This window comes from Phoca vitulina, unplaced genomic scaffold (genome assembly GCF_004348235.1).
Source record: "Phoca vitulina isolate PV1807 unplaced genomic scaffold, GSC_HSeal_1.0 scaffold15, whole genome shotgun sequence".
In the NCBI taxonomy this organism is placed as follows: domain Eukaryota; kingdom Metazoa; phylum Chordata; class Mammalia; order Carnivora; family Phocidae; genus Phoca; species Phoca vitulina.
The window spans coordinates 19,013,090-19,085,178 of NW_022589718.1; the positions used below are offsets into that span (position 1 = coordinate 19,013,090).

A 72,089-nucleotide genomic window follows, 5' to 3' on the forward strand; every position below is an offset into this window, starting at 1 on the left:
ACTAAGGGAATACTCTACTGTATGAAAGATTTTATAAAGACTCAAATATAAAATATTCATTTTCTGAGGGATAGTTCTAGTCATAGGGGAGGGAATGCCCTAAAATAAGATACATATTTTTATCCCCCACTTCTTGTCATTTGTTACCTCTTATCCTGAATCTGCCTGGTGCCACAGCTTAGAATGTATTCCTGTTCATTCTACTGCACACCAACCACACTGCTACTCTAACAACTTTGCTTTTTTTGGGGGGGGGGGAATTGTTTTTATTACTTAGTATTTCACACAGGAAAAAGAATATGTAATGTAAATTTGAAGTATAAAGAATAACTAACCAATGGACCTACTCCCCATATTTAGCAATTAAATAACATCACATCTTCATCTATTGAGATGATCACATAGTTTTCTTCTTTATTTGTTAAAATGGTAGGTTTCATTGATTGATTAATTTCTGAATACTAAACTAGTCTTGCTTTTCTGGGATAAACCACACATGGCTATGTGTGGCATCTTTTTTATATTTGTTGGATTCAATTTGCTAATATTTTATAAATAACACTAAAACATATGCACCCCAATGTTCATAGCAGCAATGTCCACAATAGTCAAACTGTGGAAAGAGCTGAGATGCCCTTCAACAGATGAATGGATAAAGAAGATGTGGTCATTATTTTTTGATAACCCATACTCTCTTCTTTATCCATCTATCACATTCCAATGCATCTTTCAAGACTATTCTGAAATTTTGCCTTCTTGTTTAAGATTCACTGGTCCTACTTATGCCCAACATTCCATGTAATGGTGTCACCACCCTTTAATGTCTCATTTCGTTAATCAATTATTTATTAAAAATTATTAAATATTATATGCCAAGCATTATCCTCAGTGTTGAGTGTATAGTGAGATATTAAACAGATTAGGCCTATTTCTTCATAAAACTTTAGCATCCACTAAATAGGTTAGATAATAAGCAAGTACAACATATTCACTGCAGAGAAGAAATTTGTACTGGGGAATTTGAAGTATCACTTCAGACCTGAAAACACCCAGGTAAATGTACATTTTATTTTAATAAGAGGACAGTATACACAAAGAACGGAGTATTTGGGAAATATGGAGAAGAAAACTGTGGGGGGGATTTAAAAAATGAAGTTGGAAAGAAAGCAGGGCATTGCCTAAGTTCTTAATAGTATTGGCTGACGGGATTTGTTTTATCTACTTGAAGAACTAGGAGATGGTGTATTAGACAAGGTAATAAAATCTTTCATTTGCTACATAAAACCTAGAGCAAGAATGTGATATTAATAGTGACAATGTAAAAACAGAAAAAAGTACAGTTAGGTGGACAGTCTAATTTATGAACAGTTAATTGTTTTACTAAAAGGATCCTCACCCCATGACAGGAGAAAAGTATTCCAAGAAAATGTTTATTTCATTGAATTATCTCTTGGTGATTTGATTTCTATCCTACAGAACTACCACACATATATATTCATTTGGCTGTCTTTAAAACCATTATTTCAAATCTTCTTTAGAGGATTTGGGAATGAAAAGTTGAACAAGAAACTCACAAAGAAATTTTTATAAACATCAGGATTCATATACTTCAGATAGATATGTTGAATAATATAAGGCAGAGAGATCATATACAAATCAAGCAATTTATAAAGGTCATTGTGGCATAATAAAACTGTATAGTCTTGAGTGATTTGACATAGTTATTCTTTCTACATTTATCTTTTTATTCTATAAGCACAGCTGTTACACCAAAGTAAATCTTCAACAAATGACTAAATCAGTCCCTCATTGTTAAATAGCTATGTCTTGGGAATATATGTCTTAATTCAAGAAAATAAGATAAGTGAATAGTTATTTAACACATCCTATACTTTACAATTGTACCTTTTGACCCCATAACATTTGATGGTCAATGTGAAATTTAATATGTTATCATATTCTATCTTTATTGTTACTATTGTGTAAATATGTTAGCTCAATTAGGATGAATGCTTTATTTTCTAGTCAGTGGCTTCATTTTGCTCATTTCTGTATACATCATAATGTCTGACACAATGTTATCCTCCGAAAAGATCTTTTTTAGTTTAAATAAACTAAACATCTGAGATATTGTTATTTCTCACCAATATTTATCTTTTTGTTTTGTTTTGTCTTCTAGGTAAGCAGATACCTCTACTTTTGAGCTTTTACTTAGCTGGGACCGTTTGACTAGTTCTAGCTGGGAGGTAATAAGCATTTGTGACATGTTTCATTTCTTGTCTAAGCATTTAATTCCAGAACACATTTCTCAATTGTCTCTTTTCATACAGAATAACAGAGATGACGTATTCCTGATGGTGACGCTAAAAGATGAAACAGCTTCTGTTGGCCTGAGTCCTTAAATATCTGTGTGGAGCAGAGACCTGCACAAACCTCCATCGGATATAGAGGAACAAAACGTTTTTTGTTTTGTCTTTTTTTCCTTAAGCACAAAGATGTTTTGGAATGTGTGTCACTGCAATAAAGCAAACTTTATCATAACAAATTTATACCTTTATTCTTAAGGGATAAAAAACTAGTATTTGTATAAATCTTACTGTGACCTCCTCATCGCTTTTTCTTACTGGGGAATTGTTCAAATGGAAAAAAAAAATCAACAGTTGTCAACGTCTAGTGCGTTGGGGTCCCTGGGTAAGGGTCGCGAAATCACCAGGACACAGGGGATGCAGAGCAAAGGCAGCACTTGCAACTGCATACTGCCGTTTATTTCTTGACATCTTATATACTCTTTACAATCAAAATATATTGTTACTGATTAACAATGTAAGCATTAAGATATCCCGATACTTCTTTACGCAAGAAAGGACAAAAACAAATCAACTCCGGTTGCACCGGAATAATTACATATCTTAAGTAAATCTCATTCTCTGATCAGCTTTTGTGCAAAGGTACTTCATGACCCATTCCCCGAAACTACATAGAGATAGAATCAAATCCTATGCAGGAATGCTGGGATCAGACAACACCCCGCATATACATTTGAAGCAGGATGTTATCTGATCATTACACTCCCGCACACGGAGCCATTCTCTCTGGTGAGCGTCACAAGGAACAATTTATTAGAAACATCAGGAGCCATTTCTCAGCTGACCGGATGCCTGAGGCATAGGCACACAACAAGGCGAGGGAGACTTTTCCCCCTCTCAGACCTGGGCGTTCCCGACCTTACCCTGCGTGCGCCACAGCACACAAACAATCACGGCCACAGAGGGCTCACATGCCTGTGTTGGCCTCAAACAGTCCTAATGAGTCATATATAAATAACCATCCATTTGTTCTTCAAAGTATCTATTGTTCTATGTAGGCTGGATACTAAAAAGTGATTTTACTTCAGATACTGAAGAAAACTTGAGGGGAGAGGGTTTGTTCATAACAGATGCTCAATAAATTCTTGATTAAGAGAAACTTCGTATCTCTGGGGTTTTGCAAATGTCTTGAAGACCATAAATACATGATTCTGTAGCAATCCTGAACCAGATACATATTGCCCTCATGTGCTTTTGTCCAGAATTAGACAGAATCCTCAGTATTCTGCTAGAGATTTTTTAAATCAATCTTTCCAAAAACCATTAAATAAACATCTCTCAACATGCTCTCCTTCAGTGGCTCATTTTTATTTAAACTGAACCTGTAATGGATTTCTGACTAGTTTGTATTACGGGTTTTTCTCTACAGCAAATCAGGATGATATGCCAATGAATGGGTGATGGGAGAGGAGAGTTGTGTGAGTCTATTCTTTTCATTATCATCTTACCACATGCTTACTCTATTTGTTATAACATTTCTGTCTCTATCTTTTTCCTTTCTAACCTAATAAGGCTATGTCTTAAGACATTTGAGGAAAAATACATAAAAAATTGTGGAAACATAAGAAAAATTGTTTTCCTGATATTTAAGCCTCCAGATTCAATATTCAAACAGGCTAGAGTCTTATGAGTCCCTTGTTATTTTTCAAACTGCTCCAGCAATTGTTTGCTTTCTTTTTCTTCCTAAAAGCTATCATTAATAACCATTTCTTGAGGGTATGCACTCTGTGAATTCAAGATAGGACAGTGTGAGTTGCTTATCAACTTAACTATTTCCTTCTTCGGAAAACAAAGAGAGGACTTTCTACGTCTGATATAAGAAAACAAGTAGAATTTTTAAAGTTTCAGTTTGTAAGACATATGTCATTGGGTACATAGTGGTTTCATTTTACATTCTCAACTTTCTTTTATAAATATTTCTTGGTTTCATATCCGCCCCCCCAACACACCCACTTTCATTTTTTTATTCTTGAAGGCAGAATTTATCACTCTGATTTCAGGTTAGCAGGTTCCTTCCTCAACAAGCCTTAGATAGTTCAGTAGTCCTGAAGGCACAATTAGAAAGAAACAGGAAACTCACAAACAGATCATTTATATGTCAGGGGAAAAGCCAGATGGGTGACTCACATCATATTCTATTTTCAGTACTCATGGGACAAACTACCTTGGGACACAGATTTCTAAAATTTACTGGATGAGGAAATTCTATAATATGAAAAAGGGTGTATTGACAGACACTTGAAAATAGTTGTTCTTTTCATATCTGTTGGTTGAGAAAGTGCTTAGTAACATAAATCTTCCAATAACACTCTGGTGTTATTGCTAGGTTGGGCTGTGGTTAAAAAGAAAAAAAAAAACTGTATTTATATATCTGTATCCATATATCTAAGTGACTTAATGACAAAAAAGTTTAGTTCTCACTCACATTAAAGATTGGTGGCTATGGTTTGGTTACAAAACTACCCCATGTGTTTCTTAATACCAGCGTTTCAGCTACTAAGCAGACCCCATCAGAGACAAGCTGTTCTTAGAGAAAAGATCAACAGAATGGGTAAAGCATGAAATGGCTCTTAAGGGGAAGAGATTTTCAACATTTCTATTCACAGTACGTTGGCCAAAGCAAATCATATGGTCAAACCAGACAGCAGGACAGGAAAATACTCTCCCCCCCAACTCCAAAGGCAGTCTAAATCATACAGTATGGTAGATTGCCTATGTATATATTGAGAATTATTGAATATAATTCTTCCTTTATCCACAATTCTTGGAATGTGACTTTCTAGATTCTCCTTTCAAGATATGGGGACTATTTCACCACCCTTTAAAGAGGGGTTGGCCTTGTGATTGACTTTAGACAATAAATAGTGGCATAAGTACTGGTACTCTGCTTCTGAACATAGAACTTAAGAGCTTTCACACTTTTACTCTCTCTTCTGGATCCCTGTCGTATCCTGAGACGAGATGTTCATCCAACTGAGGAGATCCTAGACAAATCAGCCAGAGCCTGCTCCTCAGTTCCCTAAAAATGCATTACTGATCCTAACCGAGATCAACTAAGTCTGGCCCTGACCAGAAGCCTCATCTGGGAGACTAATAAACTCACTACTAATAAAAAAAAAAAGGTCCGTGTCTTATGACATTATGTTTTAAGTCAGTTTGTAACATTTACTGAGGCAGTATCATGAAAATAGATAACTGAAACACATGACAGTAGGGTATAAAATCTTATAGACAAAGGATAGTGGTGAACAATTCTGAAAAACAGTGTATAATTTTATACATCTTTTAAGTGAATTCCATTTTGTTTAAAATATAGAAATAAGAGAATATAGTACTTATGCCATTATTCAGACTGAAATGGATTAGTACATTGAAGGTTCATGAACTTCTTAAAAAACTGTTAACTGTTACCACTCCAAGAGTTCCAGATCAAGTTGGCAACTTAGAGAATTTCCATAGAATAAACTCCAAATTTAGAAAATGCACCAAGCATCAGATGCTCTTTTCTTTCTAGGTTCTTCTGGGAGAATTCAGCATTCTCATTTTTTTGTAAGACATATAAGAATAAATAATGTGTCTTTGGTTAAGTATAAGGAATAATAATTTTTCATAATAACTTCATGATTTGCCACTCCATTGTTCTTTTTTTGTTCTTAAATCTTTTATCTCAGGATTTCTTCAACATTTCATACTATATTCTCTTTTCTAAAAGTTTTCATTCCATTTACTTCCTTGTACTCTACCTTCTTTTCTCTCGTCCTCTTTTTTCAATAGACTAAGTCTAATTAAATGATGTTTTTAATTTTTCTGGCTGCAAAATAAATGCATTCCTAAAAATCAATCTGCTGCCTTTAATTTCTCTCATAGAGACAGTTTTTTTTCCTTACTATTTCAACTCTCATCTCATTAATGAATAATTCCCCGTGTATATTTCTGTTGTTGACCTATTTCTTCTGTTAATAACAGTCTTATATTTTCAGCCACCTGATGGCATTTACTATACTCTTAAAATATATATATTTTTTTTTTCTAAAATTTAACTGCCTCTTGTCAACCAGATTGGAAATATCACTCATCTTTGGCTAGTTCCTGTGTCTTATTCTATTATTCCCTAGTCACTAAGGCCCACTTAAATTCTTACATCTACTTCTTCCTTTGTGCACTATCAACACTACAATACACATATTTATCAGTCGATACCTTTACTGACCTTTTTCATTTTGGGCTTGTCCAATTTAATCTGCCAGGCACATTAATGCTGGAGTAATTTTCCTAAAACACAACTATAATCAGTATATCCTCCTTTCAAGATTTTTTAAAGTTTTTATTCAAATTCCAGTTAGTTAACATACAGTGTAATATTAGTTTCAGGTGTACAATTTAGTGATTCAACACTTTACATACAACACCTGGTGTGCATCACAACAGGTGCACTCTTTAATCCCCATCACCTATTTTACCCCACCCACCACCCACCTCCCTTCTGGTAACCATCAGTTTGTTCTCTATAGTAAAGAGTCTGTTTCTTGGTTTCTCTCTCTTTTTTTCCTCTTTGCTCATTTGTTTGGCTTCTTAAATTCCATATATGAGTGAAATCATATAGTATTTTTCTTTCTCTGACTTATTTCGCTTAGCATAATACTCTCTAGCTCCATCCACGTCATTGCAAATGGCAAGATTTCATTCTTTGTTATGGCTGAGAAATATTCCATTGTATATATATATGCCAGATATTCTTTATCCATTCCTCAGTCGATAGACACTTGGGCTGTTTCCATAGTTTGGCTATTGTAGATAACACTGCTATATGCATTGGAGTGCCATGTGTCCCTTTGAATTGATATTCTTGTATTCTTTGGGTAAATACCTATTAGTGCAATTGCTGGATCATAGGGTAGTTCTATTTTTAACTTTTTGAAGAATCTCCATACTATTATCTAGAGTGGCTGCACCAGTTTGCATTCCCATCAACAGTGCAAAAGGGTTCCCCTTTCTCCGCATCCTTGCCAATACCTGTTGTTTCTTGTGTTGTTGATTTTAGCCATTCTGACGGGTGTGAGGTGATATCAAAATTTCTTAATTGCTCCCTAATGATAATAGGATATAGTCCATATTTCTTTATGTAGCATGCTAAAACTTCAGAAGTCAAAACTTAACCTAACCTTTCATTCTTATTGTCTCATCTCCCCTGAAACCAAATATCTGCTGTATGTAGCATAATAGGTATCACTCTTTTATATTTGTGCACAGGCTTTACTACATTCTCTTTTTAAATGTTTTCTGCAACAGTCCAGATCTTACCCATTCCCAGGATGTATCTCAAGGATTCCCCAAAACAAGAAGACTTTTTGCGCTAGCATAGGATAGCTTATTCCTCTCACAAACTGTTATAAATTGGTTTTGAGTGCAATCCTGTGTCTTAAACATAACTATAATTACCATAAATACATCAGCAACTGCAAAGTCTGTATTTTTAGCTTTAATTTCCCTTCACGAGATGTGTGTATACAAATGTTTTCTCGATACCTCCACAAGAAGAGTCTTCATGATTTTCTGTCACTAAGAACTTGCTGTAAAACATCGTAAATTTACCAAATGATAAACCTATTAGCACTTTCTTTGCAGCAAACAACTAATAACTCTGTTGATTGAATGACCAAGTACTTGCTTGGTCACTGCAAACCAAGGAATTAAGGGAAAACTCAAAAAATAAAATAGTCCATGCATGCTCTCCCTTCATTCTGGCTTTTTAGGCCTGAGTGCATCTCTTTTTCCCTCATTATATTATAAGATTACTGAAGTGAGAGAGTGAGACTTAAATGTATTTCTATTTCTTAGAGCAGCATCCAACAGAAATACAATGTGAGGTACATATACAATTTTAAATTTTTGAGATGCTACATTCGTAAAAGTAAAAAAAAAAGATACAATTAATACAAATATCATATTTTATTTAACCTAATAAATCTGAAATGTTATCATTTAAACATGTAACTATATACAGATTAAGATTTTTTAATTATTTTTCCATATTATGTCCTTCAAATCTGATGTATATTTTACATCAATAGCATGTAAATTCAGACACTAAATGTTCACCAGGAATATTTGTATTTAATAAAATTTATATCGAAGAAGATTAATATGCCTATGTTCTAAACACACTTAAATTTTCCAGAAACTGAATTAAATACCAAGCTCATATTTATTTAATATTCATATCTGCATTGCAAAACTGGTTCATCTGTTTATGAGAATTGACTTGAATGTGAAACAAAATCATTTCAGTTTCAAAACTACATCTGTCCAAGTTAAATGAAATCACTAAGTGTTGTATCAAATCAGTAATATTAAGATTAAATTTAAAGGGACCTTGAACAAATTGAAAAGTAACTCTAAATTTATTAATGTCAATAAGTGGTTCTTCAAAGTCTTCTTATAGTTTTTACTGCCGTTTCACATTGAAAATTAAGATTTTTTGCATAATAAATCATGTTATAAAATGTTTAAAATTATTATTTTGAACTATTGTAAAGTTTCACTTCAATATAAATTCAGTTACCATACCTGCCTAGGTTATAAATAAACTTTTTTTTCCCCTTGGAATTTCAAATTTAGCTTATTCATATGCAGATGTAAAGTGTTTAACAATGTCTATACCATGAGTTAAACTTCCTTTAAGTCACAAATGGATTACATAAATATGGAAGTGCTATGAGATGAAAGATACCCAAAGCATTTACTACATAGTATTTCTTCTATTGCATGACTCACAGTTCAAGAAAAGTTCTTGCAATTTTTTTTTTAAATTAGAATCTACTGATATTTGACACTGTAAAAAAGGTCATATTCTTTGTATTCTTTGGTGACTTCACTGTAAGCCTTTGCTTTTTGTAAACTATATATATTTTTACTTTTTCTTATAAATTTTTCAAACATTTCTCTCACTAAAATAATTACTTTACTATCCCTCTAAAATAATTTCCTTTTTTCTTTTGTTTTTTCAAGAATCCGTGGCCTCCATTTTAAAGCTGGTCAAAGTTATCAACTCAGAACCTGTTAAATCATTAAATTTTTTTCTTGTTAGACCTTTAGTTTCTGTTTCAGGTGATAATCTCATTATTTCTGAATGTAGAGAGGATGCTTTTTATCATATCCACTAACTTTTTGCTGAAAACATCTCTTAAAATTATTCACATTAATATTTTTAAGACAACTATTTTTTTTTTAATTTTGCCCATCTAGAACAATTTGAAATTCATTCAATACAGACTACTTCCATAATTGGGCTATTGTAAATAATGCTGCAATAAACATAGGGTGCACATATCTTTTCAAATTAGTGTCTTCATATTCTTTGGGTAAATACCCAGTAGTGGAATTACTGGATCATATGGTAATTCTATTTTTAATTTTTTGACGAATTTCCATACTGTTTTCCAGAGTGGTTGCACCAGTTTGCATTCCCACCAACAGTGCAAGAGGGTTCCTTTTTCTCCATATCCTTGCCAAGACTTGTTATTCATTGTGTTTTTGATTTTAGCCATTGTGATATGTTAGTGATATGGCATTGTGGTTTTGATTTGCTTTTCCCTGATGATCAGTGATGTTGAGCATCTTCTTATGTGTCTGTTGGCCCTCTGCGTATCTTGTTTGGAGAAATGTCTGTTCATGGCTTCTGTCCATTTTTTAATTGGATTATTTGTTCTTTGGGTGTTGAGTTGTATGGATTCTTTATATATTTCAGAGACTAACACTTTATTGGATAAGTAATTTGCAAATATCTTCTCCCATTCAGTAGGCTGTCTTATAGTTTTGTTGACTGCTTCCTTTGCTGTGCAGAAGCTTTTTATCTCAATGTAGTCCCAATAGTTTATTTCTGCTTTTGTTTCCACTGCATCAGGAGACATATTTAGAAAGATGTTGTTACGACTAATGTCAGAGAAGTTACCTCCTGTGCTCTCCTCTAGGGTTTTTTATTGTTACAGGTCCTACATTTAGGTCTTTAATCCATTTTTAATTTATTTTTGTGTATGATATAAAAAATTGGTCCACTTTCATTCTTTTTTTTTAAAGATTTTTTATTTTATTTGACAGAGAGAGAGAGCAAGTGCAAGCACAAGCAGGGGAGTAGGAGAAGGAGAAGCAGGCTCCCCGCTGAGAAGGGAGCCCGATGTGGGGCTCAGTCCCAGGACCCTGGGATCATGACCTGAGCCGAAGGCAGCCATCTAACCGACTGAGCCACCCAGGCGCCCCCCAGTTTCATTCTTTTGATGTTGCTGTTCAGTTTTCTCAACACCATTTCTTGAAGAGATTGTTTTTTTTCCCCATTGGATATTCTTTCCTGCTTTATCAAAGATTAATTGACCATATAATTGTGGATTTATTTCTGGGCTCTCTAATCTGTTCCATTGATCTATGTGTCTATTTTTTTTCTTTTTTTGCCAGTACCATACTGTTTTGATTAGCATGGCTTTGTAATATAACTTGAAGTCTGGGATTGTGATACCTCCAGTGTTGTTTTTCTGTTACAGGACTGCCTTGGCTAGTCTGGCTTTCTTCTGTTTCCAAACAAATTTTAGGATTTTATGTTCTACTTCGGTGAAAAATGCTGTTGGTATTTTCACAGTATGGACATTTTAACAAAATCTGTTTTCCAATCCATGAACATGGAATATCTTTCCATTTATTTTTGTCGTTTTCAATTGCTTTCATTGATGTTTTATAGTTTTCAGATTATAGGTCTTTCACCTACTTGGTTACATTTATTCCTAGGTTTTTATTATTTTGGATGCAATTGTAAATGAGACTGTTTTCTTAATTTCCCTTTCTGCTACTTCATTATTAGTGTATAAAATGCAACAGATTTCTATATAATGATTTTTGTATCCTGTGACCATACTGAATTCACTTACCTCTATTCATTTAGCTCTCTTACTGTGATTTTGTCCTGTTCTTTCCTTTGGGACATATTCCTCTGTTTCCTTATTTTGTCTACCTCTCTGTGTCTGTTTCTCTGCATTAGGAAAGTCAGCTATGTCTCCTGCTCTTGAAAGTAGTGGTCTTATAAAGACAAGGTCTTATGGTGCCTTGCAGGACAATGTCCTGGTGCTTCAGTGGTGTCTCTTTTGTGTGTTATTTGCTCTTACTGTTGTGGCTGAGGCATGTTTACCCTCAGTCCAGTTTTCTGCAATGGGTCTCTTTGCCTGTTGTGGGAAAGTTTTGGTCCCTGTTGTTTGTGGGCCAGTCTGGGGCCACCTTGGGTTTGAGTTGAGTCAGACCAAGTGTTTTCCAGAGCTGTGGTAGCACCAAACTGCAGGTATTTTCTCTGTGTTGTCTCCTGAGAAGGCTTCATTGGGGGGTGGAGCCTGCAGTCAGACCAGATGTCTGTCCCCAGACCACTGATGGGGACTTAGACTAGTGTGTGTGGTATCTTCTCCTCTGCCATTTCAGGAATCACTTTGGAGCAGTGTTGGCCCTGCTTGGGCTGCTTGCACACTCTCAGGATTATTGTGCCATTTTGGATAGGTTCCTGCCAAGAACATGTTGGAGACGACAGGTCCTTGGGAGAACGTGTGGGTGGGGGTTGTGGTGCTAGGAATGCGTGTGCTAGTCTGCTGCAGGTGGGGACCTGGAGCCACCCAGGAAACTCCTGCCAAGGCCAGGATTGAGCAGGTAGGTCTGCAGAAAAGTATGTGGGTGGGGAATACTATTAGCAAGCTAGGTGGATGGGGTTCACACTGAGCAGGTGTCTGTGTATCCAAGCTTGGGGATGGGAGAGAGAAATTGCACCCACCAGCTCTTCTGTTCTTGAAGAAGTCTCGCAAAGATTCCTGCCCCTCCAGCACATGCCCTGAGATTAATAAATAACTCTCTTTCCAATATACCTCAGGCATTTTTCAAACTTCTATGCTGTATTTCAGGACTGTTTGTTGTACTGCCTCTTTAAGGGACTCAGTTTCCTGTTGCTCTTCAGCTCTCCCAGAGCCAAGTCCAGTGATTTTTAAAGTTCCAGGTGTTAAGCCCCATTGATTTTAAGAATGCGTGTGAAGTTAGGTCCTCTGGTTTTCAAAGCCAAATGTTATGGGGATTTGTCTTCCCAGTGTAGGTTCCCTGTGCCTGAGACACCTTTTGTGGAGTCTGTTCCTCTCTCCTCTCTGTGCCTGCGGTGTCTCTCCCTCTTGCTCCCAACCACATCTCCACACTTCCTACTCTCTTCAATATGGCCTATTCTCTACATTTAGCTGTGGAACGTCTGTTCTGCCAGTCTTCAAGTCATTTTCTGGGTTATTTATACTGATGTGGGTGTTGTCTAGGTTTATTCATAAGACAAGGTGAGCCTAGGATCCTCCTACTCTACCATCTTCTCCAGAAATCTAAAATTCAGTTCTTTGGTCACACTAGTTACACTTCAAGTACTGAACAACTACTTGGGGTTAGCGGCGACATTAGACAATACAATCTTAGAGCAACTAACACAGTGATTTCCATGAGTAGTAACTGATTAATTTCATTAAGGGGGACTATTTAAAAAATGGAGATGCCCAAAGGTTGATGTTTTGAAGATACGGTTTTTGTAGCATGTATATTTGCTATTGAATATTAAGTATTTTATCACAATAATGGGTAAATTAAAAAGAAGTTTTGTTTCATTTTGCTTTATCATGCCTGATTTAAATCCTAGGTTTCCTAGCCAAAAAATTCTAATTGAGAAAAAACATCCTAAATAAACAAATCTGTAATGAATGCTAAATATATGCCAAACACTGTGTTAGAAGTCATATATCTTGTATCATTTAATCATCTAATTTGGATAACTGATCTATTTAAAGCTTTTCTCATTCCCTGCAATGTTTCTATATAGCATTTCTAGTGAAATGCTGGCATGGGAATACATGTATCTGGTTTCTATTTACAACTTTGTTATGAGCCACTTGTATCACTTTGGAGAAATCATTTGAAATTGATTCTCAATGCTACCGTGACACACAACCTAAAATTAGTTATATATGGAGAGATATTGCCTTCCCTTCTCCAATCATAAACAATTGGTCACTTTTGTACAAGGATAAAAAATACATGGAACACAAAATTGACTGGGTTGTGATAACACATAGTACATCTTGACTTTTGACTAGAAAAAGTCACTTGAGATTTAAGGCGTGTTCTTCGAATAAGCTAGAATACATTGTTTTTTATAGTTCTTCACAGTACCATCTGAATTTGTATGCCAATGAGTAAAAAAGAAGAAATTTTAAAAACAGCATTTATAAGTGATTAGCTCAAAACCAGGTAGGATTATCCAGGTGTCAATCTACATTTCTGTACTATTAATACACAAGGAAACAATCACAATTGAGTCATTAGCTATACATTATCTATTAAACATCCTATCAATGTTCCTCTAATCTTTCCATGGCCACAAAATAAACAAACTGTTTGGAAGTTTGAAATTATGATTGCCCAAAGGCCATGATCTTGGTTCTATCACCTAACATCAAATTCCACCATTTTGTACATAAGGTTTGTGATTGCAAATGCTAGTTCGATTAGCAAAGGAATGCCTTATTCCTTTACAGGATAAAAATGACATCATGTTTAAACTTGCAAAAACAGCTTTGCATTCTTACAGAGGAAATCATGTGTTTTAGTGGCAAGAACACTGCTGGGAATTAGAAAGCTTTGCTTCTTCTGTTTGTGGCCTCATTGCTGACATGCTGTTCAGAATTAACATCAAACTTCCCTCCGCCTCAACTTGCTCATGTGTGTAATGAGTTCTTCTGTTACACCACTGGTATCTACTTAACAGGGGTGATATGAAAATTAATTGGGGGGGAGTCTTTAATCTGCTTATTGCTGCTCTAAGAAATATATTTAAAAATAAACAAAGTTACTTAGTAATTAACATGCTTTATAGATATCCCCAGAAATGATACTTTTGATTTAATGGTTTCCAAAAGGAGTGACAAAAATTCAACTACTTTCCACTTTGAATTAAGGAATGACCATGTAGCTACAGCATTATATAGTGATGTGCTTTCCATGAACACACTACTCATCACACCCTACTTCTCCCACAGAGATGCAGAATAAAGTTAAGCATCTGCTCTTCCACAGCAAAACGAAGATATCCACATTAACCAAACACACTTGAGTAGACAATAATTGTTACTAAAAGATTAAAAAAACAACACTTTGCTTTGCTAGAAGTCTTCATACAGATGGCCCGCGAAATAAGGTTTTAAGGTTGAAGTCCACTGATCAAACACGACACATTAAGGATGCACGCTTTTTGAAAACACAATAAAAAAAAAAAAAGAAAAAAGAAAACACAATAAAAATAGAGATTAGAATTATAATTTTCGTGTGATGAACATGCCATTATAATTTTAAAGGATTTTTTTAAAAAATAACACCATAGAATGAAAATTTATATTACTGTAAGTAAGTAGAACTACACCTTGTAGTAGGAAGGCCTGAATATAAGTAAATCACATATAATCTCACTTTATGAGTAAGTCTAGACATACAGCCAGAAAATTCTATAAGCCAGGCACCATTGGTAACTGTTTAGATTATACTGAATCACCTCCCAAATTCTAACTCAAGTCCTTAAAATAATACAAGTTTAACATTTTGAAATATGTTATTCTACTAATGCTTAAAAATAGCACAAAATATATTGAACTAACATTGAAAATACACAAATACAATATTTAAGATGCTGACTAATAAATGAAAACCTAAAAGTTTGAATTTATGTTGTGCAAGTCTACAAACTTGTGTGCATATGTGGATTGGCAAAAGACATGGCTTTAGCATACCCGGGTTTTCATCTTGGATTTGATACTTGAACTCTGTGATCCTGTGCAAGTCAAGTTTTTTCTCCTGAGAAATAACAAAACTAGATGAAATTATCCTTTTATTCCTCCTAAACTAAAATCTCTGAATCCTGTATGAATTCATTTTTCCTTAAGGAAAATAGTGTTTACCTGGTAAATTGTAAAAAGGAGAGTGTTAAACAGGTTGTAAAAAATAATGTTATATATTGTTAATTTTTTTAAAGATTTTATTTATTTATTTGACAGAGAGAGACACAGAGAGAGAGGGAACACAAGCAGGAGGAGTGGGAGAGGGAGAAGCAGGCTTCCCGCTGAGCAGGGAGCCCGATGCGGGGCTCGATCCCAGGACCCTGGAATCATGACCTGAGCCAAGGCAGATGCTTAATGACTGAGCCACCCAGGCGCCCTATATTGTTAATGTTTGAAATCATTTTCAAATAATTCAATTATAAAACATCACAATTCTAGCCAGTTTTCATAAAAATATGTAATTATTGAAACCAATATTATCAGAAACTCATATAAAAAGCAAAGGAATAATGGACTTTTAAATTGTAAAACTTAAAGCCAAATAAATAGCCCCTGATCCTATTTTTTTATTTTTTAAGATTTTTATTTATTTATTTGACATCGAGAGACAGCAAGAGAGGGAACACAAGCAGGGGGAGTGGGAGAGGGGGAAGCAGGCTCTCCGCTGAGCAGGGAGACCGATGCGGGGCTCAATCCCAGGACCCTGGGATCATGACTTGAGCCAAAGGCAGATGCTTAATGACTGAGCCACCCAGGGACCCGCCCAACCCATTTTTAAGTAACAAACATATTTAGCTTAAATAAATAAGATCTGTTAAGAGTGCCTACCAGCAGGACACCTGGGTGGCTCAGTTGGTCAAGTGCCTGCCTTCGGCTCAGGTCATGATCCCGGGTTCTGGGATGGAGACCCACATCGGCCTCCTTGCTCAGTGGGAGCCTGCTTCTCCCTCCTCCTGCCTGTGCTGTCTCTCTCTCTGACAAATAAATAAATAGAATCTAAAAAAAAAAAAAAAGAGAGAGAATGCCTACCAGCATGTTTAAGTCAGTAATTTCTGATTTCTGTCATCATTTACACCAACTCACAATTAATCAGTTAAAATGTGTTTATTCAAAAAAATGTGTTTATTCAGAAGGCAACTAAAGAAAAATTAACAAGCCAATGTAAAAACAGGTTGAAATACAAAAATAAGGAACTTCAAGAAATGCCTTATAACAGGTAACATTTGATGAACACCTCATGTCAGATGCTATTTTAAATGCTTTATATTTACTTGTTCCTTAAATTCTCACAGCTCAAAGAGATAGGCATTACCACTGTGTCATTTACACAGATGATACCAAGACACAGAGTTTAGAGACACTCGAGCTCACCCAATTACCAAGTAGCAGAGCTAGGATATGAAGCCAGGAATTCTAGTTCCAGAGCCTACACTTTTTAACACTTTATAGCCTCCTGATATATGTCATGTAGTTTGGGAAGCAACAGGTGGGTCAGTTTGACTGAACTTCAAGAAAATGTGAGAGGGTGGTAAGAATTAGCATTTGGACCTTCTGGTTCAAATGGCCACATAGGAAGATCCTGAACTCACCTCCTCCCACAAATACATCAAATCTACAGGTACATATGGAACAATAGCCTCTGGGGAAAAAAAAAGACAAAAACAAACTAAAAACTGGCAAAGCAACACCTACACATCAAGCAACCAAGAAGAAAACCACATCTAAATAGGTAGGAAAGACTGAGACACAATCGTGCCATAAACCACACCCCTGGAGCAGTGACTCACAATTGAAAAGGAAATCAAAACCTGGAGTTTCTCCCTGAGGAGCAAAGGATCTGTCCCAGTGTAACTTTTAAGACATGCACCTGAGAGATGAGCCCCCAAAACATCTGACTCTGAAGACCAATGGGGCTCATGCCCATGAGACCCATGCGTCTGTGGCAAACTGAGGAACATCTCTTTAAAGGCCCATAAGCAGACTCACTTGCTCCAGGGGCCCAGCACAAAAGCAGCCCTTTGAAAAGCTCCCAGATTTTATGGAAAGAGACTTATTTCTTAACTTTAAAGTATTGGTCTAAGGGGCAGGGGCCTGCTGGCATACTCCCTGGGGATAGAGGCTGGTGGGTGCCATCTTCTTACTCTCCCTTGGCTTTGCTAAATCCAGAAAGAGCTATCATTCTCTTTTTCTCTTTCCTCGTGGGTGTCATCTTTATGCTCCAGCTGGTGGGCACCATCTTCCATACTCTCCCTCTGCCTTTCTTTTCTTTCTTCTGTTTTTCCTTTTTTCTTTTCCTTTCTTATTTTCTTTTACTTTTTCTCCCACTCTGTTCTTGGCAAGCACCATCTTTGCACTCCCCTCGGCCTCACTCCAGCCAGTGGGCACCATCTTCATGCTCTCCTTCTGCTATGCTCCAGAGTGCCAGTATCTCCCAGAGGAGAGTGTCTATGCATGTCTGGTGCCCCAGTTTCATGACTGTCACTGAGGAGACACCCCTTGACCACCTGGATCTGAAGGTCAGAGGGGCTTGTGATCTTGGGTTTCATGAGACTGTAACAATCAGAGAGACCATTCTTGGCAGACTACCGCTGCCAGGGCACTGCACAGACAGCAGACTGAAACATACTCCCAGTGTTTCTGAGAAAGAGGCTTATGTTATCCAGGAGCTTTGGCCTGAGGCAGGCTTCTGGGCTGTAACACTTACAGGAGTGTAGGAAGATGCTCATAGGGAGTGGAAGCTGGTGAATGCAATCTCAGTCTCTGCACTCTCCCTCTGCCTTGCTCCAGCAAGGAGCAAGGGCTGTTTCATCATTATCAGAGAATATAACACTTACAGAAAGGAGTTTTTACCCTTCTCTGGTTCCTTGTTTTCATGGCTGCTGTCAAACTGCAACTTCACATTACCTGGCTCTGGCAGCCAGCAGGGCTTAACTCATAGATCCTACAGGACTATAACCAACAGAGAGAGTTCTTCAACAGCTACCATCCCCAGGGCATGTCAAGAGGCAACAATCTTAGGAACTCAGTCTTTCTGGAAAAAGGTCTATTATATTATCATCATAGCAACAGCCAGTGGAGCAGGATTCTGATTAAACACATATCTAAGGGCTTACTGCTAACCTTTTCTGAAAGCTCAGAAGGCAGATATTATCTTCGTGCTCTATGTATACTGCATAGTGCCCACATCTCTGAGAGGGAGATCTTCTACATGCCTGGCACCCGTTTTTATTTCTGACACACTGGTTTTTGTGGCTGTCATCCAAAGGACACCCTTTGATTGCCTGGCTCTGGTGGACAGCAGGACTTATATTCCTGGGTCCCACAATGATGAGAGACACAGTTCTTGGCAGGCTATGACCCCAGGGCACTATATAAACAGAAAACTGAAATACACTCCAAGCCTTTCCATGAAAGAGGCCTACTTGTTGGCCCTGGACCTTTGGCCTTAGGTGTAGGCTTCAGGTTTGGCACAAATCTAGAGGCTACAAAGCTGCTCTCAGGGAATGTAGGCTGGAGGACACCATCTGTGAGGTCTGTTTCTGCCTCACCAAAGCTCACCACTATGTCCAAGAAAGGAGCATGCACACTCATCTGGAGCCCCAATTTTTGCAACTTCTGCCCATGGGAAATGAGATTTATTCTAGGGATACAAGGATAGTTCAACATCCATTAATCAATTAATGTGATATACCACATTAATAAAATGTAGAATAAAATGATATGATTATCTCAATAGATGCAGGACAAGCATTTGACAAAATTGAATATCCATTTATGATAAAACTCTTAACAAAGTGGGTAAAGAGGTACATACCTCAACATAATAAAGACTATTTAGGATAAGTTCATAGCTAGTACCATACTCACCGATGAAAAGCTGAAATGTTTTTCTCTAAGACCGGGGATAAGACAAGGATATTCACTTCTGTAACTTTTATTCAACATAGTTTTGGAAGTATTAGCCAAAGCAATTAGAAATCAATCCTATTCACAACTGTATCAAAAAGAATAAAAACTAGGAATAAATTTATCCAAGGAATTGAAACCTGTACACTGAGAACCATAAGGCAATGATGAAAGAAACTGAAGAAGACACAAATAAATGTAAAGATATCCCATGCTCTTTGATTGGAAGAATTAATATTGTTGAAATATTCATAACATCCTAAGAAATCTACATATTTGATGCAATATCTATCCAAATCCCAGTGGCATTTTTCACAGAGATAGAACAAAAATTCTAAACATTTTACAGAACCACAAAAGACCTTGATAAGCCAATGCAATCTTGAGAAAGAAGAACAAAGCTGGAGGCATATGCTCCCTGAATGCAAGCTATATTACAAAGCTATAGTAATCAACACAGTATGAAATTGGCATAAGAAACACATAGATCAATGAACCAGAATAGAGAGCCCCAAAATAAACCCACACATATATGGTCAATTAATTTATGACAAAGGAGCTAAGAAGATACAGTGGGAAAAGGACAGTCTCTTCAATAAATGATGCTGAAAAAATGGAACAGCCACCTGCAAAAGAATGAAATTGAACCACTGTCTTACACCATACACAAAAAATTAACTGCAAATGTATTAAAGACTTGAATGTAAGGCCTGAGACCATAACAATTCTAGAAGAAAACACATATAGTAAGTTCCTTGACATTGGTCTTGGTGCTGACTTTTTGGATGTGACACCAAGCCAAAGGCAACGAAAGCGAAAATAAACAAGTGGGACTACATCACACTAAAAAAAATTCTGCACGGCAAAGGAAACCACCAACAAAATGAAAGGCAACCTACTGAAAGGGAGAAAATATTTAAAAATCATGTATCTGATAAGGGTTTAATATCTAAAATATATAAAGAACACATACAACCAAACACCAAAAAAGCAAACAATCCAATGAAAAAATGGGCATTGGACCTAAATAGGCATTTTTCCAAGGAAGACATAAAGATGGTCAACAGACACATGAAAAGATGCTCAACATCACACATCATCAGGGAAATGTCATCAAAGCCATAATGAGATACAGTGTTACTGTCAAAAAGACAGCAAGTGTTGGCAAAGATGTAGAGAAAAAGGAATGCATGTGCACTGTTGGTGGGAATGTGAATTGGTATAGACAATGTGGAAAATAGTATGAAGGTTCTGCAAAAAAAAAAAAAAAATGAAATTAGAACTACCATAAGATCCAGCAATTCCACTTCTGGGTACTTTCCCAAAGAAAACAAAAACACTAATTTGAAAATTATGCAATCCAATGTTTATTGTCACATTATTCACGATAGCCAAGATATGAAAACAAGCTAAGTATCTAACACTGGATGAATGAATAAAGAAATTGTGAATATATACAATGGAACATTATTCATTGATAAAAAAGAATAAAATCTTGCCATTTGTGATAACATGAATGGACTTTGAGAGCATTATGCTGAGTGAAATAAGTGAGACAGAGAAAGACAAATGCCATATGATCTCACTTGCATGAGGAATCTTAAAAAAAAAAAAAAGCACTCAAAGATACAGATGAGTGAAAGAAATCAAAAGGTACAAACTTCCAGTTATAAAATAGATAAGCCATAGGGATATAAGGTACAGCATGGTATGTATTATAGATCTCAAAGTTGCTAAGAGAGCAAATCTTAAAAGTTTTCATCACAAGAAGTTGGTAACTGTGTGTGGTGTTGGATGTTGACTAGATTTATTGTGGTGAACATTTCCCGATATATACAAATATTGAATCATTCTGTTGTACACCTGAAACCAATATTATGTATGTCAATTATACCTCAATAAAAATTAATAAAACCAATTCTAATAAATTAATAATCATCCATGAGGAAAAAAAAAAGGGTTTAGAGTTTGTGTGGTATTAGGTGCTAGGTCAAAGAGTCTAGATTTAACTGAGATTATTGAAATTTTCCAAGCAGGGAAGTGATATGATAAGAGCAAAGTTTTGAAATGCTTAATCTGGCAGTGGTGCACACAGTGTGTTAGAAGGACGTTGCCAGTTAGGTGGCTCCTACTATTGTGAAAATGAGCTGGCAGCGACTCCAGAATGGAAAGATAGTGTAAGAAATTTGAGGAAGCATTGTGGAAATAAAATGACTAAGGCAAGCAGTGACAATTGTATGCAATAATAGGAAGTTCCACGGTTTTGAATTTGATGGACTTGGAAATGCATGATGCCATCAGCCAAAAAGGACACCAGAAAGCACAATTGGTTTGGGACAGTTAAGGGTGAGATGATGAATACAATTTTAGGTTTTTCAACACACCCTAAAGGCTCAGTTTAATATTACGAAGTTCTGAAGATAAAATAAGCTTCTATCTAATGCCCTCTTCTGGGCAGAGAGAGGTTGTAAGAGAATATGTCAAATTTCCAAAGCCGAAACTGCATATAAGTTTTTGAAATGTCACCGAAAACCATATTTAGACTTTGCATCATAAAAGGATGCAATTGTTGGTCAAAGAAATGAAATCCATGTAAACCTGGATACCTTCCCAGAAAAGACATTTGCCATTTTAACATGCTGGAGAAAAATTTGAAATAGATTTTAAGTAACAAAACTAACTTGGTACTTCATATCATATAAACTATTTCTCCATCTGTAGCTTTGTACCTGCCAATCTAAATAATTTGAGATAAAGTACTTTAAAAATGTTTAAAAAATCTAAGAGATTTTATGTACATATATATATATGGATATGCATTTGTGTATACTTTTATGTATGTTTATGTATGTGTATATATATTTTTTCATATCTATATTCATCATATATAAATATATTATTCATGTATATATATTCACACACGAATCCATTCTTCCAATATCTGCTGTGTTTCTCAGTCCTTTTTATTGCTATCATTATCATTCTATTATTTTGAAAAATGTGCATACCTTTATTGTTATGACTTTTATATTAATATCTTTAGTCTCCTCTTTCCTTATTTCTTTTATGAATAAAAATAAAATTTCTTGTCCTGCTTCCCTTCTTCTCCCCCATTAGCCCATTTAGTCAATAGTGTTATCCTTCTTTGGCATATATCTTTGTGTTCATAAATATGCTTAAGTTTTTACTTCTTAATTTGTCAATGTTAATAATATGTTTTTACTTTAAGTCATTATCTATGAGGCAAGAAATGGGCTTATTTTGTAACAACTCTTCCAATTTTTGTTAGTTGGGCTGTTTCATCATTATCAGAGAATATAACACTTAGCATAATATTTTGTCATCTTATGTCAGCTTTTCTTTGTTCATAATTTTATAATAAAAAATATTCAATACTCACCACCAACTGTCTCTGCATGGTGTGGTTTCCACATCCATCTGTTTTTGAAATGAGGCACATCCTCTATAGTAGAATCATCAGGCAGGCAATATTTCCTAGGTTATTGTGAGTTCAAAATTGTTTCTCTGTAGGCTTTTGATTTGAAAGAAAGACTAATTAATTATAAAACCCTTGGCTCAGAATTTCTTTCCTTGAATATCATTAAATATGGTTCAACTGTTTAATAACGTTAAAGATTAGCATCTAAAAATCTGATCATGATCTCATTTTCTTTTGTTTATATGTAGCATGAACCTGGGTATAAAAATATTTATTGTAGGGGCGCCTGGGTGGCTCAGTCGTTAAGCGTCTGCCTTCGGCTCAGGTCATGATCCCGGGGTCCTGGGATTGAGCCCCGCATCGGGCTCCCTGCTCGGCGGGAAGCCTGCTTCTCCCTCTCCCACTCCCCCTGCTTGTGTTCCCTCTCTCGCTGTGTCTCTCTGTCAAATAAATAAATAAAATCTTTAAAAAAAAAAAAAAAAATATTTATTGTAGTACATTTTCTAATTGTCTTTTCAAAAAGTATACTTGGCTGAATGTTTTTTGAATTTCTCTGTATCTGAAAAAAATATTCTAATATCTTAATATGGCTAAGTGTTTCAGGTTAATTCTAAGTGAGATTTTTATATTTCTAAACATGTCTGGAAAATAAATACAAAGAACTTCCAGAGTCTGATGGCATTTGGAAAACTTGTTGCAAAAGAGAAGAGACCAAAGTATAAGTGTGACCTATTAAGGGATCTTTATACTAGAGACAAAAGGAAATTATAACCACAGCATATTTATCCTGAAGATTGTTTTTTAATAGGAAATTAAAACATGGATAGTTAATTATCAAACATGGATAGTTAATTATCAAAGGCATGTGTTAATCAAAAATTTGATCCTTCTTGATAGTACAAGGACCATTAGATATTTTAACTTTTTTTTTCTTACTGTACATGCTGTCATTGTCCTGCCCGTATCAACTTAGCACTTACTCCTCACATTGCTACCCAGAGTTTCAACTGCCAGCAATCTCCAACTCTGCCTGAGGACTTTCTCTGGGCTCTGGAAAGGCAGTCCAGAAGGGTTTGGGAACTAGTGCACTCCAGGAGATCCCTAAAACATTGACTAATAGAAGCTGAAAAATTTCCCAATCTTTCACCTTTCTGAGATTCTGAGGCATGTTCTGCTCCTTCTCAAGTTTTCAAGGGATAACTGACTTGATAACACCATCTGACTAGCTTTCATGTCTTTCCTCTCTCACTTCCCCACTTCCCTACCATTGTTTTCTGACTTCTCTTTCCAAATAAACATACTCAAATATTCATCCCAAAGATTGCTTCTGAGGGAACTCAAATCAAAAGGCTGGCACCAGAAGTGGTCCTAGAAAATAGACCCATCAGGAAAGAATTTTAGAATTGGATTACTGGTATACCAGATGGGACCATGGGCCCTATGACTAGGGGTGTGATTAAGAATGACAATGATGCCTATCTGCCCAATCACCTGAGGTGAATTGGGATAGGGATTGGTAAAAAAGATGGACTGATTTATGCAACACATCAATCATGAAAGACATGTGCAAATTGGTAAATACGTAAGAATTATGAAATCAGCTCCTGTTGTTAACTGCCACTGAAATCTTTAAGGAAGGAAATGGTGGGCTCATGTTAATCAATTATTAATTCAGGGCATGGTGTGAAAACCATAGGTTCTCCATGTCAGTATCTAAAAGGCCTTTTTATTTCCAGTAGCAGGGAACAGACTATGCTGAAAACTGAGTCCAGGATCTAATTGAGAGAGCAAAAGAGTTCCAAAGAAAGCCAAATTAGCAGATCTGACAAGACTGCTTTGATAAAGTCAGGTACAAAATTGCCTTAAATCCTCTGGGCCAGCAGAAGTGGCCCCATTCCCCTTCTTAGAGCAATGGTCTTCCGAGAGACCAAGGAAATGCCTCGCCTTAGGCTGATGGGCTTGATGTTTGTCTTCCTCAAGATCTGCCCATACCTTTCCTTACTGCTTCTAAGTGAAGAGTAAGATCTAGAACTTGGCATGACTGGGAAGTTCTTTTCCTGCTCTAGAAAGAGAGGTCATTCATCAAAAGATCTACAAGTCTTAGTTAAATATACAAGCAGGGACTGGGAGAACATGCATGGGTATGAATCCTAAAAGTTATTTCTCTTATAATACAATGGAAAACGGTTAGTAACCTTATAGTGCAATGGAAAATGTATAATAAAATGGCTATTTTAGGAGGAAAACTATTTTTACAGTTAGTGAAGAAATTTTGCCAGCTGTGGTCCCACATTCCTCAATTAGCTTACTTCAGTCTAAAATATTTCTTATTCTCTTTCAGGGTCTCCAAGGCAGACAAGATCTTTTTGCTCCATCTACTCTGTTATTTATCTTGTCCAATGTTTGGAAATTGATTAATCTCTAAAGGAGATTATATTTTATCTGGGTCTTAAATAATTCATTCAATTTCATAGCTAATCTTAGTTTACTCATTGTCACCACATTCTAAGTCAGTGCAGCCCCTTTTACTCTGTACCCAGAAATTATCTGAATTTTTTCTACTCTTAACTAATTTCCAACCTTCCAGAGCTAAAGATAAACTTGATTAAAAATTTCTTTGATAATCTTTCATTTAGGTGATATTGGGTGATCTTTCAACCAGTGTGTGTCATCATTCATTCTGAGGGAGAAAAAAATCCTTATTCTTTTAAAATTGAGTTCAGTATGAGAATAAACATAGCATGTATTTGCATATTTGCTACTTGAAATTAAATGATCAATCATCAGTGTACTTCCTAAATATTAAAATGACTACATTAAAATTTTAAAAGACATATTCTTCTGAATCCTGCTTTTGTTTCAGTTTCAATATTACCCAGAATAAATTAGGAAAGAAAAACAAAAACCTAATGTTTAAAATAATGTTTTAAGGATAACATTAAAAGTTCTAGCAACACCTCTTAATATGTAAATGTGCCAGAAAAATCTGTTTGCCATGATCAAAAGATCAAATCTTAGCAAAAAAAATAAAAAATTCATGCTGCCTTAAGTATAACCATATAAACACTGTCTTTGTTATTAATAAAAATTACTTTAAGTAAGTGATAAAACAGGAAACCCTGTTGGAATATTAATTACCAACAAAGTGATAGGCAATTAAGTTAAAAAAAAAAGGAGAGGCAAAGAAAGATCAAAATGCATTATCTAACTACTATGGAATAGATACATTTATTATATCTTATTACCTTATTTACCCTTCAAAATAATGTACATAAGGTAATTTAATTATTCTTAATTTATATGTGGGGAAACTGGAGTTCAGAAAGTTAAGACTGGTTAACCATTACTAAGCTAGTTGATATTGATTTTGTTGAATGTTTTTATAATAATAATAGAACACAAAGATAAAACAACATGGTAGGTGCTTTTTGTTTATCATTTATTTGTTGTATTGTTGTATTTCTTTATATTGTATTGTAGCAATGGTTATTTTTAAAGGTTAGTGATGTGAACAAGAGTTCTGTGAAGTATACCAGGCTATTACACATTGTCTTTTGTGGAATTGATTTTGTCCCCCTATCTTACTTCCATTACATGCCATGGTTCTCTTTTAACTCAGTCATACATTTCTCACTCTCAAATTATAAATATATCAAAAATTAAATGTATGTCAAGGTTGTACCACTTCCAGAGGCATTTAAATATTCAGTTACTATTCCTTGGAATGATTATTAAAATTAACTTCAAATTCATATTTATGCAAATGAACATATAGATAAAAAATATATAATTTAATTTAGTTCTGCAAATTAAGTTTAATACTTTGGAAGAGTTTATTAACCTTAAGTGGGTGAACAGCTTCAGAACCTATATACCTTTAGTGCTATGGCATAAAGGAGCTATTAGTTTCAAAACGCAATTACTATGTAAGGTAAAATCTATCTCCACAATTAGGTAAGCCACTTAGATAAAAATTTGGAACTAACACAGGACAATGAATCAAATGTTTTTAAACAGATTCATTATATTTAAGAAATAACGGTTAAAAATATTTTATAATTGGATATATTTTGAGATATAACTTCTATATAAAAAAGTATAGAGATCTCAAATGATTAACTGCATAATTTTTTGTCAATTATATATGCTCAGGTAATAACCACACAAAAGAAAACATAGAGCAATTCCATTATCCTGGGAAGATTCTTCATGCCCCTTTGAGGTCAGCACACACCTACCATTGGTTTTTGCTTATTTCTGCTAATTATTTATACTTTTTAAATTATTTTCTTTCCTACTTCTTGTTTAGTTTCCTCTTCTTTTTATATCTTTTAAAGGTTTTAAGGTTTAGATTATTAATTTTACTATTTTCTTCTTTTTAAAAATAGGCATAGAACTATGACTTTCTAAGTCTTAGCATCATTCTACAAATTTCATTTTCATTCAAAAATAAATTTTTCTGGCTTTCATTATAATTTCTTCTTTGACTTAATTTCCACAAGCAATCCTTTGTCTATTGCTATTTTGGTTGTTTACACTTTATAATTTCTCTTGTTCACACTTACTTCTGGTTTAATTTCTCTTTTTTATATTCTTAAATTGGGCAATTAGACCATTGACTTTAGTTTTTTCTTTTTAAAATAATTGCATGGCACTATAAATTTCTTTTCAAGTTTTGGTGAGAAACCAATTTCTATTATCATTTGGAATCTTTTTTCTCTTATTTTCTTTGCAATTCCTTCTTTGACTTAATTTTCAAGTATTTGTGTTTTCAAGATATCGTTTTATAATTGACTGAATATATTTCCACAATGGTCATACAAATATTCTTTATGATCTAAATTCATTTATATTTATTGACAATCATTAAATGTCTCACGTGTACTTCCAGTAGTTTTATGTGATATTGTATATCAGTTAGTTCAGCTTGGCTTATAGTGTTAAAAGCTTATATGAATTTGCTAAATTTTTGTCTATTTGTTTTACCAGTTACTGTAAAGGAAGGGGCTTTGAAATCTGTAACTGTTTTGGATTTGTCTGTATCTTTCTTTTGTTCTGTAAAATTTTTCATCATGTACTTTGAAGTTCTATTATTAAGTGCATGCATATTTTGTATTTCTATGCCTCCCTGAAGTAGTCCTTTATTATTAAAACTTACCTCTTTTAGGGGTGCCTGGCTGGCTGTTAGTAGAGCATGTGGCTTTTGATCTTGGGTCATGAGTTTGAACTCCACACTGGGTGTAGAGATTGCTTAAACAAATAAATTTGAAAAAAAAAAACCTTCTCTCTCTTAATTTCCAGCAATATCTGTTTCCTTGAAGTCTCCTTTCTCTGACATTAATATAGCCATACCTTAGTGTTTACATGGTATCTGTTCCCACAGCTTAACTTTAAAAAAGGTTATTTCTTTATATTTAAATATAATTATTTTTTCAGAACATATTTGGTTCTTGCTTTTTCACTCACTCTGATAATCTTGGGCTTTTAATTGGGAGTTTTAGTTAATTTACATGTAATTAATTATTGATATGATTAGGCTTTAGTTTACTTATTTACTATTTATCCTACTTAACCTTTGTTCCTCTACTTCTTTTTTACTGTCTTCTTTTGAGTGAATTGAATACTTTTGGAACTCCATTTTTTCTCTTCTTTTGCCTTTTTAAGCTATACTCTGTGTTAATTTTTTTTTTAGAGATTGCGCTAGGTATTATCTTAGCCATTATGTTAATACAGTCTATCTTCAAATAATATTTCACTGTCTTACAATGTAAAAAATTGACATTATCCTTTCATCTATCCTTTTCTGATTCTTTGTGCTCTTTTATTATAATTTTAACTCTACCTGTGCGCAAAATTCCAAAATCCACTGTTATTGTTTGTTGTTATTGTTCTAAACAATGTACACATGCATGTATAGTGTATATACATATTATATACATATAGGTGTATGTGCAAACATATATGTTCTAAAGGAAAGTCCTTCATTCCCTCCTTTAGATTTAGGTTCCATCTCAAATAATTCTCCTCTATCCTAAAGTAATTTTTTAGTTTATCTTGCATTGTATCCCTGCTACAGATATATCATCTCAGCTTTATTCCAACTAAAACTGTCATTTTTCTCCTTTCATTAATGAAGAATATTTTCATTGGCAATAGAATCCTAGATAATTTTTTCAGCACACTGAAAATGGCATTTTAGTGTTATCTGGCCTCAGTTGTTTCTAATGAACAGTTGTTCATTATTATATTTTTGTTCTTTTGTATGTAATGAGTCTTCCCTCTGGCTGCTTTAAGATTTAATATTCATCTTTGATTTTTTTCAGCAGCTTGACTCTGATATGTCTAGCTGTGGTTTTCTTTTTATTTATCCTCCTTAAAATTTGCTCCATTTCTTAAATGTATGCCTTAATAACATTCAATAATTTTGGAAAGCTCTCAGACATTATTTCTAAATATTTTATCTGCCCCATTCTCATTATCCTTCTTTGTCCTCAATTATACATGTGTTATTGTGTAATTTCATATTTTGCCAGACTGGCTGTTCTGTTTTTTTTAGTTTTCCTATTTTTTTTTTTTTCTGTTTTTCTTTCAGTTTGGATACTTTCTCTTGATCTGTCTTCATGTTCATTAACCTTTATTGCTTCTACTCTGCTAGAAAGCCCATCTAATGATTTTTTTCCCCTGTTTTATATTTGATTTCTAGCTATGTCCACTTGATTCTCTTCTTTCATAGCTTATTTCTCTTTTTAAAATTTTTCATTTCTTTGCACATGTTGGCCACCTTTCTTACCAGATACTTCAGCATTTGTATCATAATATTTTAAAGACCCTTTGTGACATTTCCAGTTCTTGGGCTATCTCTGTATCTATTTATACTATCTTCTTATCAGTCACATGTTCTTTTTTATTTTATTTTTTTAAAGATTTTATCTACTTATTTGAGAGAGAGAATGAGAGACAGACAGCATGAGAGGGAAGAGGCTCAGAGGGAGAAGCAGATTCCCTGCTAAGCAGGGAGTCCAATGTGGGACTCAATCCTGTGACTCCAGTATCATGACCTGAGCTGAAAGCAGTCGCTTAACAACTGAGCCATCCAGGCGCCCTCTTTTTTATTTTTATTGTATTTTTATGTATTAAAGATTTTGTATAAAATAACAATAGAAACTATTATGTTATGATCTTAAAAACAAAACCTGCCTAAAATACTTGCTCATACTGCTAAACTGCTAGAGTCATAAGATGAATCAATAAGATCTATAGTGGAAATAAGTCTGGCATTTGTTGCAAATTTTGTTTGATTCTTCATTGGCTTTTTATTATTTTAAGTGCAGAATCAGAAATTTTCCTTCCTTTAGTAGAATTTGGTATCTGAGCACTCTTTAAAGTCAAGCCAAATCTTTAGGAATCTTAAGATATCTTTGCTTCCTACACAGGCTTCCAGGCTTTGGGGTTAATAGAGAATTCTCTTTGTTTTCTAGTCCTGCTCTTATCTTACTCTTGGCTGTGGCCTCATGCCCTGATTCTAGTCTTTGGAGTACAGATGATTTACATTTTGTGAACACTGAGAATAGTTAGGAGGAATGTCTCTCATGTTTTCTGCCTTTATCTTTCCAGAGTGGAAAGTCAAGCATGTCTTAGAAAAATTTTCTCAGTTCTGCTGTGCCAATCCCAACCTTCAGTTGCTGAATGTCTGAAGTGAATTTAGTTAATTTATTATGTCCTGACCTCAGTCTTTTAGAGATAACCCCCATGCACACACTGAGAACCTGTGAGAAATAATTGGTAGCAAGGTGCAGACTCACAGGATGGCTGTGGCTCCTCAGCATCCTAATCTGTTATAATAGTCCACATGGGGTCAAAAAATGTTAATTATAATTTATAATACTTTCTCTTTCTCCTTACTTTTTCTATGGTAAATTTCTAATCCTATCACTACTCACCAGAGGTGAAACAATAAGATCTGTCATGGTTCACTTACTTCCTAGAAAGTACTGTCACTATCTGAAATTTAGCTGATTAACTTTTTTTTTAAGATTTTATTTATTTATTAGACAGAGAGACATAGGGAGAGTGGGAACACAAGTAGGAGGAGTGAGAAAGGGAGAAGCAGGCTTCCCGCTGAGCAGGAAGCTCGATGCGGGGCTCGATCCCAGGACCCTGGGATCATGACCTGAGCTGAGGGCAGATGCTTAACTGACTGAGCCACCCAGGCGCCCCTAGCTGTTTAACTTTTATTGAGTGTTCAGGTCTTTATGGTAAAACAAACAAACAAGCAAACAAACAGACAAATAAGCAAAAACCCAATGATTTTGTAGTTTATTTGGTTTATTTTGGATGTTAGGGTATGAGTATCTTTCTTTTGTGAATTTACATTACTACTAGAAGCAGAATATACAATTAGATATTTTCACATTTCTAAGATTAAAAAAAACCCTTAATACAATGGATTGGGAAATCATTAGGAATAAACAATCATGTGATGTGTTATTTATATCTGTGTTTTATGTGCTGACAAATTAAACAATCTCCACTTAATTAAAAACAAGTTCTCAGACATATTATTTTTCAATATTCCATCTTTCTTTCTGATAATCTTAGGAAAACATATGCTTCCATAAAATATTTTGAACATTTTTCTAGGAAGAATGCCATATTTAGAATTATATTATTCAATGCAGGGAGAAAGAATTTAAATTTAACAGACAGCTTGCTAGATGCCATCTCATTGTGGAATAATGTTATCTAAAATACATAAATTTTAGAAACCCCTGGTTAGAATTTTGTCCATGTGCAGCTTTCCTGGGATCATTAAATATTAAGTCACTGCCTGCAGAACTACTTGCACAGATGAGGTTTGTTGCTTATTTTACCACTGAGGAAATATTAAGAAAAATAACAACAATATCAAATAACATTTATAGAATTGAATTGGTGCAATGTGACAATGTGCAAAATACCTCAATCTGACAATGTGCAAAAATGATGACATATATTTCAGCAATATTTGAACTTGGTTCTACAAGGAACTAGATATTTCACATAAAGTATGAAATCCCTTATTTATATACATATCATTGTATACTTATCAAATAGCTTTTTTCTTTCACAGTAAAATACTGCTGTTATTTTATTTTATGCTTTAAATGTGTAATTTTCTACAGAATAAGCAGAGCTGAGAAAAGCAGTATTCTGACTCAGCAAATTTGTTCCCAAGAATCTTATTTAATTAGAGGACTTTTGCTGCAATTGTCCTTTTTAGTGTTGCAAAGGTTACAAAATAGTTTTTAACTAGCCTCCCCAATCAGAAAACAAACTTGATTATCATGCAAGATAAAAAAATATAAATTGAATTCAAGACTGTTTAATTCTACAAGTAATTTTCAATTTATTAGAAATTTTTTAGTTTGTAACTCAAAGAATGAAGATTGGGAACACAGTGCTTCTTTAAAAAATATCCTCCAGGTGACTAGGAACCTTAACTAATCTGCAGTTGATGATACTGTTTTGTATTTAGTTATGTAAACCTCATTTAAATACCTGATAAAATTTTTATAGACATCTTAACCATATACTTTATGTTAACAGAACAATAATACTTGTTTGAAAAACAACTGGTGAGATTTTTGTGAAAGGTTTGCTATCTGTAACAGCATATTATTGATAGGCAAAAAGACTGAAGGTAGGGAAGGAGCTGAGGAGGTGACGTGGGAGCTTCTCAATAATCTGGTACACATGGGTGACAGCATAGGTCTGGAGCTTCTGCTGAGAGTCATGGTGAAATTAGTTATTCAGAATTTTTAGACTTAGATTGAAATTGGATAGTTAATATCTTAGCAAAGGTATAGAGAAATTTCTAATTCAGAATATTCTGATGATGGACAGAAGATGGTGGCAAAGTAGGAGGACCCTACACTTGCCTTATCCCATTAATACAACTAGATAACTATAAAATCATCCTAAATACCCCAGAAATTGACCTGAAGACTGGCAGAACAAACTCTACAAATAAAGGTAGAGAAGAGGCCATATAGAAGGTAGGAAGTGAAGAGACACAATTTGGGAGAGAAATGGATCTTGGCTGCTGCAGTGGGGAGGGAGCCACAGTCATGGTAAAGGGCAAGAGACAGATTAGCACACAGGGAAGCCCATGGGGAAAACAAATCCCCATAACAATGGCTTGAAAAGCAAGAGGGGATGAATTTTGTGAGTTCTAGCAACAAGCAGGGCTTAACACCTGGAGTTTTAAGGATCAGCAGACATGGCTTGGATAGAACCCAGAGGACATTGGGGTTGCTCTTGGAGAGAAGGCAGGTCAAACACCCTGTAGATATGCAGCATAGAAACAGCAATCTGAAGAGTGCCTGGGACACTCAGTGGGGAGGCTATTTGCTCATCTTAGAGAATGCCCTAGAGAGGTGGCATACATGGAGAGAGCCTTATGGGAACAAAGGAATTAGCAGGCACCATTTCCCTCCCCTGCCCCTCAGTAAACAGCACCACCTGTGGCAACTAGTGCAGTACCAACATTCTCTACCTAACTTGCTTACACCAACCTCCACCCTTCCCCCCCAGTCATGCTTGCCTCAGTCCCAGGGCAGTGGACCCCCTGCCCCAGAAAACTGGCTCAAACCCCTGCAACACTGCATCTCTCAACCTGGGAGTTTTGTAGAGCCTCAGTTCTGGAAGCGGTGGTGACAGGTCTCATTTTACAAGACCAGGGCACACCTAGTTACAACTCACCACATTTAGTCCAGAGACCAATCAATACCCACAACAGACAAAGAGAGCCTCTTCAGATTAAGGATCCTCTGCCTGAAGGATAAAGCAGCCAGGATACAAAAGCAGAGTCCATGCAGCACACATTGAAGATATGTCATTACCCTCAAGAACAGGAAACATAGCTGACTTTCCTAACACACAGAAACATGCACAAAGAGTCAGACAAAATGAGAAGACAGAGAAATTTGCCCCAAATGAAAGAAGAGGAAAAGAAAAGAAAAAAGAAAGCCATGACCAGAGATCTAAGGGAAACAGATATACCTGATAGAGCATTTAAAGCAATGATCAACTCACTGGAATTGAAAAAAGAGTGGAAGAGATTAGTGAGACTCTTAACAGAGAGATAAAAAAAGAACCAATCAGAGATGAAAAGTGCAATGAGTGAGATTAGAAACATGCTTGATGCAACGAATAGCAGATTGGAAGAAGCAGAGGGATAAATAAATGACCTAGAAGACAGAGTAATGGAAAGTAATAAAGTTGAACAAAAGACAGAAAAAAGAATTATGCAAAACGAGAATAGACTTAGGGAACTCAGTGACTTGCTCAAGCATAATATTTGAATTTTAGGAGGCCCAGAAGAAAAAGAGAGAGAAAAAGAAGCAGAGTATTGAAGAAATAATAGCTGAAAACTTCCCTAATCTGAAGGAAATAGATATCCACATTCAGGGGATATTCAGAGAACACCCAACAAAATCAACAAAAGCAAATCTACACCAAGACATATTGTAATTGAAATAGTAAAATAAAGTGATAAAGAAAAAAAAATATTAAAAGCAGAAAGACAAAAAAAAAAAAAAAAAAAAAAAAAAAATTAAATACAAACGAAACACCATAAGACTATCAGCATATTTTTCAGCAGAAACTTTCCAAGCTAGAAGGGAGTGGCATGATATATTCAATGTGCTGAATGGGAAAAATCTGCAGCCAAGAGTACTCTACCCAGCAAGACTATCATTCAGAATAGAAGGAGAGATAAAGAATTTCCCAGACAAAAAAAACTAAAGTAGCTCATGACAATTAAGCCAGTCCTGCAAGAAATATTAAGGGTGGCTCTTTGAGTGGAAAGACCAAAAATGACATTAGGAAACACAAAAGCAGTAAAAATGAATATTTCTGCAAAAAGTCAGTCAAGGAACTCACAAAATAAAAGGATATAAAATATGACACCATATACCTAAAATGTGGAGCGGAGAGGAATAAAGAATCGGTTCAAACTTAAATGATCATCAATTTAATATAGACTGCTATATGCAGAAGATGTTAAATACAAATCTAATGGTAACCACAAATCAAAAACCACAAATAAATATGCAAAGAATAGAGAGAAGGAAATCCAAATACATCACCAAAGAAAACCAGCAAACCATGAAAGAGAGAAAGACAAGAAAGGATCAGAGAAAATCTTCAGAAACAACAACAAAATAAGTAATAAAATAGCAATAAATACATATCTATCAGTAATTATTTTGAATGCAAATGGGCTAAATGTTCTAATAAAAAAACATAGGGTGACAGAATAGATAAAAAACCAAGACCCATCTACATGCTGCCTACAAGAGGCTAATTTTAGATCTAAAGACACCTGCAGATTGAAAGTGAGGGGATGAAGGAACATCTATCATGAAAATGAATGTCAAAAGAAAGCCAGAGTAGCAATACTTATATCAGACAAAATAGATGTTAAAACAAAGACTGTAATGAGAGAAAAAGGAAACTATATAAAAATAGGGCACAATCCAACAAGAAAATATAAAAATTGTAATATTTATGCACCCAACATGGGAGCACCCAAATACATAAAACAGTTAATAACAAACATAAAGGAACTAATTGATAAAAATACAATAATAGTAGGGGACTTTAACACTGCACTTATATCAATGGACAGATCATCTAAACAACAACAACAACAAAATCAATAAGGAAACAAAGGTTTTGAGTAACACATTGGACCAGTTGGGTTTAACAGATATATTCAGAACATTCCATCCTAAAACAGTAAAATACACATTCTTTTCAAGAGCACATGGAACATTCTCCAGAATGGATCACATATTAGGCCATTAACAAGTCACAACAAATTCCAGAAGACCAAAGTCATACCATGCATCTTTTCTGACCATGATGCTGTGAAACTAGAAGTCAACCACAAGAGAGAAAATGAAAAGACCACAAATACATGGAGGTTAAATAACATGCTATAAACAATGAATGGGTCACCAAGAAATCAAAGAAGAGATTAAAACATGCATGGAAACAAATGAAAATTAAAATGCAATAGTCCAAAACCATTGGGATGTAGCAAAAGTGGTTCTAAGAGGGAAGTTCATAGCAATGCAAGCTTACCTCAAGAAGCAAGAAAAATCTCAAATAAATGACCTAAACTTACACCTAAAGGAGCTAGAGAAAAAACAACAAACAAACCTAAAGCCAGCAGAGGAAGAAAATAATAAAGATTGAACAGAAATAAATGATATAGAAACTAAAAAAACAACAACAACAACAACAAAGAAAACAGATCAACAAAACCAGGAGCTGGTTCTTTGAAAAAAAAAAAAATCAACAAAATTGATAAAACTCTAGCCAGACTTACCAAGAATAAAAGAGAAAAAAAAACTCAAATAAATAAAATCACAAATGAGAAAGGAAGAATAACAACCAGAACCACAGAAATACAAAGGATAATAAGAGAATATTATGAAAAACTATGTGCCAGCAAATCGGACAACCTAGAAGAAATGGATAAATTCCTATAAACATATAACCTACCAAACTGAAACAGGAAAAAAATAGAAAATTCAAACAGACTGATTATAAGCAAAGAAATTGAATAAGTAATAAAAAAACTTACAACAAACAAAAGTCCAGGACCAGATTGCTTCAAAGGTGAATTCTAACCAAAGAAGACTTAACACCTATTCTTCTCAAACTATTCCAAAAAATAGATGAGGAAGGAAAACTTCCAAACTCATTCTTTGGGGTAAGCATTACCCTGATACTAAAACCAGATAAAGACACCGCAAATAAAGGCCAATATCTCTGGTGTATATAGATGAAAAAATTCTCATTAAAATACTAACAAACTGAATCTGACAATACATTAAAAAAAACATTCACCACAATCAAGTGGGATTTATTCCTGTGTTGCAAGTGTGGTTCAATATTCACAAGTCAATTAATATGATACATCACTTCAATAAGAGAAAGGATAAAAACCATATGACCATTTCAAAAGACACAGAAAAAACATTTGACAAAGTACAATATCCATTCATGATAACAGCCCTCAATAAAGCAGGCTCAGGGGGAACATAACTCAACATAATAAAGGCCATATGTGAAAAACCCACAGCTAATATCATCCACAATGGGGAAAAACTGAGAGCTTTTCTCTTAGGGTCAGGAACAGGACGAGGATGTCTACTCTTACTACTACTAACATAGTACTGGAGGTCCTAGACACACCAACCAGACAACAAAAAGAAATAAAGTCATCCAAATCAGTAAGGAAGAAGTAGAACTTTCACTATTTGCAGAAGACATGATACTCTACATAGAAAACCCTAAAGACTCCACCAAAAAACTGACATTACATATAAACAAATTCAGTAAAATCGCAGGATACAAAATCAATGTAGAGAAAACTGTTGCATTTTTGTATACCAATAATGATGAAGCAGTGAAATTAAAACAATCCCATTTATAACTGCACCAAAAATAGCAAGATACCTAGGAATAAGCCTAACCAAAGAGGTGAAAGATCTTTACTCTGAAAATTATAAATAACTAATGAAAGAAATTAAAAGCAACTCAAAGAAATGGAAAGATATTTCATGCTCATGGATTTGAAGAACAAACATTGTTAAGATGTCTATACTACCCAAAGCAATGTACACATTTAATGCAATCCTTATCAAAGTACCAACAGCATTTTTCACAGAAGCAGAATATACAATCCTAAAATTTGTATGGAAACACAAAATACCCAAAATAGCCAGAGCAATCTTGAAAAAAGAATAGCAAAGCTGGAGGCATCACATTTCTGGACTTTAAATTATATTATGAAACTGTACTAAACAAAACAGTATGGTATTGGCACAAAAATAGACACATTGATCAATAGAACAGAATAGAAAATCCAGAGATAAACCCACAATCACATGCTCAATAATCTTTGATGAAGCAGAAAAGAACATGCAACGGGAAAAAGACAGTCTCTTCAACAAACGGTGTTGGGAAAAATGGACAGCTACATGCAAGAATGAAACAGGACCACTTTCTTACACCATACACAAAAATAAATTCAAAATGGGTTAAAGACATAGATATGAGACCTGAAACCTTAAAAATCCTAGTAGAGAGTACAGGCAGTAACTTTTCTTATATTGCCCATAGCAACTTTTTCCTAGATAGTTCTCTTGAGGCAAAAACAAAGGACTACACCAAAATAAAAAACTTCTGTACAGCAAAGGAAACAACAAAACTAAAAAGGCAATCTCTGGAATTGGAGAGGATATCTGCAACTGCCATTTCCAATAAAGGGTTAGTATCCAAAATATATAAAGAACTGATACAACTCAACACCCAAGAAACAAATAATCCAATCAAAAATGGACAGAACACAGTACAAGAATGGGCCTGGGGCCTGGAATAGTTCCTTAGAAAGAGATTAAAGAGCTCTCACAGTCTGCTGGCCTGATCCACCTTGTGTAGGAATATCTTCCTCTGTTCTGGACTCAACATGTGCTCCTTTGTTCTGCTTAAGCTTGTGTGTCATATGCTAGCTGGCCAGCCCCACTACTAGATCCATTCCAGCTGGTTAGGAATGGGGTCCTTTGTCTTCAGCACAAAGGAGTGCATGCAGATCATTGCCTGTGTAGGCTGTGGGATGAGACCCAATGGCCATGGGGGGAGGGGGGACCGCTGACCTATATTTAAGCTGATCTTACTCTGTCTCTTCACTATGTGAATAAAATTCATTCCATCCAGTGCCCGTGTGAGTCAATGTCTTTCTCAGAGACCCGGAACCATGGAGTGCATTGACTTCCTTGTTCTGCTGTTCCTACTGACGGGCATTGTTAGTCCATTTTCTATCCTCTATGCTGGGAAGCTGTTAAAAGTGTGTCACTGGCTTGAATAGTTGGCTGATGGTTTCCTCAACAACATTTATCTCCTCCCACAATTGATCTTTCCACACCATGCCACGGCTATCCTGGCTCCATAATACTCTTTCAACTGGCCAAGCTCATATCCATCAATGGAACAATATATTTATTGATATTTCTTTCTGAAATTCACTTTTGCTAGATCTTTGCAAGACTGCCTTACATTTAAGACTCTATTTACATGTCATTTTTTCAAAATGGCCTGCCTGAACCACTCAACTGAAAATAGCAACCAGCCATCAGTCCTTGGTCCTGTACTTGACTTCATTTTCTTCACAAGATTGTATGAAATTAGATACTTGTTTATTGTATGTCTCTCACATAGAAATGAATTTTTTCAGGAGGGCAATGTTTTATCTGTTCATCATTTAATCTTTAGTCATTAGAATGGTTCATGACATACAATAGGTGTGAATAAACATTGGTGAAAGAAAAAAGGAGGAAAAAAAAGGAAGAAAGGAGCAGGCGAAAAGAAATGTTTGAGAATGTCTTCTTACTACTTTTAAACTGGAATACAAGATAACTTTTATAGCTTTCAGTAGTAATTTATTTCTCTCAGAATTTCTAGATACTATTTCTCCACTAGCAAGTTACTACGGAAAATCAAGTAAGCTTGACTTTTTTCTCTTTTGTGCATGACTTGTTTTATTTCTGCCTGGTAACTCGAGGGATTCTTTACCTTTGCATATCAATAATAAAACAGATGTGTCGTAGTGTCAAATTTTACTGCAGTGTCCTGTATATATTGTTCCTCTAGTATAATTTATTCTCTCATTCTGTAGAAAAAGTTCCTTAAAGTTTTTGTTTCCCTAATTTATATGACAATATTTTTGTTCCATTTCTTAGATTGTACTTTAGGGATAAATATTTACTTTTGTGGCAGATGCATTCTTTCTGTCCCTCGTATCTAACAGCTTCTCTATTACTGTTTTAACAGCATGTCTCCAGCCTCTATCTCTCTCAAGCATTTTTATTATGCTTATGGTTCATTTTTCAGCAATGTCAAAAATGATTCCATTTTCATTCAATATATTTATTTGATCATTAATAATGCGAACCCTGGTCTCAATCTGCTCCTTTGCTCAGAAATTTCTCTTTCCCTAGTAATCTCTTGTTTATCAGCTTATTCATCAACTTTTATTTCTGTGAATTTGTATTTTTATTAAGGCCTTCTCTAATTGGATGTTTTTGTGGGGAATCATAAGCTTGGGTAATAAGAGTTACATTCTTCTGGGCTGGCCACAGTGTTTCGGGTGCTCTCCCTTCTCCCACCATTTTGGTACTGTATTTTGGTATTATTTATTATTATCTTACTCATTTCTCTTGAATATCTACTTCCCAATAGGTGTTAATAATGTCTAGGAACTGGAGAGCTAATTTTAAAATTAGATTTTTCTGTTTAAATAATTAATTTTTAACATTGGCATTCAACTTTTGTAACTAGATAAGCAATAATAGCATAGATATCTATATTATGTTTATTTGGTTTGGGTGCTTATAGTCAGATATTGTATGCATAATTTTTGTGTTCTTGGATTCTTAACTTTATTCAATATTTCAGTTTACTGGTCATCAAACTTAAGTACTTTTAAAAGAAGAATTATGCATATTTTTAAATTCCTGTATAACTTACTCTTTCTTCACATTAAAAGACATTAGATCAGGATGATGGCATCATTTACAAGATTTAGCAATTCTGAGTTGAAATGAAAAGTGTGGACTTTCTATTGTCTTTACCCAAGAAATATAGCTTGGATGCGTAAAAAATTCTTTATAACATTTTTCCTTTCAAAATTTACATATATTTCTCCACTGCCTTCTAACACTGAGAGTTGCTGAGAAGTCTGTAGCCAGCTTAACTTTGTCTCTTTTGCAGATAACTTACTCTTTCTTCCCTGCCTGGGTACTTGTAGACTGTTTCTTATCCTTCTTTTTGGTGTTTATCTGAGGAAAGTTTTATAAATTTTTAGATTTGACAATTGTTTCTGTTACATTTATTCTATATTCTTCTTTACAATTACATTGAATCTCAATTTTCTGTCATAATTATTTAAAATAATTTTTTTAATTGTTCTCATGGTTTTTTTTTTTTTATATTGCACCATAAGAAATTTAGCAAAAAAAAAAACATTTCCCTAATTATCAATTCAGTTGTCTAAAAGACCAATTAAGGTCTTTGTTGGAAACAAAGAATTTTAAAGAATAGAATTTTCAAACATAAGCAGATAGGAAGATCATATTTATGTATCAAGTTCAAATGGTCTGCTCAAATGATAGAATGGTGAAATAGAGTGATTATTGCCAGATTGGCATACTGAATAAGATATTTTTTAAAACCTAAAATTTAAATTGTGAAATAAATATATGTGTGTATTTGAATATCAGTTCAGAAAGTTACTGTATCATTTTTAAAAGTAAGCAAAATAAATTAATTTATAGAAGAGTGAAGAGCATGTTGAATGCATAAAGTCATCTTTTAACTGTGGTATTTACAAGTAAAATTCATCTTGGAATACACTATTAAATATTATTCTCCACATTCTGAGGATGAAGTTGTGAACTTGAAAGAACTCAGGGGACTGAAATGTATAACAAAAAGAAAAGGTGTAAAAGGAAGGGAGGAAAGAAGAAAATGTATAGTTAGAGAAACTCAATAAAATATAAGTAATTATTTCTGTAAAAATTTTAGAACACTGGGCTTAAGGGAAACATTAAAATTTAGTCAATTATCTGTCAACATGAGAGAGGGGAGGAAGGTATCATGTGTACTTCTCATTAAGATCCTGGAATTCAGTTATGTTTCATTTAACTTAGCTCATTCAGGTGGAAGTTAATAGGGGATATCAGTAAGAGTGGCATAAATTCAGAGCTTAAATATGGACTGAAACTATCTTATGAATGACCTTGAATTCAAGATGAAGTTCTACTTAATTTTATATGCACTGAGGTACATCGAGTTTTTTGAGCAGGTATATGATTCAAACACAGCTGCATGTTTGGAAAATTAAACTGACTGTTTTGATTTTGAGTGGGAGAGGTATAGAGAAACCAGATCGAAATCTATTTCAAGAATCCAAATAGGCATTTTAACTAACTTGATTGGATGGAAAATTTTGTAATATTTCAGGAGATGTTATAAAGTTAATTTAACTGAAACTCAGAATAGAAAAAGATCAATACTAAGCAGACATCATATATTAGCAGTATGTAGTTAGGACTGACTAGACTTACTCTTACGCATTTAGAAACAAATGTGACAGGGAAAATGAGAGATGGCAACAGGGCTACATTTTTGCACTCTCTTGAAAACTCTCCCATCAAGGGTGTTGATTCCTAAGTTAAAAGCATCTATTTTCCCTAAAAATCACTTCCTTTGTCATTGGAAAACAAGTTGTGTTCTTCCAGTCTCTTATTCTACAACAATTCGGAATGATTCTGCTGACAAAACTGAAAGTTTACTATTTCTCTATTAATTTTTTTTAAATGCATTATGTACACTCAAGATGGAAATCTCAACACATACAATAGGTGTGGACTTTCTGACCCCAAGACATTGTTTGGTTTATGGAGAATTCAAGGACACTATTAGGAACATGAGAACAGCACCTACATTTGTGTATCATATTTTATCTGGCAATAGCAAAGACAAATGTAAAGTGTTTGGTAGCATAATGTTATTCTTGGGGTTACATGCACATCCCCATGGAAACAGGACCACATGCATGTCCCTCTGTCTCTCTGTTTCTCTCTCACACACACACACATTTCTTCACATTAAAAGACATTAGATCAGGATGATGGCATCATTTACAAGATTTAGCAATTTTGAGTTGAAATACCCCCATGGTCATATTCTCTAATTCAAGTTATAACAGAGGTAAAGCAATGTTTACTTATACGGTATCCCAAAAAGATGAATAAGTGAAGTGGAAATGAAAATATAAGCTTAGTTTTTTTTTAAATTGTAATGCAATTAATATAACTTTAATTTTTTCCTAGATGTATATGGTATTGGTGCATAGCTAGCAAAAGCATGGTTAAAAGCACATCTTAAAATTATTATGATTCTTTTCCCTGTGGTGCACACTGTAGTGTGTTATCTGGATGTTCCAGCAAAGAAGGAAAGACTTGTTGCTCTAGTTGTTGAGTGGGCTCTGGGCAGATATCTGTCAGCTATTATAAAATCACCTCAGCTGGAGAAGGCTAATCCCCAAGATGGCACCCTTTCTTCTGATGGCTCACATCCAATGACTGTTCTTAGAGATTATAATGGTCTGGCCAATGTAGCCCAATTAGGGACAACAATGAAGGGCCATTCTACCTTTTCATAGGGTTAACCAAGATTGTCTTGGATCTGATCACAGTTCAGCCACTTCCTCTGCCCAATCCTAACTTCTCTCCCATTTTTGTCAAGTGCTGATCCCAAGGGAACGCCTTAATAACCATACTGCACAGTATGTATAATGCCATCATAGAGTCAGATTCCCAGGAACCTAAACTGTGACATTTTCTTTCATGAGAAAACTCAGAAGACACTGATTAAAACAAAACAACAACAACAACAACAAAAAAAAAAAAACTTCATTTATTTCTCAATAAGAGCTGCATGCTAAGTTCACTGCAATATAAGGGTCAAATTGCTATTCTGAAATTCCCAATATGGAAGTGGCCTGCTTAGTGATCCTATACTAGTGCTTAGAAAATAACACCTGAAAAGTGCTAATCCCCATACTCAGTACTATGCTTCACTGGCAAAGAAAGTACAATGATAATTTTCCACAAGCAACTAAACATTTATATGTTAAATATGCTAATCTTGTTTCTTGGAATCTTTACAGTTACCCAGAAATATAGCTAGAATAACATCGTAGATATTGGAAGTGAAAGGAAAACATTGGTTTGTGAAAGTATTTGAAAAACGATGTAATGTGGAAAATAGTAATTTATGTTGAGCAAAATTCTTAGGCAAAAGTAATTTATTTGCCTTCTTTTACACAGGGACTTACATAAAACAAGTATCATGATTTAGTTCTAATAAATCATTATCATATAATTCTATTTTTCCTCAAACCTTATCTATGGAACAAAGCTAGGTATAATAAATCTTTTAGCTATGATCAGAGGGAATTCCACTACCTCACAAAAAGCAGAAATGTCATATCAATGGAATCTGATAATACTTCGTGTCACAAAAAGGTAAAATGCAGAAGCTTTTAAGGGGGAAGCCTGGAAATTTTCCAAATTAAAATAAAAATGTTTGTAATCTGTTATAGGTTGAATTGTATCCCTCCTAAAAATAGGTATGTGGAAGTCATAATTCCTAGTACCTGAGAACATGACCTTATTTGGAAATAGGGTCTTTACAGAGATAATGAAGTTAAAATGAGGTAATTAGAGTGGATCCTAATCCAATATGACTGGTGTCCTTATAAAAAGCAGAAATTAGGACACAGAGACAGGCATGCACGAAGGGAAGACTATGTGAAGAGACATACGGAGAATGTCATATGAAGACAGGACGTACACTGCCACCAGCTGAGGAACACCAGAGGCCAGCAGCAATTGGAAGACATAGGGAAGGATCATTCCCCTACAGGTGTCAGAGGAAGCACAGGTCTGCTGACAGCTTGATTTCAAGCTTTTAGCTGCAGAACTGTAAGGCAATAAATTTCTGTTGTTCTAAGCCACTCTGTTTGTGGTTCTTTCTTATGGCAGCTTTAGGAAACTAATATATAACCCATTACCTTTAAAAATAAATTTTGATGTTTTGTCATTTTTTTGATATTTTCTTGACCACATGTTCAGTTATATGATTTGATATTTACATGGTCATATATATATATAGATTCTCATATATATATATATATATATATATGAGAATCTATTTTGTATGTTTCTATGGGATTGGTTTCCAAAGCCACAGTTGCCAAGTTATTACTATTTTATATTATTCTACATGTCATTATAAAAAGCATTCTGTTAAGCTGAAGTATCCAACTTTACATAAAGACCTATCTTTGAAGGGAGTTAGATCTAAAGTCACTTTAAGTACCTGCAAATTTCAGCCTGCGTTTAGGGAGCTAAATTCCAAAAAGGCAATTGAGTATTTGTTCCAGTTCTAAGCAACAACTTCCCTGCAGTTACTACGTTGGGTAACACAGTCATATAATGTTAATAAAATGCATCTCTTACCCTCAAACTCTGCTCTGATTTTCAGTTATACTGATGTCACAACTTTCTAAGTGGGCATGTTAATGGTCCCGATAGTTAGGTTAAAGGGTTTTGAGGGAAGCTATTAGAATGATTTAATTTAAAAAGAATCAAGGTTAGGAAAGTTGTTCATAATTTTTAATAATGATGAATAACTTGTTAAAGACACTTCTCAGGCATTATTTAGATTCTCAGTAATGTATTGAAATATCACACAGTGTTAGTTATTTCAAATGTATCAAATATCCTCCTGAGGATATTACATTCTGTGTTTGCCATCACATTATAATCTAAAGGAAAATGAGGACTTCCCAAGGTCATAATATCATGCTAAGATACAGGAGGCAGAGAACAAGTTATCCGTGAAGAGATACTGAGGTATTTGAGCATATCTCCGATGATAATAAACATTCTGGCTGGAAATTCTTAAAGTACATTAGGAACTGGTTATACTTCTGCATAAAAGGCTATCACTTATCAGTAACCACAGTCATTATAAACAACCAAAACAATGCCTTTCATAGAAAATGGTCCAGAACAGTCTGATAAATGGACCGACTTCATCCGATTTTCACTTTTGTGGACTGTTCTGGATCTAATCATTCACAGTTTGGATGTGACAGTAACAATCAGACATAGTTCATGTCCTAAAGATCCCATGGTATGCATTAAAGTAACCATGTACAGTCCTTCAAGGATGACATGCCACCTTCCTGTTTATTCATAAGAATATCACCCTAGCACATGCAATATATTTTCATTTTATCTGAATTAGCATTGTATCATTTCACATATTAATATAACTTCACATGCTTAAAATTTACTGTGTGAAATTGATCTTCGAGCCAGGCATACTCACCAAGACTTGCTAGATGTGCTCACTGCTGGCCATCACTGGGAATCATCAATTGTGATGAAAGTGATTTCCTAGTACTCTTAGGACACCTATAAGTTAATTACATTAATGAGTTTATACTTTCAACCTTGACATTTCACTAGTAGCTGGAGTGAACTACAAGGGCAATATGTTACTTAGTGTGGGTTATGGGAGAAGACTATGCTGAAGACAAATTTAATCTTTTAACAATTTGCTCAGGAAAGCAAATTGTTGGTGAACCTCTGGGACAGGGAGAGGTATGAAGAGAGAAAGAGAGACAGAGATGTGAGGGGTAGGAGAGAGAGAGAGAAAAGGAGGGGGTGGGGTGAAGTAGCTCTTAGAGTTAGCATATTGAAAGTGAAGAAGAAAGAGTAAGGGATGTGTAAACTATGGCATTCTCAAAAGAGTTGGGACAATGAGCAAGTACAGAAATCAAACCTAACTATCTGGACTTTCATTGTATTCATGTATTTCTACACCCATTTTAGTGCCTGGAAATAATTCCTTAATATTATTAAAGGTGTTCAATGTTCTTTCATTAAGTAATGTTTGGCTATTCCCATTCTAGTTGTAAATTGCATATTGTCAGTAATCCTGTACTTACAGTTCATGAAGGACCTTCTGCTATAAAACAATGATTTCAGCTACAGAAAGCTTAGATTTAAACAATTTTTTTTAATGTTCTCTATAGATCAGCAAAAGGATGATGCATTGGATTATGCCTGGAATAGTCAGAGAAACATTCTGATAGGTAATGACCCTTGATCTGAGTCTTAAGTGAACTGGCATTTTCTAGATGGATAGAGCAGGTAAATAAGGGAGGAAGTAAAAGTGAGAAGCTATCTAGGTTGTTGTTAAAAGCATGCACTATGTCATAGGCAAGGCATAGGCAAGGCAATTTGAGGTTTCCTAGGTACTGCATATATTATCAAGGCAAGTAACCTAATCTCTTTTTACTTTAATTTCCTGATATATTAAATAAGGGCTAAAAAAGACTGACCTCATCAGGTTGTTGAAAAGTATAAATGACATAATGCATACAGTCATAAAGCATGTAGTGCCTGACCTATAGTAAGAACTTGATAAATATTAGCTATTATATTATTATTTTTATTATCATTCTCACATCAAAGTGCCTTTTGGCGGGGGCACTTACACCAAAGGATTTGTTTTATTTTTCAAGTGAAACTGTAACAATAAGAATAATAGACATTAAGGGTGCCTGGGTGGCTCAGTTGGTTAAGCGACTGCCTTCAGCTCAGGTCATGATCCTGGGGTCCCAGGATCGAGTCCCACATCAGGCTCCCTGCTCAGCGGGGAGTCTGCTTCTCCCTCTGACCCTCCCCCCTCTCATGTGCTCTCTCTCTCTCTCTCATTCTCTCTCTCAAATAAATAAATAAAATCTTAAAAAAAAAAGAATAATAGACATTAAAATAATAGAGCTCTGAGTTGATACAATACAATTTGGCACATTTCTGAAATACTTTTACTTTTAGGTAATCTTTACTCACATTAAGTAATCATTATATTATATACATCAATCAATAATCTGTTATTTAACTTGTTTTCAGTTCTAGTCTATACAATTTAATCAGACATTAATCCCTGATCTTGTCAGTGCTCTTAGATAAGTTCAACTTCCTCAATTTGGAGATTTTAATTCTTACATTTGTTTTCCTTGCTATTTCAGCCTAGATTTTTATATTGATTATGTTTGTAGTTTCACAAAGTAAAATCTATTTTTCAAAACTGAAGCTATAGTTACATACTAAAGTATAACAGCAATGTCTAAAACAGATTTTCTGATTTTTTCCCCCTGTTATAGTAATGATCTAGATCTTGTATTTATTTATTCTTGACCAGGCAGTTTGGGATTAACAAATCCAAAATCCTTGTTGAGTTGGCTTTATTCTTGCTACAATGATAGAGGGGATAGAAGCAGAGCACAATGAATCAGACTTAATTTTTTCTCTCTATCTGGCTTCATTGATGACTCAATTAGTCTCAACAAAAAGTTCTTGAAGACCTACTATGTATAAAATTCTCACAGGCTCAAAGAAGAACAATGCAACAATTATCTTAGCATTTTTTTTTCTGTTTGGACCACTTTCCAGAACTGATTAATATTTTTTCAGTAACAGGATTCAATGTTTCCCAACATTGCTGTGTAGATATGGATATTTTTGTTAGATTTCCTTGAGATCAACAAAGATACTTTTGACTCTTGTACAGAGGGAAAGCAAGCTTATTCAAATGATGTTCTGATATCTGTGCGGTTGTAATTGAAATGATTCACAGAGATTATAAATTCCTTGATATAGTAATTATTTCATTCATTTATTATGCATTTACATACTATCTAATTCTATACTGGGACATGGCATCTGTGAAATAAACACTGAATTGGATAATAATACATCATTAATGGTTCTTATTTAGAAAAAAATAGGTAATGAGAAAGTACAAAGAATTGGTATGCTAAATCAGCCACAAGAAAATAAGAGATTTTACACAGTATCACATTTTACTACTGATTTCAAAGATACAAGTACCCACGAGACAGAGATGAAGCACAAGTACTGGGTCACCATTAGGGCTCTCAAGGTACTCCTTTGCTGCATCAGGACAAGCCTGGCTAAACTTGATTTAGCAGATGAATTCTTTAAGGAGCATGTGTATTATCACTTACATAAAATAAGCCATTTTGATCATGAAATATTATGCTTTTCCCTATGGATACTCTAACAAGTCACCACAGACTTAGTGGCTTAAAAAAGCCCAAATTTATTATCTTACAGTTCTGTACATTATAAGTCCAATGTTGGTCTCACTGGGTTAAAACCAAGGTTTGGCAGGACTGCATTCCTTTCTAGAGGCTCTAAGGAAAAATCCATGTCCTTGCTTTTTCCAGGTTCTAGAAGTCAGCAGCATTTTTTTGGCCTGTAACCTCCTTCCTCCATGTTCAAATGCTGAAACAGAGCTGAGTCCTCACATTGTGTCACTCTCTCTTTTCTGCCTCTCTCTTCCACGTTTCCTTATGATTATCCTTCCTTGTGATTACATTGCGTACACACAGATAATCCAGGATAATCTTCTTATTTTGGGGTCAGCTGATTAGGAACTTGAATGCTATCTAGAACCCTAATTCCTCTATTGCCATCTAAGCTAACATATTCACAGTTTCCAGCAAGGGACTAATATGTAGACATCTTTTTGGGAGAGCATTATTCTGTCTACATCAACCATCTTCATTTTATGCTCTGATACTAACATAACAGATAATGCATTAAATAAATGCACAGATCTGAAGTTTGTTTACCACAGCAAATCTAAACAGACCAAATACATTCTGGTAACATCATTTCAAAGTTAGTGACTTTTCCATTAGCACATACCATTAGAATGTTGCCAGGTAATCTGACCAGGTTGCATTTTTCTTTTTCTTTCCTGGGATAATCTCTACAAAGACAGAATGGATTGCAGGCCTTTTGCTAATCCTTACTTTCCAAAATGATAAAGAATGTAATTTATTTATCTAATTTTATTACTTTTTAAAGTAGGATCCATGCCCAATGTGGGGCTTGAACTCATGACCCTGAGATCAAGAATTGCACACTCTACCGACTGAGCCAGGAAGGCTCAATAATTTAAAGTCTTGGTTTATTTGAGTGCCTCTATATCAAACCAGATATATATTAGTTTTTGTAATATCTAATATACTACAGCTATATATCAATCAATAGTTGAATAATAAAAATATGAATTTTTGTATACAATTAACTTTCCTTCTCCATTTTGAAGAATAAGTCAACAACCTGCCCTTCTAAATATAGAAATTATTTCTATTTACCTGTCTGCCTATCTATTATCTATATATCATCTATCTATCTATCTTCTATCTATCCTCTATCATCTATCTATCTATTATCTATCTATCTATCTATCTATCTATCTATCTATCTATCTATCTATCATCTATCATCTATCTATCATCTATCTATCATTTATCTATCATCTATCTATCTATCTATCATCTATCTATCTATCTATCTATCTATCTATCTATCTATCTATCATCATCTATCTATCATCATCTATCTATCTACATAAGACAGATAATTTTTTAGTCTTGGTCACATGCTTCTAAATCTGACCCTCACCTCAGTGAGTAAAGAATTTAACGACACTGAACTCCATCCCTTTTTAGAATTGTTGGGCTCACTTTATCTAAGGTCATATACTTTAAGTGAATCTATTGCCACATAGTACATGTTAGAGAGCATCATCATTTGTTATTTTGCATCAGGATCCTTTAGATGATATTTAGCATGCCAAATGATTAAGAGAAATTTCTTATTTTTTTAAAAGATATGATGGTTCTTATTCAGTGAAGAACAGTATGCTTTTGATGCAAATAGCCTCCAAACATAAATTTTCCTCCTCCCAAAAATCTACACCCAAGTATTCATTGTGCTTCCTCCCTTATTTAATTCAAGATTGTAAAATATCACTTTCTGCAGGGAAGTGTTCCTATTCAATAGTAACCCATCATTATAAGTTCCTTGATTCAACTTTATTTTCTCCCTTATAGCACTTCTCAAGATCTGAAACTATAGCATTTATTTGTTAACTTAGTAGAGCCTCCCTCCTCTACTAGGATAGAACCTCCATGAGGAAGAAACCTAAAAATTGCTTGGAACATAGCAGATGTTTGATAAATATACCCTGAATAAATGAATAGAATAACAGAAAAGACAAAACAGTTATAATAAATCTGCAAATCTCCAGTTGCTTCTACAGGAATAGTTTTAGAAACACAGCTTTTAAAAAAAATTCTCTTAAGATTTAGTTGATATTTAGAGCAACGTATTTTGCAAAGATAATATTTACTGGTGTGGTAGACTGAATAATGGCCCTTCAAAGATATGTACCTACCAATCCCCAGAATCTGTAAACAGGTTATCTTACCTGGCAAAAATAATTTTGAAGAAATGATTAAGAATCTTGAGATGGAACATTATTCTGTATTATCTAGGTGTATCCAATGTAATCACAAGGACTCATATATAACAGAGAGGTAGGGTTTGAAGACAGTAAATGTGATAAGGAAACAAGCAAAGAGAAGGAGAGAAAGATTAGATGGTGCTCTGCTGCTGGACTTGAAGATGGAAGAAAGTGGATACCCCCAAAATATGGGTGGTCTCTAGAAGTTCGCAAAGGGAAGGAAATTGATTCTGCCCTAGAACCCCCAGAAGGAACCAGTTCTTCTGCCATCTTGACTTGAACCCAGGGAGACTGATTTTGGACTTCTAACCTCCAGAACTGTAAAATAATAAATGTGTGTTGCTGTCAGTGACTAAATTTGTGGTATTTGTTACAGCAGTTACAGGAAACTAATACAATTGATAAACTACTGTTAAATTATTGATTATAGGAAATATTTCCAAGGCTTTCTTGATAGGATTATTTTCTTAAAGTTCTGGATTTTTGGAAAAGAACAGAATGAGAAAATAATCTTCATGAAGTCTACATATAGTGTATTTTCTTTCTGGAAATTTTACATTAAATTGCTGGCTGGATATTGGCCAGAAATAGAGTAAAAGCCTAAAGAATCTTGTTCCCTCTGATCGAAGCAGAACAAGATATAAAACTTTCTTAATCTTGGTCCAAATTTTATCAGAGTTCCTCCGGTAGTTTGCTTGGGCTTCAGTAACAAAGTACCATAAACTGAGTTGCTTAGAAAAAAAGAAATAGATTGTGTCACAAGTTTGGAATCTAGAAGTCCAAAATGAAGTTGTCTTCAAGGCCATGCTCTCATTGAAGGCTCTAGGGAAGAATCTGTTGCAGGCCTCTCTCCTACCTCCTGATAGCTCCAGACATTCTTTGGCTTATAGATGAATCACTCAGTCACATAAACATCTCCCTGTATTTTCACATTCACTTCCCTTTGTGTGTCTGTCTCCATGTCCACATATCACTTTTTTATATGGACACCAGTTATATTGGATTAGGGCCCACCCTAATGATCTCCTATTAACTTGATTACCTCTGAAAAGACTGATTTCAAATAAGATCACATTCTGAGATACTGGGGGTTAGGACTTCAACATATCTTTTGGAGCGGGACATAATTCAACCTAAAGTGTTAAGTTTGGATTAAAAAAAAAGTAGGATCCAAGAATGCTACAATCTCGATACCATAAAAAAACTGACACTCATTTTCAAAGAGCTGTGACGTATCAGTACATGTGGCATCTAAATAAGGAAATATTATATATTTATATATGACTATAAAGGCATATATAATATTTATTTCTAGCTCTCATTCTATTCCAGGACATTATTTATACAATTTTAAACAGAGAAACATTACTTAACCTTAAATTTTAGTATTTTAATTTATTTCTTGAAATTAGAAAAAGAAAGGAAAATTTGAGGCCAATTTTATGTAATTTCATTCAAAAAATCATGTGTCATTCCTTCTTTTAAACACATAAATTTATTTATTTATTTATTTATTTTTTAAGATTTTATTTATTTATTTGACAGAGAGAGAGATAGTGAGAGCAGGAACACAAGCAGGGGGAGCAGGAGAGGGAGAAGCAGGCTTCCTGCCGAGCAGGGAGCCCGATAAACACATAAATTTACATCATAGTTTCAGATATAATGAGTAAGTAACAATCACAAAGGTGGTTATAGTCAATTTGCACTGGTAAAAAAATCAGATGATTGGAAGGAAGCTGACCTCATTTACAGTGATGAATAAAGTTGTAACAATGATCATTTCCGAATTTCACGTTCTGTTATCCAACATTTGAGAAGTAATAGTAATGACTGTCATATACTTACTGTGACGGGCTTTTATAGATATTACCACCTACAGTTAGAGACCATTAAAATTCCTATTTTAAATCAAGAAAACTGACACAGAGGGAAGTTAATAAATCTACTTGGATTCTATAGATTATAAGAGCTGGTGGGAAGATTGGAATTTATATGTGATGCCAGAGCTTATATTCTTAAACATTATAGCATATTGGTTCCCATAGTTAGGAATGAAATCCCTGCATAACTACACATCTTTTTTTTTTAATTTAATTTAATTTAATTTAATTTAATTTAATTTAATTTAATTTTATTTTATTTTATTATGTTATGTTAATCACCATACATTACATCATTAGTTTTTGATGTAGTGTTCCATGATTCATTGTTTGCATATAACACCCAGTGCTCCATCAGTACGTGCCCTCTTTAATACCCATCACCAGGCTAGCCCCTCCCCCTCCCCTCTAGAATGCTCAGTTTACTTCTCAGAGTCCATAGTCTCTCAAGGTTCGTCTCCCCTCCAATTTCTACCCCCTTCATTTTTCCCTTCTTACTATCATCTTTTTTTTTTCACATATAATGTATTATTTGTTTCAGAGGTACAGGTCTGTGATTCAACAGTCTTACACAATTCTCAGCGCTCACCATAGCACATACCCTCCCCAATGTCTATCACCCAGCCACCCCATCCCTCCCACCCCCCACCACTCCAGCAACCCTCAGTTTGTTTCCTGAGATTAAGAATTCCTCATATCAGTGAGATCATATGATACATGTCTTTCTCTGATTGACTTATTTTGCTTAGCATAATACCCTCCAGTTCCACCCACGTCGTTGCAAATGGCAAGATTTTGGGGTTTTTTTGATGGCTGCATAATATTCCATTGTGTATGTATGTATGTATGTATGTATGTATGTATGTATATGTATATATATATCACATCTTCTTTATCCATTCATCTGTTGATGGACATCTTGGCTCTTTCCATAGTTTGGCTATTGTGGACATTGCTGCTATAAACATTGGGGTGCACGTACCCGTTCGGATGCCTACATTTGTATCTTTTGGGTAAATACACAGTACTGCAATTGCTGGGTCATGTGGTAGCTCTATTTTCAACTTTTTGAGGAACCTCCATACTGTTTTCCAGAGTGGCTGCACCAGCTTGCATTCCCACCAACAGTATAGGAAGGTTCCCCTTTCTCCGCATCCCTGCCAACATCTGTCGTTTCCTGACTTGTTAATTTTAGCCATTCTGACTGGTGTGAGGTGGTATCTCACTGAGGTTTTGATTTGGATTTCCCTGATGCCGAGTGATGTTGAGCACTTTTTCATGTGTCTGTCAGCCATTTGGATGTCTTCTTTGGAAAATGTCTGTTCATGTCTTCTGCCCATTTCTTGATTGGATTATTTGTTTTTTGGGTGTTGAGTTTGATAAGTTCTTTTTAGATTTTGGATACTAGCCCTTTATCTGATATGTCATTTGCAAATATCTTCTCCCATTCTGTCAGCTGTCTTTTGGTTTTATTGACTGTTTCTTTTGCTGTGCAAAAGCTTTTTATCTTGATGAAGTCCCAATAGTTCATTTTTGCCCTTGCTTCCCTTGCCTTTGGCGATGTTTCTAGGAAGAAGTTGCTGTGGCTGAGGTCGAAGAGGTTGCTGCCTGTGTTCTCCTTTAGGATTTTGATGGACTCCTGTCTCACATTGAGGTCTTCCAACCATTTGGAGTCTATTTTTGTGTGTGGTGTAAGGAAGTGGTCAAGTTTCATTCTTCTGCATGTGGCTGTCCGATTTTCCCAACACCATTTGTCAAAGAGACTGTCTTTTTTCCATTGGACATTCTTTCCTGCTTTGTCAAAGATTAGTTGACTATAGAGTTGAGAGTCCATTTCTGGGCTCTCTATTCTGTTCCATTGATCTATGTGTCTGTTTTTGTGCCAGTACCACACTGTCTTGATGATTACAGCTTTGTAATAGAGCTTAAGTCAGGAATTGTGATGCCACCAGCTTTGCTTTTCTTTTTCAACATTCCTCTGGCTATTCGGGGTCTTTTCTGGTTCCATAGAAATTTTAGGATTATTTGTTCCATTTCTTTGAAAAAAGTGGATGGTATTTTGATGGGGATTGCATTGAATGTGTAGGTTGCTCTAGGTAGCATTGACATATTCACAATATTTATTCTTCCAATCCATGAGCATGGAACGTTTTTCCATTTCTTTGTGTCTTCCTCAATTTCTTTCATGAGTATTTTATAGTTTTCTGAGCACAGATTCTTTGCCTCTTTGGTTAGATTTATTCCTAGGTATCTTATGGTTTTGGGTGCAATTATAAATGGGATCGACTCCTTAATTTCTCTTTCTTCTGTCTTGTTGCTGGTGTATAGGAATGCCACTGATTTCTGTGCATTGATTTTATATCCTGCCACTTTACTGAATTCCTGTATGGGTTCTAGCAGTTTGGGGGTGGAGTCTTTTGGGTTTTCCACATAAAGTATCATATCATCTGCAAAGAGTGAGAGTTTGACTTCTTCTTTGCCGATTCAGATGCCTTTTATTTCTTTTTGTTGTCTGATTGCTGTGGCTAGGACTTCTAGTACTATGTTGAAGAGCAGTGGTGATAGTGGACATCCCTGCCATGTTCCTGACCTTAGGGGGAAAGCTCTCAGTTTTTCCCCATTGAAAATGGTATTTGCTGTGGGTTTTTCATAGATGGCTTTTATGATATTGAGGTATGTACCCTCTATCCCTATACTCTGAAGAGTTTTGATTAAGAAAGAATGCTGTACTTTGTCAAATGCTTTTTCTGCATCTATTAAGAGGATCATATGGTTCTTGTTCTTTCTTTTGTTAATGTATTGTATCACATTGATTGATTTGCGGATGTTGAGCCAACCTTGCAGCCCAGGGATAAATCCCACTTGGTCGTGGTGAATAATCCTTTTAATGTACTGTTGGATCCTATTGGCTAGTATTTTGGTGAGAATTTTGCATCCATGTTCATCAGGGATATTGGTCTGTAATTCTCCTTTTTGATGGACCCCTTTGTCTGATTTTGGGATCAAGGTGATGCTGGCCTCATAAAATGAGTGTGGAAGTTTTCCTTCCATTTCTATTTTTTGGAACAGTTTCAGAAGAATAGGTATTCTTCTTTAAATGTTTGGTAGAATTCCCCTGGGAAGCCATCTGGCCCTGGGCTTTTGTTTTTTGGGAGATTTTTGATGACTGCTTCAATTTCCTTAGTAGTTATAGGTCTGTTCAGGTTTTCTATTTCTTCCTGGTTCAGTTTTGGTAGTTGATACATCTCTAGGAATGCATCCATTTCTTCCAGATTATCTAATTTGCTGGCATATAGTTGCTCATAATATATTTTTATAATTGTTTATATTTCTTTGGTGTTGGTTGTGATCTCTCCTCTTTCATTCATGATTTTATTTATTTGGGTCATTTCTCTTTTCTTTTTGATAAGTCTGGCCAGGGGTTTATCAATCTTGTTAATTCTTTCAAAGAACCAGCTCCTAGTTTTGTTGATCTGTTCTACTGTTCTTTTGGTTTCTATTTCATTGATTTCTGCTCTGATCTTTATTATTTCTCTTCTCCTGCTGGGTTTAGGCTTTATTTTCTGTTCTTTCTCCAGCTCCTTTAGGTGTAGGGTTAGGTTGATAACTACACATCTTTATAGGAGTTCTGGAAACTCTGGTGAGAGTAGAGTTATATGCTTTGGATACATACACACATAAATGCCAGGAGTCTCCAAAGTCTTTCTAACTCATTCCCATTCTTTTCTTATTTAATGAAAGAAAAGTGGAACATGATGGCAGGAGATACCTGGTAGGATTGGCGAGGTTCAAAACTGGGGAAAAACCAAAATATAAACTACTTGTTTCAATGATAGAGGTTGAAAACTTAATTTACACTACATATAAACCAATGATTTTTATCTTATGACACTATGTGCCTTGAACCTATGTACTCAAATCACAGTAGACAATTAACCTATGGCAGGCTATGTGTCAATATTATCCTTGTAAACTCTCTTCTTGGAAGTATGAGTGTGTTGTCTGGGGAGGGGTGAACTAACCCCTCACCCTTGTAAATTGGGCAACTGAATATCAGGTGATAATTAAATGTCATTTATGAAACCTCTAAAAAGTAAGGTTTGTTCATGGTTGTATTATAGCTACAGTTCTTATAATTTGGGAAGTTCGAATTTTTAAATACAAAAAAAATCACAATTTGAAGTATTAAAAAATGTAAGCTACAAAAATTAACATCTCTTTATTACATAAATCATGGTATAAAATTTTATGATTAAATCATCAGATACTGAAATTCAAATTAATAAATACTAAATGAGCTATGAAATCGAAAGCTGTGTGTCTTTGGTTATAAAACTGAAATATGTTGGTATGTGTATATGTGTGTATACTGAGGCTATAATGTCATTATTGCATATTTTTCTAATTAAAAATCTAGCAGTTGCCTTTTTATTTATCTTTGTTGAGATTTCTGGTTATGAAACTGCAATAATACTGAACTAGATCAGTACATCTTAGCAAGATCCAGTTAGCAACAGACTTAGAAAGGAATTGTGTTTTTGTTATTTACTTCATAATAAATCTAAATACTTTGCTGAAATATATTTAATAATATTTAACATATTTAACAATAACTGTATTATTTCTTTCTTTTTTTTTTAGAGAGAGAGGTGTGCAAGCAGGGAGGGGCAGAGAGGGAGAGGGAGAAACTTTTTTTTTTTTTTAAGATTTATTCATTTATTTGAGAGAGAGAGCACATGGTGGGGAGGGGCAGAGGGAAAGGGAAACAAAACCAAGCAGATTCCACACTGAACGGGGAGCCCAGCATGGCACTGAATCTCACAACCCTGAGATTGTAACCTGAGCTGAAATCAAGAGTCACACACTTAACGGACTGAGCCACCCAGCTGCTCCTATCTGTGTTATTTCCTAAAATAATTCAACCACATAAAAGCATGTTAACTATCAAATTCTCTAGTTTTATTTTAATGAAAATGTGCCAGACTTAAAAAAAAAAAAAGAAGCTAATCGAATATATTAAGATTAGGTGTACAAAGGATTTAAATGATGCAAATTTTTCTCTAATTATGAAAGCAGCTCATATTTTTGACATAATTTGAAAAATGAAAATTATAAATAAGATAAAAAATTCATTTCAGAAAAAAGTTTTATATAGTCACAATATCTTATGCTATAAAAGGAAAAGTTGACTTTGTATATTTTAAAACTGTTTTCTTTTTTTAAAATTTTATTTATTTATTTGTCAGAGAGAGAGAGAGAGCACTCACAAGCTGGGGGGTGGTGGCAGGCAGAGAGAGAAGCAGGCTCCATGCTGAGCAGGGAGCCCAATGCAGGACTCAGTCCCAGGCCCCTGGGGTCATAACCTGAGCTGAAGACAGATGCTTAACCGACTGAGCCACCCAGGCATCCCTTTAAATTTATTTTAATCAATTGACTCTCCATTAAAAATGACTTAAAAGGTCCCAGCATTGATAATATCAAATCAACTGATATTATTTAAACTGTAATGAGTACTTCTGTACCACTGTTTAAATAATACCAAATAAAAAATATAATAATAAAAAATATAAAAAATTAAAAATAATTTAAAATAAGGATAAGTATATACACTGAAGATTACTTGCACAGCTAGATACCTGTTCAAAACTCTAGTCATTTAGGGAGCTAAATACACATTTAATACATTATCAAATAAAAAGTTATTTCTAGGATGTATGGGAAAGTAACTATGTTCCCAAATAATTTAAAAGTTGAATGCAATCTTTTAAATTTTAGAGTAAAAGTGATTCTTGATGATATAATTTGCTGAAATTAGAATCAGAGTTATGTTTGTGCCAGGTGTCAGTAAGCACGAACAGGCATCTTTAATATCCCCAGATTACTCATTACCCTCCACCTTGATCTTCTTCCCTCAGCTCCTCAGTGCCCAGTGACAAGATTCACCACTACACCTCGGTATGGCCATAGGGTAGCTGACAACCAGTATCCACTCAAATTGGTCAATACCTATGTCAACTGTTAAATATTGTTAAATATTTTGCATATCACTATTTTCAGTGTTCCTAGAGCCATCTCTGATACCCCTTTCCAAAAGCTATTCACAGAAAATATCTCCCTAACATCTAAATAAAAGATAAACTTTAATCTGTTTTGTCTCTCACTATGTTTGAATTTTCATACAGACCATTCCTCATTTAAGCCAAAGTAAGCCTCAATCTCTCTGCTTCATGTTTCCAAACAGGGACTCCCCTTTGATTTTGGCTGGCTCTTGGTTTCTCTCTATGATGCCTGTTCACTCCACCTTGGAGAAGGAGAACTTACACCTCTAACTGGTGGGCTAGGACGAGGAATCAGATATGCTCATCTCAGCATTTCTGATGGATCTGATGGATCTAGACTGTTTGGTTCACCGGAAATAGCCCCTCAATTTAGAGATTTGCCAGGATTATAGGATGAGCTCAATAAGTATTTGTTACAACAAAGCATAGCTATGTTGTTTTATAAACAACAAAGCATATGCTATGTAAACTGCATACCATGGGTCAAATATTAACATGTCCATTTGGTCAAAGATCTATACCCATATTCCACACAGAGTTTGTCAGTATTAAAGTACATAATATCATGCCCATTTCTCTATCATTGATCCAACTCTCATAGCTTTAGCATTCAGACAGGAATAATGAGTATTAATTTGTTGCATGCCCCAAAACCCATAAAATAAAATTGAGAGGAAAATACAATGAGACAGATTTCAGGTAAACATAATAGAATTTTTTTTTAATGAAGAATATTTAAAAATAGGATATGTTGTTTTGAGTGTACCCAAGCTCAATGCAAAAATTTTAACAGAGGATATATACTTAATTGAGAGTATGTAGAGATGATCCCAGGACCAAATGCAGAACTGGTCTAGATATATCAGTGTCTAGTTACCAAAGCAGGAACCACTCCAGATATTTCAAGTAGAGAATTTAATGCAGAGAACTGCCTACAAAACTTTTGGAAGGGCAAAAGAAGCAGAACCAAGAGGGACAAAATATTGAAGGAGTAAAAGGGAAAATGAATATTATTTAGAAATCGGGGATCTCTCTCTAATCCTGTGCTGAACACAGGAGCCAGTCCTTTAGATGATGTAGAAGTATGGATGCAATAGTTGTCTTGATTGCTTTGAGCAAAAATCCAGGAACATGGGTTCCACTGATGTTTGCTGAAACCCCCATTAATATGCTTGTGACCCTGTCACTTGAAAGTTGCTCCTGGAGCCTACAGTCACCTTCCCATGCTGCTGCTGCCACCAGGGGCACCAGAGAAGCAGGGGAAGGGAAAAAGAAAGCTTCTTCTTCTTCTTCCCTCTGCAATCTCCTGCCAGTGCTTTCAACTGGTTGAATCTTACGGGAAACCCACTGGGAAGGGGGCATGGGAAGATGACTTTGTATACTTTCAGCTTCCATACAAAGTAGGACAAAGAAAAGTTTGAGTGAAGCTAAGAGACACCAGACAAGTAACTGGAACACCAGGTAATGTATTTATTAGCAAGATTTTTAAAGGTGTAAGAGAAATTTGTTGCAAGATAAAAACTAGTCACTATTCCCAGAGTCCACAGTCTCTCATGGTTCATCTCCCCCTCTGATTTCCCCCCCTTCATTTTTCCCTTCCTTCTCCTAATGTCCTCCATGCTATTCCTTATGTTCCACAAATAAGTGAAACCATATGATAATTGTCTTTCTCCACTTGACTTATTTCACTTAGCATAATCCCCTCCAGTTCCACCCATGTCGATGCAAATGTTGGGTATTCATCCTTTCTGATGGCTGAGTAATATTCCATTGTATGTATGGACCACATCTTCTTTATCCATTCTTCTGTTGAAGAGCATCTCAGCTCCTTCCACAGTTTGGCTATTATGGACATTGCTGCTATGAACATCGGGGTGCATATGGCCCTTCTTTTCACTACATCTGTATCTTTGGGGTAAATACCCAGTACTGCAAGTGCTGGGTCATAGGGTAGCTCTATTTTAAACTTTCTGAGGAAACTCCACACTGTTTTCCAAAGTGGCTATACCAAATTGCATTCCCACAAACAGTGTAAGGGGGTTCCCCTTTCTCCACAACCTTTGTTGTTTCTTGTCTTCTCAATTTTTGCCATTCTAACTGGTGTAAGGTGGTATCTCAATGTAGTTTTGATTTGAATTTCCCCGATGGCTATGATGTTGAACATTTTTTCATGTGTCTGTTAGCCATTGGTGTGTCTTCTTTGGAGAAGTATCTGTTCTTGTCTTCTGCCCATTTTTTGACTTATTTGTTTTTTGGGTGTGAGTTTGAGAAGTTCTTTATAGATCTTGGATACCAGCCCTTTATCTGTAGTGTCATTTGCAAATATCTTCTCCCATTCTGTGGGTTGTCTCTTTGTTTTGTTGAGTGTTTCCTTTGCTGTGCAGAAGCTTTTTATCTTGATGAAGTCCCAAAAGTTCATTTTCGCTTTTGCTTCCCTTGCCTTTGGAGGCATGTTTTGAAAGAAGTTGCTGTGGTCGATGTCAAAGAGATTACTGCCTATGTTCTCCTCTAGGATTTTGATGGATTCCTGTCTCACATTGAGGTCTTTCATCTATTTTGAGTTTATATTTGTGTATGGTGTTAGAGAATGGTCGAATTTCATTCTTCTGTATATAGCTGTCTAATTTTCCCAGCACCATTTATTGAAGAGACTGTCTTTTTTCCATTGCATATTTTTTCCTGCTTTTTTTGAAGATTAGTTGACCATAGAGTTGAGGGTCCATATCTGGGCTCTCTATTCTGTTCCATTGATCTATGTGTTTGTTTTTGTGCCAATACCATGCTGCCTTGGTGATCACAGCTTTGTAATATAGCTTGAAATCAGACAACATGATGTCCCCAGCTTTGTTTTTCTTTTTCAACATTTCCTTGGTGATTTGGGGTTTTTCTGGTTCCATGAAAATTTTAAGATTGTTTGTTCCAGCACTTTGAAAAGTGCCATTGGTATTTTGATTGGTATGGCGATGAAAGTATAGATTGCTCTGGGCAGCATAGACATTTAACAATGTTTATTCTTCCAGTCCATGACCATGGAATCTTTTTCCATCTTTTTATGTCTTCTTCAATTTCCTTCATAAGTGTTCTGTAGTTTCTAGAGTATAGATCCTTTACCTCTTTGGTTAGATTTATTCCAAGGTATCTTAAGGTTTTTGGTGCTATTGTAAATGGAATCGATTCCGTAACTTCTCTTTCTACAGTTATATTGTCAGTGTATAGGAAAGCAACTGATTTCTGTGCATTGATTTTTGTATCCTGCCACATTACTGAATTGCTGTATGAGTTCTAGTAATTTGGGGGTGGAGTCTTAGGATTTTAGAGAGGAGGGGGGTGGGGCAATGAGCCTGGTGATGGGTATTAAGGAGGGCACATATTGCATGGAGCACTGGGTGTTATATGCAAACAATGAATCATGGAACACTACATCAAAAACTAATGATGTACTGTATGGTGGTTAATATAACATAATAAAAAAATTATAAAAAATACTTATGCCTGTTTTGCTAAAAAAACAAACAAACAAAAAACTAGTCACTATTAAACTTCCTAGAAATTACTATATCAAACAACTAAGGAAATTTAGAAGTAAATTATAAACAGTTATCCATACTATCAAAAATACTAACATTAAACTACAGTTCTCAAAGTATAGATAACAAATACATTTAGAGTTTTACATGGATGGAACTAACTAGAGAATTAAGAAATGCTAAACCTGCCAACTACATCTATAACCATAATTTAGAATAAAAAATGATTGGTGTGAACAACTCTGGAAAGCCTTCAGGAGGAGATCAAACTCAACAGGCATTTGTAGGTGAGCCACAATTTGGTTATTTTAGATTAATAGGATAACATAAACAAAAGGGACTAAACTGAGGTAACATGTATATGAAGATGGAAGAAGTAAAGTGAGAAAAATCAGTCTTACCAAAAGGTTTAAATGTTAGAGTGGGGTCAGATTATGAGGGACCTAACGTTTTATTCAAAGTTGTGGAAAACTACAGGGCAGTGAGGAAACATGATGCAAATAGGTTCCTTTGAAGTTTACTTTGTTAGATTTTACTCGACAGTCTACCAACTGAGAAAGGCTGAAATTCCATTCTCTATGCCCATCTATAAGCAATGATCAATCTAAAATATGTTGGGAAGTTTGGGGAGTCTTCTAAATCTTGTTTGGGATATCATTCTGAGTGGTCTTTGCAGCAACATTCAATGCTCTTGACTTTTTCTGACTTCCTTTTCCCATTCATACATATGACCTTTTCCCAATTCCATCACACCATATAACTGATAAATAGTGGTATAATATTAATATCAACAGTAGTTAACACAGACAACTCTTGGAGTCAATATAGTATCATGGTTAAGGTAATGGATGCTGAAGCCAAACTGCGTAAGTTCAAAACAAACTCAAGACTTATTACTTGTGTGACCTTGGATATGTTATTCAAACTTCTCTTTGCTCCATCTGTACAATGGAGTGATGTAGAATTTCCTTTCCTAGATTGTTGTCAGGATTAAATGCATTGACAATACGTTAAGCACCTAAAACAGGGTCTGACACATGCAACATTATATGTGTTAACTTTATTTTCTCCATTATCTTCAGTATTTGGTTCCTAACTAATGCATAAATACTCCATTTAGACAGATGCACCACTATCTCTTATGGCAGTTCATTTCATTTTGGACCACTGAAATTGTAAAATCTTTTTAATATATTTATTCATATTGGATACCCCATGATTTCTAGCCATTGTTCCTATTTCTACCCTTGAAGCTACCTAGAATTAATTAGTACACTAATTAATCTCTCTAAAGAGAGATTAGCATTCTCTCTTGCATATGGCAGCCTTTCCTAGATTGGGAGAGAAATCGCTTGCTCCCTCCAAATTCTTCTATTTTGCACATCATTAATATCACAGTTCTTTTGATTATTTCTCATATATTTCTTAGACCCTCATGAAGCTTACCAATAATCTTATAAAAATTACTTGCCTTTGCATCTATTTCCATTAGCTAATATCATTCTTAACATTCAGGTAACATTCGCATTTTCATCTCCAAAAAGTGCACATTGGGAACTCTCAAATGGCCAGCGGGGCAGACATAATTGGACAAAGGGGACTTCCACCATCCATCTGTCATCTGCTTAAGTAATATACCTCTGTATGAAACTCTGAACCTGTCACCATCAAATTATTTCTTTAGAGGTAATTCTCAAAATGATCTCTCTTTCTTGGACTAATAAACTGAGTGGAGATGGTCTCAGAAGAAAGGGAGAAAGGGATCATATCAGCCCTCCTCAGTTTCATTACTGCCTCCTCCTCTTCTCAGAATTCAAATTCTGAGAATTTTAAGCTATAAACTTTAAAAACTTATCCTGCTATGAAATAATTAACATTCATAAAGGTTATGAGCTGCATAGTAGCCACACATTAAAAATTATAACATGTATTAATTTAGAGAATGCCTTGACAGGGTCAAATATTTTTAATGTTCTTTACATAGATCCTATTAGAATGCTAAGCTATTATTTAATGGAATTTTGTTAAAACCTGAAATCTGTCAACTTTTTTCCTAGAGTCGCATATTTTACATTAGCAATTTTTGTTTTTTTACATGGACTACAAGTCAGCATTCTCCAAGACTGAAATTTTATCTATTTTAAAGTAAATATTACAAAAAATACAATTATAAAGTTTCTGGACGACAAACATTTTCCATTACTTGAATTATGTCATTATATTTTATAAACATATATTACCTTAAGAGAATTCATAGAAAAATATACTGTTAACAGTAAAACCAAAATTCACTCTGAAAAAGTCATTAGCTAATTATGTATTATTCTATGGAAAGACAATGGCAGGTAGAGTCAATGCTGTATGAGAGATGTTCTTCACCTATGATCCTTGGAAAGTTCATCCTTTCAGGCATCAAGGTAAGTTGTCATATGCACCACAAACCAACATTTAGGTTTAGATTAAACCTGCAGGGTCCACATAACCATTTATCCCCTTGACAAATCCTTGCTGCTGATTGAGCAATAGAACTTTATAGCCCATTTCTTGAATAATATATTTGAGCTTGTTTTATGTGTACCTGCCTTAAGTTGCTGATCCTATGAAACTGAAAGCTGACTATATTGTCTTGTCAAAGTTTTGAAGTTACACGTTTTCCTAATTGGATTTGTTGATTTATCGCTAACAAAGATAAAACTTTCTACTTCAGCCATTTCTCTGGCTTGTAAAATTGCTTCAATCTGGAAGCAGACTGTATGAGTTTGATAAAAGTGCTTGATGTCTATTTAACCACAAAAATATTAACTTGATGGAAATGAAACAAGCAAAGAAAATGATACAGTCTTCTTAAAATCTAGAATAAAATTATGGAAATTTTAGCTGTGAGCAGAAAACCAGGTCTCAGCAACTGCTATCTAAATTGCCTCAGAGTACAGAGTCACTTTTACAACCAGCTTTCTATCAGGATATCATAATTCTTGGTAATCAATGTAACAATATTTTTAAGTATATTACAGAATATATAGTTATATAATTAATATTCTATAACAATTAATATTCTAACAGGTAATAAGAAAATAACCCCTAAAGTCTATTGAGAATACTTATAAAATCTAAAAATCCCATAGCAGGCAATTGGAAATGCTCTACTTTTTGAATCTTTATGAGGAGGAAGAGGAGTCTTCATAATTTCCACCCCAAATTTTACTCTATAATTCCTAGCTAGACTAGAGAACGAAGATGGTTGACTGATTTTCCATTTTAAGCTTCTATTAGTGGTGATCATTTTATATATATTATCAATTTATTTAATAAAATGTTTGTTTTGTTGATGCATTTTTATGTATGATGTTTGCTATACATACCCATTTGGAAATGTGAATCTACCTTACCCAAAGTAAATAAAAACAAGACATTTTCATATTTGGAAACTGTGAGTGTGTCTTTGTGTCCTAGAACACACTTGTGATACTGTCACCCCCAAATGAGCATTACTGCTGGCAAAGTGATAAATCCCAATAACCAAATAATATTTCCTGTCCAAGTGAAGAAAAAAGCTTAAGTTCGACAGTGTTTAGTTAAAGACAGAAACATTTTGAAGTTATATAAAGTAAGTGTCTCTTTAACTAAAAGTAGTTTTAAAATGTGGCTATTCTTTAGAAGTAACATGAATCATACTTGTATCTCCTGAGTGTTTTCTTGAATTTCTTCCATACAGATAATATAATGCAGCAACATCATTTCATTATCTGGAATGTTAGAAATAAGCAAGTAGAGTATACAGCAGGTAAAACCACTGGAGAAAGCAGCTTGGTCAGGGTAGTACAGGAGGAAATAGATTCTATGTTCTTGCCTTGGACCTGTGTTTGTTTAGGAACCCATGCTGTGTGCCGTATTGAGATTCTATTCTACTAGCACCAAAGGAGCTAAGTTATACAGAAAATGTAGAACCTTATTATAAAGTGCCAGAATTTACTGCTTCTGAAAAGTCATTTCATTATAGAAGGAATGACCCAATAGTTATCCTATTTTTTCACTTCAAAATTCAAGTTCCAAAAAAAGTTGAGATAATAAACCATCATGCCCAAATCACTTTTCAGACTTTTGTTAGGGTATTCAAAGTATATTTTGAGCTCTTGTGTTCCAAATTCTAATCAATATCTACAGGGAATGACTGTTGGGTGGGAAAAAAACGAAACATAAGGCATTTTGGTGGGGTGGGAAGAGGAAGAGGGACAAAAGAAACAGATTCATTTAACAGACAGTTACCAAGGCCCACAATCTGTCTTTTCAAGCCACACTGATCCTAACAATTTCAAAACCAATATGTCTGGCTTGAAGAGAGAACAGATAACCTGGAGAATGTTTGTGGTATTCAATAAAGAGATGGGTGCTTTTTATAAAGCCACAGGCACACAGAATACTGAAGTCATTTCAGAAAAAAAAATCCAACTGCTGGAATTCTACACATTGAAGTTGGCATTAAGGGTTGTCATACAGTCCAAAATTTGTTTTATGTACGGATGAGAGAGTAAGGTTTTTAGCCCTCCTTTTCCAAAAACAACACAAATGATTGTCCAACATAAATATCCTTGCCAGAAAGCTGACAAATGTTGCCTTTGCTTCATTTTTGCAAATCTGGAATAGAATAAGGAGAATTTGGCCTCAAATTACCAACCCCTTTGTCTTGGCACTATAAATGAATTGTTAAGAAGTAGAAGAGCCAATTGCAAAACAACAACAAAGACCCCAAAGTTAAAACAAATATTACAAATACTGATTGCAATCAGAGAAATAAAAGAAGTCAATCAATATTGTAATTTATCATTCACATAAAACTAATCCAAAGATAGGAAAGAAAAATTTAAGCTTTCAGTATTGGATACTCTCTAGGGAAGGGATTCTGAAATCTGCATATAAGATACTCAATCTTCCAAAATGGTCTCCTTCTCCTTTATTCATTGCTTCACACCCAATATTCCCTTCTTTTATATTTTAGAGTAATTATTAAGTTTAAAATGTCTAGTATTCTTGGGAATAGCCTGTTAAGTTAGCCCTGGTCATCTATATTTGGCTAGGTCTATGTGGCAGTTGTCAATTGAAGTGACCAAGATGCTTCTAATTTTCTAATTCTCTGAGCTTCTAAGAATAGGAAAATTGTTTGTATAATACTGTTATCACAGTCTTTGTCCAAGTTATTTCTGGCACATGGAAGAACCTCACTCTATAACCAAGATCAATATTCATCATGAAAGCTTCTCTGATTTACCCAGCTTTTTCTCCTATACACAAACATCCTCATAACCAAACAATTTTTAGATATTTCATACATTTCAGGTCATTGTCTTTTACTTTATTTCATTTACACTAATATGTATTAGTGAAAGGGAAACAGTTTGATTTTCCTACATGGCTGTTCCATTTTGGCACTTCCTTTGGCATATCCACACAATGTTAGCCCATAGGTAATGCTCCAGTTTTGTCCTCTTTGCTTTCTCAGCAAAGTTTATAGCAGAAGACTGAGCCCTATGCCTACCCAATTGATTCTTATATTAATGGTACACCTGTTACATCTGCTGCTCATTTGACAGTTTCTTTTAAAGTAATCTGGGAGACAAACCATGAGAGATTCTTAACTCTAGGAAACAAACTGAAGGTTGCTGGAGGGGAAGTGGTGGGGGGATAGGGTAACTGGGTGGTGGGAATAAAGGAGGGCACGTGATATGATGAGCACTGGGTGTTACACGCAACTGATGAATTATTGAACTCTACATCTGAAACTAATGATGTACTATACGTTGGCTAATTTAATTTAAATAAAAAAATAAAACAAAGTTTGTTTTGACCATGTTTGAGGAAAAGGAAATCATATGGTGGGCATGCTTTAGTTTCAGTTTTAAGCATGATGATTTAGTAACTAGTTTCTCTTGTCTCTGTTATCACCAAAAGCTCATATTCTTACTGTTTGTTGTACTGATAATTCTTCAATTTGTTTTTTTTCTTTTTTGCAGCTTTAAGTCATTAATTTGTTCAACAAATATTTTTGGAGTACCTACTATGTGGCAGGTGCTACAATGGTCTTTAGGGATATGTTTAGCAAAACAGTCCAATCTCCATGGCAGTTTTAATCTGGGAGGGAAAACAGAGATTAATTTAGATAATCACATATACTAGTATATGGGTACGAGCTGTAGTATAGTGAGGAATATTAAAGGAAAAGGCAAGTGTTGAGAGAGTAGGGAGACCAGACTTAATTGGGAAGACAGAGGAAGCTCTCCTGGAAGAATATTTGAGCTCTTCTCTGAGGAATGAATGGAGCGAGGTAGGCACATGTCAGGAGTAGGGGGTGTTGCAGAGAAATAGAGGACTCCAGGTATAAAAAAAAAATGCAGATAGAAAGTCCCTGAGTTAGAAAAAAAAAAAACTTTAGGATCACGAAAGAAGAAGAGAACACAGGTATAACTCAGTGTATGAAGCAGAGGAGAAATTGGTATGACTCGAGGCTGGGGGTACTGGTGGGGCAGAACTACACATCACATTAGAGATCATCTTAAAGATCATGGTCTTTCTTCTCAGAGCAGTGAAATCATTAAAGGAAAATTACTCTGACCTGATATGTATCTTCAAAATATTACTTTAGCTTCAGTGAAGAGAAAAGCAAGGAAAGGAGTAAAAGTAGAGTTGGGGATATTATTTTTGTAATATTTCCTTTGTCTAAGTAAGAGATGATAGTAGTTTGAACTTCAATGGTATAAGTCATAGGAAAAGCAGATGCATTGGAGAGACATTCAGAATGAAATGTACTGTACTCAGGACTAGATTGAGGGAGTGAGAGAGAAAAATATCCTGAATACCAGAAATGGCTGGGAGAGAGAGTGGTGGGAGGAATGGTTCCAGGCTTGACAGCTATGATGTAGCCATAGGTGGGTGCCCACCAGGCTGTATTTAACCCTCAATCTTTTTTTTTAATTTTTTATTGTTATGTTAATCACCATACATTACATCATTAGTTTTAGATGTAGTGTTCCATGATTCATTGTTTGTGCATAACACCCAGTGCTCAATGCAGAATGTGCCCTCTTTAATACCCATCACCAGGCCAACCCATCCTCCCACCCCCCTCCCCTCTAGAACCCTCAGTTTGTTTTTCAGAGTCCATCATCTCTCATGGTTCGTCTACCCCTCCGATTTCCCCCCCTTCATTCTTCCCCTCCTGCTATCTTCTTCTTTTTTTTTTTCTTAACATATATTTCATTATTTGTTCCAGAGGTACAGATCTGAGATTCAACAGTCTTGCACAATTCACAGCGCTTACCAGAGCACATACCCTCCCCAGTGTCTATTGCCCAGTCACCCCATCCCTCCCACCCCACCCCCCACTCCAGCAACCCTCAGGTTGTTTCCTGAGTTAAGAATTCCTCATATCAGTGAGGTCATATGATACATGTCTTTCTCTGTTTGACTTATTTCGCTCAGCATAATACCCTCCAGTTCCATCCACGTCGTTGCAAATGGCAAGATCTCATTCCTTTTGATGGCTGCATAATATTCCATTGTATATATATATATATACCACCTCTTCTTTATCCATTCATCTGTTGATGGACATCTTGGCTCTTTCCACAGTTTGGCTATTGTGGACATTGCTGCTATAAACATTGGGGTGCATGTACCCCTTCGGATCCCTACATTTGTATCTTTGCGGTAAATACGCAGTAGTGCAATTGCTGGATCATATGGTAGTTCTATTTTCAACTTTTTGAGGAACCTCCATACTGTTTTCCAGAGTGGTTGCACCAGCTTGCATTCCCACCAACAGTGTAGGAGGGTTCCCCTTTCTCCACATCCCCGCCAACATCTGTCATTTCCTGACTTGTTAATTTTAGCCATTCTGACTGGTGTGAGGTGGTATCTCATTGAGGTTTTTTTTTTTTTAAAGATTTTATTTATTTATTTGAGAGAGAGAGAATGAGAGAGAGAGAACACCTGAGAGGGGATAGGGTCAGAGGATGAAGCAGACTCCCTGCCGAGCAGGAAGCCCGATGCGGGACTCGATCCAGGGACACCAGGATCATGACCCAAGCTGAAGGCAGTCGCCCAACCAACTGAGCCACCCAGGTGCCCCTCATTGAGGTTTTGATTTGGATTTCCCTGATGCCAAGTGATGTTGAGCACTTTTTCATGTGTCTGTTGCCCATTTGGATGTCTTCTTTGGAAAAATGTCTGTTCATGTCTTCTGCCCATTTCTTGATTGGATTCTTTGTTCTTTGGGTGTTGAGTTTGATAAGTTCTTTATAGTTTTGGATACTAGCCCTTTATCTGATATGTCATTTGCAAATATCTTCTCCCATTCTGTCGGTTGTCTTTTGTTAACTCTTGATCTTAGCCTCAGAGATAGCACTGCAATTCTTACTCCTTTGTTTGGGGTTGGAGAGACAGTACATCTACCTTCCACTTCCTTCTTTTTACTGAATCCATCCGTCCCATTTACTTTCATGAACCAAGTATTGTGCTAAGTTCTTGGACATAACTCTGTGTCCAAATCAGGAAGAAGGACAGCAAATGAGTCTGTGATTCCAATACAGTAGGTTAAGCACCATGAGGGGCTGTAGAAGCACAGATAGGGAGACAATGACTCCATCTGGAAGGTCCAGTGGGGCTTACCAGAGAAGCTGGCATGCTAGCTGAGTATGCAGGATGATCAGTAGGAATTTGCCAGGAAAGAAGTATAAAAAAAAGCCACATGCACACAAAAAATGTGCAGCCAGTCAGGTACTGGAGTGTGGCTGAGCCTTCCAGAACAGGGCATCTAATGGGCTCAGATATAAAAACTGGGGCATGAAAAGGCCGAAGAATGATGATTGGTTTCTCTCAAATTATTTGGAAAAAAAATTATCCACCTAGTGTAAATTGAACAGCTGACATCACACACTTGAACAGTTAAATGCTGCCTTGTACTGCATGTTACATATTTGTGCAAATCATTGCTCCAAGCAGATTGTAAGCATATTCAGGGTAGAATCATGATGTATAAATTTCTCTGACAGAGTCAAGGCTGCTTTAAGTTCATCATTAGACGGTCCATAATAATTATTAATTGGCAGACAGAAGTAATGTTTCTTGGGAAAAAATACCTCAGGCCATTCAAACCAAATGTATGACTTGAAACTTCTTTTTCAGACTAACTATAAATTATGTATATATTATTCCTCAACCTGATTAGTACTGATAATCGAAATTCTTTGAGTTTTCAAATGGAACATGAAATAGAAAATTTTAAGTTGCAAATTGTGCAAATTATATGTGTACTTTTTTTGAGGAAGCAAACTAGATTTCATAGTAATAAATGAATATTCACACGTTATGTTTCATTGAGGGGGACGTGCCTATTTTTAAACTCACTGAAGAAACTTTCAATTCAGATTTAGTTTCATGTTAGTTTTCTCTGTTCTTTAGCTACTACTCTGCTCTATTCAATATGACAAATTTATGCTTAGATTATATTTTTAGAATTTGAGAATATGTTTAACTTTTAAGATATTTTATAGAGGTATTTTGGATTTTATGGAATGCTTTGAGAAATAACTGAGTAGCCAGATGTAAAAACCTGAACTGAGTCCCAGTGTTCAAATCCCTAACAGGTTGCAACAAAGTCTACCCAGTGTAGTTGGAATGTGTTCTCACTGTTTGGATTTGCCAAACTAATACTTATGAGAGACATTGGGGTATGGCAACTTAAAGACCTAGAGAGGTGGACCGAGAATTCAAATCTGGATTTTTAAACTCCAATCTACACTTCCATGAAGTAAGTCTCAGCTGGACTGCTGACTTACTGCTGACTTTCAATTCCTGCTAAGACTTTATGTAATCTATACATTTTTGCTTCCTGTTTGCATCTGGTAATCAATCATCTTTAATCAGCTTGCTTCCCAGCAGGGGAGAATTTACTTGGTTTCTGTCTTACTCTTTTGCAACTTAAATTGTTTTGCCTTTAAGTTTCTTGGT

General features: G+C 35.1%; 1 long non-coding RNA gene across 1 annotated transcript; it reads right to left on the reverse strand.

Moving 5' to 3' along the window:
- Window positions 1-14,485: 14,485 nt before the first annotated feature.
- LOC116638032 lies at window positions 14,486-45,677 on the reverse strand. Its single transcript, XR_004300598.1, has 3 exons — window positions 45,600-45,677; window positions 22,545-22,676; window positions 14,486-14,654 (listed from the first exon to the last, which is right to left on the reverse strand). It is a non-coding gene; the product is annotated as an uncharacterized LOC116638032 (long non-coding RNA).
- Window positions 45,678-72,089: the final 26,412 nt, after the last annotated feature.